At 35.4% G+C, this 72,089-nt stretch overlaps 4 protein-coding genes across 5 annotated transcripts in view; 3 read left to right on the top strand and 1 right to left on the bottom strand.

Annotated features, from left to right (window-relative positions):
- The window catches only part of LOC129256670 (vitamin K-dependent protein C-like), a 25,979-nt gene extending 3,694 nt beyond the window's left edge, over nt 1–22,285 (top strand). Inside the window, exons 3-7 of one of the 2 annotated variants that reach the window (XM_054894833.2) lie at nt 4,169–4,323; nt 5,925–6,072; nt 10,362–11,483; nt 19,041–19,193; nt 20,314–22,285. In XM_054894833.2, coding sequence (XP_054750808.2) covers nt 4,169–4,323; nt 5,925–6,072; nt 10,362–11,483; nt 19,041–19,193; nt 20,314–20,330 — 1,595 coding nt within the window. In that variant the 3' untranslated portion in view covers nt 20,331–22,285. The remainder of the gene's footprint in view (nt 1–4,168; nt 4,324–5,924; nt 6,073–10,361; nt 11,484–19,040; nt 19,194–20,313) is intronic. The other variant, XM_064097761.1, reaches the window with a different exon arrangement.
- A 12,382-nt stretch (nt 22,286–34,667) lies between these two features.
- On the top strand, nt 34,668–43,100 carry LOC129256672 (uncharacterized). The gene is made up of 5 exons (XM_054894834.2): nt 34,668–34,742; nt 36,989–37,142; nt 38,062–38,183; nt 38,729–38,819; nt 39,800–43,100. Exons 2-5 carry the CDS (start codon nt 37,034–37,036, stop codon nt 39,961–39,963), a joined length of 486 nt encoding a protein of 161 aa, XP_054750809.2. The 5' UTR covers nt 34,668–34,742; nt 36,989–37,033; the 3' UTR covers nt 39,964–43,100.
- Nucleotides 41,015–42,879, bottom strand: LOC129258030 (putative nuclease HARBI1). Its single transcript, XM_064096098.1, has 4 exons — nt 42,862–42,879; nt 42,489–42,755; nt 41,947–42,083; nt 41,015–41,339 (listed from the first exon to the last, which is right to left on the bottom strand). The coding sequence occupies exons 1-4, from the start codon at nt 42,877–42,879 to the stop codon at nt 41,066–41,068; spliced, it is 696 nt and encodes a 231-aa protein (XP_063952168.1). The 3' UTR covers nt 41,015–41,065.
- A 5,090-nt stretch (nt 43,101–48,190) lies between the features above and the next one.
- On the top strand, nt 48,191–67,840 carry LOC129258031 (adhesion G-protein coupled receptor G6-like). Its single transcript, XM_054896486.2, has 6 exons — nt 48,191–48,388; nt 50,378–50,482; nt 54,751–54,930; nt 63,017–63,195; nt 63,840–64,082; nt 65,892–67,840. Exons 2-6 carry the CDS (start codon nt 50,430–50,432, stop codon nt 66,116–66,118), a joined length of 882 nt encoding a protein of 293 aa, XP_054752461.2. The 5' UTR covers nt 48,191–48,388; nt 50,378–50,429; the 3' UTR covers nt 66,119–67,840.
- Nucleotides 67,841–72,089: the final 4,249 nt, after the last annotated feature.

Below are 72,089 nucleotides of genomic sequence, written 5' to 3'. Positions count from 1 at the left end.
CAACACTGGATATTCCACTGCATTGCTTTCCAGGAAGGTCCCCTAAACAACATATTAAAAGTCCCAAAAAATCTAAGCAGTGGAAATTTATGATATTTGCATATTATGCAAATTGGCCATAAAAAGTTAGAAAAATAGGGATAATAGTCCAAAGATTAGAAATTAAGAGTCCAAAACAATCTAATTTGAGCGAAAATTTATGATAAATAACTGTATTCAATGTTTCTAATCAAAAGTGCCAATGAATCTACCCCATTTGCATAATATGCAAACAAGCATCCTTGTATGGAAAAAATGTCAAGATATTGTGATTTTCTCACATTGACTGCTTGAAAACATTTAATTAATTTTGAAATTTACATGCTGCTATCACTAAGGACGTTGAACACATTTATATTCAGCTTACGGTAGTGTAATTTGCATATTATGCAAATAAGTATCTAGCATTTTATAAATATTCAAGAAAATACACTGGTAATACATCCCTCAAAAATTGCAAGTAGATTATATATTATAATTGGAACGTGGCAATGCCTAATTGGGAAGGTTTCCTAAACACAAAAGTCCTAAAATATACAACCATAGGACAATCACAAAATGTGCATTTTATACAAATTAGCCATAATAAGTTGCAAATAAGGAAAATAATCTGAATGTTGGAAATCCAGTGCAGAAAACAATATAAATTTAGCAGAAGCTAATGATAAGTTTTAGAAATTCATTTGTTTTTTTAATAAAAAAAATCGTAATTAAATCTACGTCATTTGCCTATATGAGCATCCTTATATGGGGTAAAAACCCAGAAAATTTGATTTTTCTCACACAAACAGTTATGAAAACATTTCAGTCTTGATCAATATGATGTGATCACTAAGAATGCCTAATACATTAATAATCAGCTTAATATTTGAAGTGTATTAAATATACATATTATGCAAATAACCTTCCGATATATTACAAATATTCAAGGAAACACATACGTGATACATTACTCTAAAATTCCATGTAGATTACGTGTAACCATGATGACCTCCCCTACACTTCTTGCTTGGTTGATATTGATTTTTTTATGAGCAGTTACCCCACTCATATTGTGAAATGATGAGTCGGTTCTACATGAATCCCACTGCTTGAATGCTTCATTATTTCAATCAAGCCTTGCTCTCTTCTTGACTTTGTAGAGTTTTTTTGCGTTTCTTGCTAGTATAGTCCATGCTATAGCAAGCTTCTGGATTGTCAAGTGATCAGCACAAGATGTCACACCCAGTGCAAATAACAGACCGTTAGCTTCGAACATTTGATTCTTGTAGATACCACTTGTCTTGGTGGTAAATATGAGTAGGCCTACTTGCTTGGATTACGAGATCTCTGGGCATGGTTAATGAGAGAACCAATGAGCATTTGCCCATACGAGCGACATGAAAGCCTTTCATAAAGTCATGATAAAGGCTTAAAGTCTATATAGACATCTTTATCAGATACAGGAAACGTTCTTGCTGAATCCAGTTGCTACTTCAGGATGAAGCATCCATTGTATGCTCTTTCCTCTTTGATAAATCTTTTAAGGATGGCAACCATCTCCAAATGTTGTAGCTATAGTTTCTAAGCAAATCATATGCAAAAAATATTATCAATTTCCTGATATTTCTGGTAAACAGAAATTCCTCAGTGACACAATGAACAAACAAGTAAACTTTAATAGATGGAGGACTAAGCCAGATTATTGCCATCTAACAAGAGTACGAAAAATAATGGAACACCCTTAACATCACCATCAAATACCATCCAACATTGATTAGACAGTGTGTATCCTTTCCAGGATTTATTTGCCACAATGGGTATACTGTGAGTGTATACAGAGGAATAAAACTTTCAGTAATTATGGTACGACTAAGGATGTTCTTCTGGAGGAATGCTGACTTTAATAGGGTCATGCAGATGTACTTTGAACAATCATACAACTCTCTGTACTGAAATCCGACAAGTCGAGCATATAAGATTGAATGCCAATTAAGAGGACTTTGACAAGAACCAAACCGTTACCCATGTCTTCTTCCGACACAAGTTGCCTCAATGAGACAATGGACATAAATTGTATCGGAAGGAGAAAAAAGGTTTTATAGGAAGGCTAGGAAGTTTTGGGCATGCTAGAGCTCCAAAAGCATCAGTAAGGTAAATCTCAGAATATTGCTAAAATACATTAAAGAGGACCATAAGATGGGTTTGTAGACAAGCCTATAATACATGTACACAATTTGTTGACCGGATTGGCAATGATCCAGGCTGTAACAATTAGCATGTTGGGAGCCCTTAATATCATGCGCTATGACTACATTGGAATAGCGGAAAGGGAAGATTTTTAGTCTTAGTATTCACCACTGATCATGATGATGATGACGCTGCTCTGCAAGTCCTGGAACCCTGTCCTGACCCAGACATGGCCAGATTACATATTTTTAGTCAAGCAGGTGTAACCAAACTACTGAAGAAATTGCTAAACAAAACAACCTGCATGAAGCTACAAGGCCAGATGGAATACACTTCTTAATGGGACTACTCATCAGATCTCACCTGCTATAAGTTTGCTTTTCTTGGCTTCCCTTCTTTATATGGTGAAATTTCAAGAAAGTCTATGTCGTTCCCATCCATATAAGAAAGGGTTTCAGCTCTAACAAACTACTCACTTATTTCAAATACTGTGCTTTGTTCTTGCCAATTCCATCATCTTATCAAACTAACAACATGGCTTTAGGACGCGAAGAACACAATTCCAGTATTTTCCCTTAAATACAAATTATATTAGGGTAAATATGCATGCTTAGTGATAGCAGCATATTGATTTGAATAACAGTCAATGTGAGAAAATCAAAATTTCTTGACATTTTCCATATATGGATACTCATTTGACAATATGCAAATGAGGCAGATTTGCTAGATTTTAAAAATAAAAACATTGTACTTATTTATTCATCATAAAACTTTGTTCAAATTACTTCCTTTTGACATTTAATTCACATTCTTTGGATTATTTTCCTTATTTTCTATTTTTAATGGCTAAATTGCATAATATGCAAATTAATTTTCAGGCATTGGGATGAATTATCATGCTTAGTGATAGTAGCATATGAATGTCAACATAAATGAAATGTTTTTAAGCAGTCTATATGAGAACAATAACAATATATTGACATTTTTTCCATATAAGGATGCTTATTTGCATAATATGCAAATGAGGTAGATTTGTTGGCGCTTCTGAATAAAAAACATTGAATACAGTTATTTATTATTAATTTTCGCTGAAATTAAATTGTTTTGGACACTTAAATTGTAAACTTTTGACTATTTTCCTTAGTTTTCTAACTTTTTATGGCTAATTTGCATAATATGCAAATTTCATAAATTTCCACTGCTTGGATTTTGTTGGGACTTTTAGTATGTCGTTTAGGGGACCTTCCTGGGAAGCATTGCAGTGAAATATCAAGTATTGCAATTAGTGGTGGGTTACCCCCCCCCCCCTCGTATTCTGGCTAGATTGATTGGACTATTCTGAATTCCTAAACATATTCCCACACCATTTGTATCTTAATTGTATCTTAATTGTATCTTATTTGAATAATTTGTTTTCGCTCATGTCAATATGTAATCATAATTATTATATGTTAAAAGTAACGAGTCTGCAGAATGTGATTGGGTGTGTGGGTTTGGGTGCTTCCGTGTGTTTGTGCGTTTCTGATGAATCTGATGACGGCACAGAGGGTTGGGATTTTTAAAGATTTATTTCTTGTATATTTTGCATATTATGTACTTTATAATTTGTATGTATTCTGATTAACACGGCCCGATTGCAAACCAGCTTTTTATCTTTGTTAATGTTTTTATCGTGGCTGAATTGGTTACCCTGTATAAAGATGTAAAAAAAATAATAATAAAAATAAAGTAGAAGGGACCGTTTTTTTAAATTGAATTATGAAAATGCTCTTAGATCTCATTTAAACTCTACACAAAGTGGGGGCAAAACTGTTTTGAAATACAAGAATGTATTAAATCATGCTTATTGGCCCTAGTATATATGTACTACATTACATTTTAGCCAAGGTAAATTAAAATTTGCTCTGAAGTATGACAAAGCTGTTCAAAATAATCAATTTGTTCGTTTATCTTCTACCAGCTTTCAACCCTCATCGTTACTTCAGCGTTTTCCCCATCGATGCGTATAAAAACATCAATGATGAGCACATATTTCACTGCTCTCCAAGAGAAAGTGCATCTAGTGTAGTGTGGGAGAAAGATGGTCAACCATTGCAACAAGGAAACTTTTATATCGTGAGTAAATATGGTAACGAACAGAAAAAAAAGAAATGGAAAGACTACACGAGCTACGTCATATGTATTTATGATAGATAGATGAAGTTTACAACAGTAGACACTACACCAAATTATCATAACTTAATAAAATTGTGGGTTACATTAATCACATCACTCGTCCAACAGTGCTGATTCAACTTTCACCAGAGACACCGATCCCAGTTTGGGGGGAGGGGTATACGATAGACCCCAAATGAAAATATCGGGGGGGGGGGGTCAGTGGGCAAACATTGTAACATGTAGCGCGGATGTTAAACGGTTGTTCATTGGAAACCTTGTGGATGAAAACGGATGGAAGTGGATGACAGCTCTGAATGGGTTACCATGGGTTTTGAATACTTTGTTTACGAGATCCATACGCTTACATCTTTTCTATTTCCGTACTACTAACGATGTATGGACGTTCCATGTACCATATCTTTCCTCCCTCTTTCCGTTGCTTTAGTGGATCTGAGTTGCGAGGATGCCCAGAGGATGCAGAGGGGATAAAGCGGACATGTAGCGGATGAAAACGGACATAGAACGTTTTGTTGTTCGTATATGTCGCGTATATACATCGTACACGGCGGAAATTTCAACCGTTGTGAAAGTCTTATGCAGCTCAAAACTTTTTGCGCGGTCGAAATCACAGTGGACGACGGATGCTCGAATGATAGAGCGTATGAAACACGTATGCAATGTGTACACAACGGATGCATTAGCAATGCATTTCTGCACGTTGGTTAGGGTACAATATTGTAAAAATGGGCTTCTTACATGTACGAGTTGATAAAAGACTAACAGGGGCCAAGGCGAGAGCATTTCACCACACTTTTTTTTTTTTTTTTTTTTTTGCAAATTGTAATTATTCTGTTGATTTTATGAATGTAGATAATAATGTCAGGGGCGGATCCAGCTTTTTATAAAGGGGGGGGTTGGGGTGGTATGCGAGGGAGCGTAGCGACCGAGTCCAAGCGAGCGGAGCGAGCGAGGGGGGAGGGTGTGGGAGGGGTGTCTCCCCCCTCCCACAGTAGGGAAATTTTTTGAAAATCTGTGTGTGAAAATTGCGTTTTTTTTTTTGTGGGGATTTTGGGGATGAGAATCGGCAACGCTGGCCTAGCTTGTCACTTCGGCGGTGGCCCGTGTCCTCAAAAAAGCTGATGGGGGGGGGGGGGGGCAAGGGACTCTGTGACATTTGTTCGCCCAACCCCCCCCCCCCCCCCTCCCCCAAAAAGAAATAATAATAATAATAAATGAAATAAATACATAGAAATATAATAAAATAAAATTACAAGTTAAAAAAAAAAGATAAGATTTAAAAAAATGGTCCCCGGATTTTTTTTTTTGGGGGGGGGTTGCAACCCCCCAACCCCCCCTCTAGATCCGCTTCTGAATGTAGAGCACTGTGGAAGACCAGTCATTTTAATGAATATTTTAATTGGACATATTGTGTAATTTGAAGTACTTGAACAGGTAACTTTGGATGAAGATTTGCAATGAATGAAAAAATAAATAAATAACATAAATAAATGATAAAGATATTAAATGACAGAAGTGGTATATTGTTTTGTATGTAACAGCAACAAGGGAACCTAAATTTGACGCATATAGATGAAGGAGATAGAGGGAAGTATACTTGCGTTGTTCGTGATGAGCATGGACGGACTCAGGGTCGCGTAGATGCCTGGCTTCATTTGAGTAATCCACCTGAGATTGACATTTCGCAAGGTAAGTCGATAATGATAAATTTCATCTTCTTGTGCTAATACAACTTTCACCAGTGGTGTACTGTGGGTCACGGCATGAGGGGGGGGGGGGGGGCACCGGCATTATTTCAGTCACCTAGTGCGCGCTCGATCGCCAGGTATACCGACCAATAATATATACATTTTAAGGACTGTGATATTAATGAGAGCGCCAAGTGCGAGCTGAAAAAAATTGATATTCAGACGTAAAAAGGGACATAAGCAAATGGTTCTAATCATGATATGCACTTGTCTTGCTAAACAAACATAGCGAACGCGAAGCGCGTGCTGGAATGTCGGGAATATTGACCCCAAAACGGACATTTTGAAATGACTATATTTTATGAATCCATTAAAGGTCAAGTCCACCTCAGAAAAATGTTGATTTGAATCAATAAAGAAAAATCAGACAAGCACAATGCTGAAAATTTCATCAAAATCGGATGTAAAATAAGAAAGTTATGACACTTCAGAGTTTCGCTTATTTTTAACAAAATAGTTATATGAACGAGCCAGTTACATCCAAATGAGAGAGTCGATGATGTTACTCACTCACTATTTCTTTTGTTTTTTATTGTTTGAATTATACAATATTTCAATTTTTACGAATTTGACGATTAGGACCTCCTTGCCTGAAGCACAAAATGTTAAAATAATGGGATTCCACGTGATGAGGGAGGAATGAAACTTCATTTCACATGACAATGACGAGAAAATAAAAATATTTCATATAATAAAATACAAAAGAAATAATGAGTGAGTGATGTCATCAGTTCCTCATTTGCATACCGACTGAGATGTGCATATAACTGTTTTGTGAAATGAAGCGAAACTTAAAAATGCCATAACTTTCTTATTTTACATCTGATTTTGATGAAATTTTCAGTGTTATGCTTGTTAAATTTTTATCTTTTTATTCAAATCAAGTTTTTGTTGGGGTGGACTTGTCCTTTAAAGACTACATATCTTACGAAAGTCATCTAATGCGAGTGTCAGGCGCGCTTGCTGATTTTGTTAGCGTTACATCTAAACACAATCATGGAGCACTTGTAGTCATTGTAATCATGATTAACATACGCATCCCACTTATCAGATATTACGAGTGCGAAGTGCGAGCTGAAAATTTAGGAAAATCAGACCTGAAGATGGGCATTTTAAGGCTTGTTTTATATGAATTCAAGAAAACCAGACGTATTTTACTAACCAAATGATGCGAGAGCAAAGCGCGAGCCGAAATTTGTGTATATATTGACCCCAAACAGGAATATTTTAAGGACAATTTTTTTAAAGAAATTCATTAAGAGTATTCATAGGCCTATTTCACCATATTCATCCACGGGTGGATCCAGCCTTCGCCAATAGGGGGGGGGGGGGGATTTTCAGCCACATTTTCGCCGATCGGCCGCTCGAAGTTGATTTTGATTGTTTCTTTGAAGGGGTAGTCCTAATATTAAAAATCACTCATAAGCTTTATTCTTATAAATCAACATGAATATCAATTATGATAATCTCATAGGCCGTATTTAGATAGTGCGAGTGCGAAGCGCGAGCAACTTTTTTCGTTTATGCATTTTTTTCCTAAATTTAAACATTCTGGGAAATTTTTGTGATCCTTAACAAAAATTTTTGATATACGTTTTCATCTGATCAAAAAGGGATCTGTTAACAGCTGCTTGCAATTAGCCATGGAGACGTTACATACTTCAACAACCAAATAATGATCGCTTGAAGTGTGAGCTGAAAATTGTGACATTTCTACCTGAAGAATGGAAATTCTTAGCATTTTTTGTAATCTTGAAAACACTTGATGCGAGCGCGAAGCCCGAGCGGATAAATTCGAGATTTACACCTAAAAATGGGACACTATATTCATGTTTTGTAAATCATGAAAATGATGAGTAATTGGAAATCTTCCTACAGTAATAGTACGAGCGAAAAGCGCGAGCAGAATTTTTTTTGTATTGTGATCTGAAATTGGATAATGATTTTTACCGTGTTTGCATGTGATGCAATAGCCGATCACATGTAAACACGGTAATAAATAGAGAACAAGCTGCGTATCTGAATAAACATGCGCGGGCGCGTTTCAGATTTCGACCTAGAATCTGGAAATTCTAAATGCATTTTTTTATCATGAAAATCAATAAAGCGAGTGCGAAGCGCGAGCTTAAAATATTTTTATTCCGATCTGAAAAGGGTCAATTTAAGGACGTTCCACAGTTAAAATGAAATCCATGTCATTTTCACCAAACTTTGCACATAGATACTTTAGAACCTGAATATTCGAAATATGCAAAAATTAACATAGGTCCATGTGCTTGATTTTTTGCTATGGAGCTTCAAAGTTCACCCGAATGAATGTTCTTACGGATTGCGCATTCAAAAGAATTTGGCATTTTTAGACCTCGCAAGATCACTACAATGAGTTTAAACCTCTATTACTCAGTCAAAATACATGAAAAAGTCATCAAATTTCGCAAGAGAGTTAATAAGTGTATCGTTAGAATGGAGAATCTATTTATAGTGTTATTTGTTTGCAATTTTAAGTCTAACAGCACTGTGAGTTCTTAAAAATGGCGTAAAACATAACAAAAACCCAATCTCAAAAAAGTGAAATTTCAATAACAAACTACAAAAGTACAATAAATGCTGCACTTTATTCAAAATCCATGTCATTTTCACCAAAATTTGCAAATTTGTAGAGGAAGGTATACCCAAGAGGTGCAAACATTAAAAAATAGGGCTTCATGTGCTTGTTTTCAAACTATCAGCATTTTCATTAGAGCAAATGTGCTTTTTAAAACACCAAAAATGCGCCAAATGCTTTGTATCTATGAGAAGAAAAAAATCAAAACCACTCTACCATTTATTTAAACTCGGGGTCATATTTGTGATTTTTGGCAGCACTGCAGAGTAAAGTATTTTAAAATTGTAGAGATGTTTTTTTTTTAATGGTCCATGGAATAATTAAAGTTTTTTAGCTTCATAAACTAACGCATCGGATCTGCAGTTAGAGTGCAGATGATGAGAAAATTCAGTTCATACCCACAGCTAATTAATCACCTGTTCATTCATTGTGACGTCAGCGCGCAGAGTGTAAAATATGCGCAGATCATAATGCACACAAACATAACTGTGGAACGTCCTTAAGCTCTGTATTTCAAGCACTTTACGAAAATTGTGAGGTGGATATGGATTACAGTTTAAAAAAAAAGAGCTGATATGTTTCATTATTATTACTTTGATTTTTTTATATACTGTCATGAAATAGGTATTTTAAGTAATTTGTTATAGCATTGGTATCGACATAATATTACCAATTAAAATGCGAGTGTGCAACGCTAGCTGATACGTTTTGACAATCTGACCTGAATAGGGATATTTGAGAACTTTATGGAATACAGGAAAATAGTAGGTACCTGCACAAATCAAATTTTGCTAGCGCGCAGCGGAGTAGAAAATATTATTATTCAGACCACAAAACATAAATATTTACAAAGCACTTTTTAAAAATCAATTTGTAAATCAAACAAAACCATGAAAGTTCGATTTCCGATCTGAAATATGTTTTATATATTGACTTTGAATTTAATATTTTCAGCTCCATTTTAAGCAAGATATGAAAATTTTATAAAGTGACATGAAAGATTCCTTATATTATTTTATTCACTCGTCTTCCTCTCTTATGTTTCTCCTTTTGTTGTCCTCTCTTTTTCCCTTTTTTCGTTCTTTCCCGTTTTCCTTTTTTTTTGCTCCGTCAATAGGGGCTGATAGAGCAATGTTCAATTTCATTATGTTCTGTTACAATAGCATGTTGTTGAAAATTTGAATTAGTTTTTCAATTGAGTTTAATCATTAAAAGGAGAAATAGCGATACAATTATGAATTTTGGCTATAACAATATATTTGCATTGAATTCGTACACAAATTGTCGGTTCTGAGCAACTGTGGTCTGAAAAGTTGTGCGATACTCAAAAGTTAAAAGTCAGCTAGCGACGTGGTAAAAAAAAATGCGCAGCGGATTTTTCGAGAAAAATGTCGAGCCCCCCCCCCCTCCCCATTCCGTCTTATCCGGGTTAAACCAATGAAACTAGTTGGTTCTGGGTTTGTCGTTGTCATGCTTATGAATATGATTACTTTCTTTAATAATGATACATGAAATTTGTATAGCGCATTTTCCATCTTGGGCATCTTGATTAGATGCTAAAGGCGCTTCAGGGCAGAACAACAAGAGCAAACGTTATTTACATGAATTTACTTACTTATTTTCAGTTTGTGGAAAGATTACCTTCTGGCAGGAAGCACAGACTACTCCGTCTCCACGAGTAAATGTTCGCACCGAACCAATGGACGAAACAGGCTTTGGTTGGAGCAGCGACGCTGTAATAATAAACCAAGCCCGTGTGGTAGGGGGGACAGAATCAAAGTATGGTTCGGCACCCTACATGGTACGGATCGAGAGATACACTTTTAATTATGGGTTGGAGCCAGAGTGGACTTCTATCTGTGGTGGTACTATCCTTGACCAGAGGTGGGTATTAACTGCCGCGCACTGCATGTTCGATAAGCATGGAAACAGAGTTCGGAAGGAAGACGTGAGGATAATTTTCGGTGACTATGACACAGTACTACCAGACAAGTTTCAAGAGACCCACTATCCAGCTGAAATTATTTGGCACGAGGATTATAACCACACGAAAAATGATGACAACCTGAGAAATCATGACAATGATATCGCTTTGATGCGTGTAGATCCACCACTATGGAGCTTCAATTCGTACATTCGCCCAATTTGCCTTGCACCTGGTGCTCTGGCCAATCGTCTCTTGGGCATGCTGGAAGAGTCTGTTAATGGACTCGGACGCGTTAACGGATGGGGTCAAATAGCGGAGAAGGCCAGTAGCAGTCGGTTTATGAAAGAGGTAGAATTACCATTTGTTGATCGGCAAGATTGTCGACGAAGTCTAGTCAAACAAGATGGATCAGAGGAAGGAATATTTACAAATAACATGTTTTGTGCGGGTTATCACTCAACTCTACGGGACTCCTGTCACGGCGACAGTGGAGGTCCATTTGCCTTTCGTCATGATGATGGTCGGTGGTATCAGTTAGGGATTGTAAGCTGGGGTATCGGATGTGCTAGAGAGGGAGAATACGGATTCTATACACAAATTTCGAGATATCTCCACTGGCTTCGTTCTAAAAATGTCACAGTTGCATATTCTAAAAACGTCGAGCAACGGTTCAACGAGAGTATTCGTGGAGCGGTAGAACTTGCCTTTACAGTGAAATCACCCAGCAACTTGAACGTAGAAGCAGGTACCGAAGTCAACCTGGAATGTACACCTAACAGAGAAGATGCATCACTTCAGTGGTTCGTTGGAAACTTTCCAGGTAACCATATAGTATTTCATATTATACAGAATGTATTCAGCGCCTCCATGCATGTGTTGCATTGTGTTGTTCAACGTTTCGATCTTATAAGGAGGTTCAGATTACGATAGTCAATGATTCAGTCAGAGCATGATGTGTAGTCAAACTTAGTATGGTATCCTGAATGGGCATAGCGACCTATTGCGTCTAGCATACAATCGTGCCACACCATGTACCTTCATAATCATATCTGTACGCACCGGCTTGCTAAGAACAGCTACCTGCCGGGGAAATACAAATGGCAGAGGTTAAAATGACAAGGGGGAAGCGCTGGTCTAGACCCGTTTGCATAAATATATCATATGCCTGCAATTTTACCTTTGTAATTGTTATCCCTGTCATATAAGCATTTGATATTTTTGCGTCTGCCAATTTCTCCTCTGCAATTCTTACTTCTTCCATTCTGCCTCAAGTCTAGGTGATTGGTGAAAAAATGTTATGAAAATGGTACAAGCATGAACATTGGCACAAAGGTATAGTAAGTTATTCTTAACATTTTAGCAGGAGGTGCCAACAAGTTACCAAATGTAGTAACGGTTTCTAGGTTACATATTTACCTTGGTAACTGAGCTTTATCGGGCTTGAGTAATATTTTTACGAGCGATATGTCACATAAATTTTAATATAAAGCATGTACCCTTGCATCACAACAGTTTTAAGCTATTTATTCAAAGCAACGGTTGCTATAGGTTCCATATCATTGCTATAGTAATACTTGTTGTATGTTAAAAACTCACCTTAACACCAATCTTTCTCCATTTGGAAACCATAATTATTATGGATTAACCTAAACATAATAGGTCAACCATTGATTTAGATTATTTGGTGACTTTAATAGCAAAAGGTTCTTTGTTAATTATTACAAGCAAGTTATTTTTATAGATACGCACTTATCATTAAATGATAATAGACCTCATGTTTACTTATCTATTATGAGTGATTGACGATGGAGGTAGAATTGATCGACATTTGAAATCATCGAGAATTAAAAAAGTCTAAAAACCGTTGACATTCTGGAAGTTGTGGCCATGTATTTTCCAAGAGGGGCCAGATGAATCTCCTTTAAGACCATGTGTTATACACACAAAGCCCTTGGAAAAAAACTCGACAAAATCAACCTTTATCAAGAGGTCACTCTTGTAGAAGAACGGATACAACCTTACCTTGCTTACAACCTAAATGTCTCTGATCTTGGAGAAATGAACAAATGACCGCTAAGAAGTGATTGGGTCAACTAAGCTTGAAATCATTTTAAACACCAAAAGTAGGGCTTGGATACTACTTTATCCCTTTCTAACAGCTCGTTCTCTTGAAAACTAATACACCCTGCCTTGGTTTACCTACTCCCTTACGTAGCCTGCAATGAAAATCATATTAGCTCTCCATGCCGTTCCCGCCGGCGCACGACCCAATGCCACGTGCAGGCGACTTGGAAGTTCCGTCTCCAGGTGTTTTGACTTGGATCAATCCTGCGCAGCTCCGGGATCGACCATGACGTGAAAGATTTGGACCATTCAGTTCCGTTACCAGGCGTGTTGGCCTGGATCTTGCAGCTATGTGATTGATCTATCATGAGTCGATCCTGCAGAAGTTGAATTGGACCTGTCCGTTCTGTTTCCAGGTGTTTTGACATGGATCGATCCTGAAACTCCAGGATTTATCATCACGTGAACGACCTCGCAAGAGTTGATTTGCACTGTCCGGTTCTGTTTATAGGCGTGTTTGTGTGGATCTTGCAGCTCCGAGATCTATCATGACTTGAAAAGTCTTCCAGAAGTTGATTTTGACCTGTCATTTCCGATTGCAGGTGTTTTTGGCTGGGATCCAGCAGCTTAAGATCAATCATGACTTGAAAGATCGTGCAGGACTGTGAGCAGCTGACTTTGTCACCTACGTATGTGAAGCACTGATATCAGGTTGGCTGTACGTGATACATATTCAGCCACAGAACAGTGTAAAATGCTTCTTCCTTCCATATGTCTCCAATACTTCTGTGCATGTCCAACTCAGTTGTTAATGCTTCTGCTGATGGCACCATCACCTTACATAATTTCCTTATGGGGAGAAATGCCTCTTACACTTTGAAGAAGATGATGCATGTAACTTTCTCGATGTATTCCTCTGTTGTCTCTAATATTTTTTGTCGAACATGAAAATGCTTCATCGTGGTTTTGCTTTCCCCTATTTATTTAGACAGTCTTAACCAAAATTTTGGACTAAATACATGTATATGCCCAACCTTGAGAAGGCATGTGCGACATGAAATGTTCGATTCATTTGCTAAAATTGTACCCAAAGTCCCAAGCTATTGGAAACTGTCCAGTTGTACATTACGTAAATAATTCATATTTCTTCATTATCTAGAAACTATTGCAAAATATCTGTAAATCATGTAAATGAGTCAACTTTCCATCATTATAATGAAATAAGAAAAATATACCTACAGAGGCAAATTCTTCTAAATCTTAGGTAAACTTGGGATTCGAATAATTTATTTTTAAAAAAGGTGCTTAAATATAATTGGCGAGAATGGTGAAAGAAGTCATCTCAAATAGGTTGGAAGCTATACCAACGCCTTTACATTGCTTAATATTTTCCAACCATACCTTTTGATGACCTGGTATATACATCATTTACTATATTGCAGTCTACCGCTTCATCCTCCTGATTTTTAGGATGCGGCGTTAGTGATGTGTCAATTACAGAGATACCCATTTATCTCAAAAGATTTTGTTATACAATCACCAAATGTACTGCTTCGTTACTTTAACGTTAATGACGCTTTCAAGATGTTATATTCAAGAATATTATATATAGTTGTTATGGAAAATGTGTTGCATATCAACTGGTTCTATATATGGAATGTTTCTTGACTGGGATTGTAAAAGGGACACTTAAAGGAGAATGAAACCCTTGAAACCAGCTGAATCCATATCAAAGAAAAAAATCAAAGAAACATATTGTTGAAAGTTTGAGGAAGATTCAATGAATAATAAGAAAGTTATGAGCATTTGAATATTGAGATCACTAGTGCCATGTAGATCCTCCCATCGGCAATGCGACCAAGATCTGTGATATCACACACGTACAACTCCCTCATTAATTTAGTACTTATTTCACGTATATTCTCACTTTTATAGAGTCTATCACAAGGTGAGGTGTTCTCTTTATGAGATGACAAGTTTCACAACATTATATCATTGATGAATCGTTTGTCATATGATTAGAATGAGCAAAAAGATATGTTTTGGGGTATATTTTCAGTGTCCAAATGGGAGGGTTGTACGTGTGTGACATCACAGATCTTGGTCGCATTGCCGATGGGAGGATCTCCATAGCAATAGTGATCTCGACATTCAAATGCTCATAACTCTTTTATTGCTAGTCCTATTTTACTCAAAGTTTTGTTGATCTTATTCTTTGATTTTTCAGCTTTCACAAAAGCTAACTTGCTCCAAGAGTTTCATTCTCCTTTAACATAAAAATATAGTTATTAAAATGTAGATAACAGCCTCAAAATGGTGGTGGCTAAGATAAATATGTTACCTAGCAACTGTTGCTATACGAGGAGAGATCAGGTTGGCACCCCCTGCTAAAATGTTCAGCACTATTTACTCTACCTGTCAGCCAAATGTCCTGCTTGTACCATAATCTAAAAATTATTGCTGTTTTTTGCACCGGTCATCTAGACTATACTCTTAAATTTTTACACCAAACCGTTTCTTATCGATTTTAAAGGGATACCCCCCCCCCCTCCATTTATCACGTTTATTTCTTTGTATTTCACTAGGTGAAATTACATCTATTCAAATGTTATTCTCAAAGCAAACCTATAAGGATATAATAAATCGACTTAAGATTTAGTGTGTAAGATAGCCATTGCTGCAACTTGTTTTGTTCCAAGGGCTACAGACAAACTTAAGAACATATATATTATTTGTACATAATGACATAATGCAAAGGAATCTGGGGACATGACATCATCAGCCCACCTATTGAATTGTTAATTACGGCGTCCATGGGAGGCGAAAGCGAACTGAATCACTTTGCTGCAATTCTCTCGTTCCCAATATAAGTGATACGGGGTGGGAACTCTAAGGTGACCATTACATCGGGGTTTCCCCATGACATATACAAATAGTGCACTAGGTTCTTGATGTGCTAAGGTGGGGACTATTCTATGTACATGGCCTCCTCCTATCCATGGGACATTTGTTGTCATCTTCTTTATAAATAACCTATAAAACAGTTAATCACCATGACCCCCATTCTAGGGCGATTCTAATATTTGAATAAGTAAATTGAAGTTAACACTGTTAAATTCCGTCTGACTCGACAGGACATGTTAATTTGCCTTCTTCGAAAATATTATCCATGTAGTTGCTGTAGTTAGAATGCGTTGTCCCGCTGCCAGCTACACCGGCTCGGAGCATCGAAAGTGTGCCGCTTTGCCCTGTTTTGGTCACTGTTGGTCCAGTGTTCTTATTATATTTCACCGAGGGCCGAAAACTTTTGTAAACGAAGAATCTTCAAGGGAGCAAAAAAAAAATACAGTTTTTATAAATAAAAATCTAATTCTATGACAGAATTTGACATGATATTCAGACACAATATATCTTCACCACTTTTTCCATTCATTTTCTGTATTTTTCTTGGTCGTCGGTGAAATTTGCGTGGGGTCGATAGCACACAAGGTTCATCCTCCCATCTATATGCTAGTGGTCAAGTTTATGCATGATCGGAATCTAAAATACAAACTTAGGCGATCACCTTTTCTCTGTTAGATGATTTCGACTGTTCTACCCCCTGATATACTTTGCGTGTGGGCAATCCAGTATCCGATGTCCGAGATAATACCACATTATTGAATTAGTCATTCCCATGAATAAAATGCTGCGATGGTATCATCATCATTATTATTGTTGTTGGTTATATTATTATAATCATCATCAGCATAGTGTCATGACTATAGTCTCGTTAAAAATATCAGCGTTAAGAAGTTGGATAAACTGTTGTTTAAAGCAGCGTGAACACTATTCACGATTTACCGGGGAAAAATAAAGCAATGTTTAAATGATGACGTGAAAATCCGTTGCAAGCTAATCTAAATTTATATTACAGGACGAGAACTTTCCTAAGAACGATTTAATACTACAGCATATTTACCAAATCAATTGCACGTATGCATGTGGTAACAGTAACAATATGAATGTGCATAGCGCCATGAGAAGAATCCAACGTTATTATTATTTATTATTCTCATCGTCTTCTGCATTTTCATGTCGTTATCCATACATTAAAAGCGTTGCTTTGGTGAAGAGCATAGGGAGTTTTCGTTTCCAATTAATGGTTTATTTTCATTTGGTCCAACCAATGCCAATTCGTCAAATTGCCAACTCCTCTGATATCATTTGGTCTACCATCAGTTCGTCCAATATCCATATAGTCTAACTGCCATTTAGTACACTCACCATTTTGTCTAATAACCAGTTGGTCCAATAGGCATTTAGTCCATTTACCAGTTGGTCTAATTCTACTAAGTGTTAATTGGGCAAAATTAATGGAAATTTAAACATATATTAGACCAACATGTTATGAGAAAAATGGTCATTGACGAGCTGGTGATTAGACGAAGTGATGATTGGACCAAATGGTTGGTGGGCGAAGTTTTGATGAACGGAATGGCAGTAGATATAATGAAGGTAGTTAGCTGCGGACGAATTGGCAATTTACCATAATAATTACGTTTGTAGCGCATGTTACACTTTGTTCAGGTTGGTTGTAAGCGTAGTCCAGCGGAACCTCAGCATGACCGTCATGTTGGGTATATATGCATTTTTTTTTTGCATAAAGTGGTAGTATATGATGTCTTCTTCAAGAATCCGAAGGGTGCCACCTGGGCACCTCTGAAAAAAAAAGACGTCATAAGCTACGCCCACTTGTTCACATTCCTCTCAATTGTGATTTTTTTTCTATTTTAAATAATGAACATAATTATCATGTTTGGTATCAAATTAAAGGTAATGGAGAATCAAATTCAAATATGTTAATTGCATAACATTTAGGCCATGGAGGGGTCATTTAAATAGGTCTTAATAGGTCAAATTGGGACACGAACAGGTAATGCAACACATAATGTGAAACCTCTCATGTTTTGAAAACAAACAGCGTATTATATGCATCTATTACTGAAATTTGTAGTTGTATTGAGTATGAATCTGACGGTTGCCACCTTGGAATTCTAAGGCAATTACTTTCATAGACATCATTAGCCACGCCCACTTTTTCACATTCCTCTTAATTGTGACTTTTTTTATGGAATAAACATATGTTTAGTATTAAATTAATAGTAATGGAAATTCTTATGTAAACAATAAGGATTACATTGCGTTCAAGACCCGTCTACGTCAGTTAAAGGTCATTAAGGTAATTAAAGGTCAAAATGGGTCACACATGTATAATGCAGAAGATCTCGTGTTTTAAATACAAACAAGTCAAGTATTATACTGTTATATGCACTTATGGAGTAAAAGTTGTAGACGAGAATGTGCATTTTTAGAATCTTATTGGTGCGCTACCTGGTCATCCATGTACATTTTTTCTTACTTTTTGAACACCATCTGGGCCCTTGCTTTTAACCCGGGGCTTTTAACAGGCAAAATTTAAACGGAACGTAGTTTATGGGATGAACATATTATGTTTGGTATCATATTGAAACTAATGAAATTTCCAATTCAAATATATTGATCATCAGACTACTGCATGAGCAGATCATTTAAAGGTAAGTAAAGGTGTTGAGATGTCAAATTTGGGCAGCAAAAGAAGTGAATGACAACATATAATCCAGAAGATGATGAATCTCTTGTTTTGAAAACATATATCAGTGGTTATCCCTGGAATTTGGCATCATGTAGGAAGATGATTCAGTGTACATACATGTAGGTGCGATGAATAGTTCAATGCACAAATTGGTTACTGAAGACTTTTAGGAGCAGTGAACGAGAACGACGTAGCAGTCGTCTGATCGTTTTAGAAATGTACGTCCACATAGTGGACTGGTAGGAGATGACGTCATTTTTTGGCCTGGGCGCTATCACTTTGGGTTATCGCGTCTAGTCGGGCAATCGCATAACCCGACGATTCGAGTAAAGACCCCCCCCTAAATTTCCGAAAGGTAAGGTTCAGTTTGCCCGAGCCTTTGTATATTAGGCTTATGATTTTTAACAAACATCTGTTAAAATTGACCCGAGGAATTATATATTTGACTAATAATTTTCACGTTGCGTCGGTCTACCGGAGCAGTCTCGCGATTGCCCAACCGAAAGCGATAACCTGATATTGTGATGACAGAAGCCTTGGTGTCAACCCGATAAGGGGGGGATGTTATATCCCCGATGGCGCGTGTGAGTGGTCACTGTGGAGGGGGGGGGGGTGGCCTGTTAATATCCCCCGCAATCATGGCAATACTGTATAATCTAGACATTATGTTGCTTCTTCTGTCATACATTATACATAAAGCGAATCAGCTAGCAGAAGGGGTGCGTATCCTGCCTTCTGGGCTGGTCTTTCACTTTGATGCCATCGAGGAGATCTATGCTGGAAATTACTCGTGTGTGGCTCAAGTCAACGATGATGATGGAGAGCAAATCATCCGTGCAGAATTCCAAATAGGTTAGTGTTTTATTGAAAGGGATAATTGACTTGACACGTTTAAAGACTTTGCAAGTGAGTTTCGTTATTTTATACGACTGTGCATGGCCGTCAAGTTTGTTTGTGAATTACCAGTACGTACAACAAATTTCATGCAGAAAATGACCAATTTCAAAAGTTTTATGAAGAAAAGTGTATTTCAAAAGGTAGTTTTCATTTTTATCCTGTTACAGAAAAGTTTGTGTTTGATTTATTGTGGGCGCGTGGTTGTAGTGGTTCTCCGAGACTTACAAAACCTTTGATACTGTAAATCATAATATACTTCTAAAGAAATTAGAAGCGATGCCGGGGTTTAGACTCTGCATGTGTGACAAGGTTTAGATCGTATTTATCTAATCGTCATCAAGTTGTTACCATGCACAGGATGCAGACGTTTTTTTCTGATTCACTGCTTATTAAATGCGAAGTTCCTCAAGGAAGCATTTTAGGCTCGATTTGTTATGTCTTACATCAATGATATGTGTAATTGTAATAAAGAATCAAATTTTATATGCTGATGATAGTGTTTTATTGTTAAAGTCATATCCCAAGATAATTGATAAAAAAACTTAGTGCAGATCTGGCAAATTGCATCGAATAGACGACTGACAACAAGCTTAGTCTACATGTTGGGAAAACGGAAAGCATTTTATTCTGTTTTAAAGGAAAGTTTAGATATACATACGATTTCAAGAATTCATATGATAATCAGGTAATTAACAGAAACAATTCCGTAAAATATTTGGGAATTGATTTAATAAGTGACCTGTCATAAAAGGGGTTGGTAGACTCAATCGCCAAAAAAGGCAAACACGAACTACTATCATGCTTGTTTGTTTTTTTACAGTGCGTCTTCCCCTTAAAATGTCCAATTCGTAATTTGAAAAAAAAATATTGTTTTTATACAAAGTGCAGGGTTGGCATAATTACCCAGTGTATATGAAAAAATAGTTTGTTGATATTCACACTTCTAACATGTCTAAAAGCAATAATGCAGATTTTGGTCATCAATCATTCTTGTTCATTCTGGACAAGCATTCGAAATATAATGATAATTTTCACTAATGAATCTTGGTGTATATATTTGTTTTGTTTATTTCAGATGTTACTGAAGGATGATCGTGATGACACAACATGCTTTACGTCGGTGTACTGGTCTGCGGAAGAAGATATTCGTCATAATTTTTTAATTATGAAAATCCATTATGTAGTCAATAAGCCTCTATCGTCATAAGCAACGATTATCTTATCTATTTTTGCAATAGCTAGACTTTTGCCTGAATTGAACATGTATAAAAAGTTCAAGTATCAGACTTTCTTTACGTAAAAAGGCGGCAAATATTATGAAATTACACACATATTGCGTGCCCAACTGTGAGTAAATATAATGCTCTTCATGACCACAATGCCATGGTACACCATGAAAATATACATCATTCACACGTTCGTTCTCTAATATTTAATAAAACAGTGTTTCGAATTTTGAAAGTGTTTTAGCGAATAATATTTCAAGTGAATTTCCTCCATTAGATATGTACATGAATTGTCCACAAAAATAAAATATGTATATTATAGTTCCTGTCAAATAAATGAAATTGATTAAAATAATGACTTGCATATCAAATAAAAGTATATTTTTTCGTTCAATAGCTATGATATGGATAATTATGTCACATGAATTTGCTAAAATGCAAATGTCCAAGAATGCATCAACATCATTCAGATTTATTGATGAAATAAAAGGTTATTGTCTTGTTCTGAATGGTTTGGTTGATGCTACATGAACAAGCTTGATTCCATAAAGAAACAACCAGAAATGTACGGAATGTGTACTCCTAAAACATTTTTCGTTGAATAATTTTGTGTTTCCTAAATTCTATTACATTATAGTTTTAGTTGTTCAGTAAAGAATTTCGGAATATCATAATAATATATCCTTGAAGAAGATCCTAAAAGAGACGATGGCTTGATTCCGAGTTGTGAAAGGCAGACATACACATTATTGTTCCCGCGTATATTTATCAAAAATGAGTTTATAATGGATAAAATAGACGATTTTTACAAAATTATTTATTTAATTAATCGGATTCCTTACATTTAAGGAGGGAATTGCTTTGTTTTAGCTTGTGTTTAAATAAGTCAATATGGAGGAGAGATTTGTGAGCGTATGTGGGGTGTGTCTGAAGGTGTGCTTTGGTGCGTGGATTGCTCATTGCAAGGAGATTTTATATTACATTTGTTTTAATACTTATATGATATAACTTCTATGTAGAAAACGATATGATACGAAAGTTTGTTCGACGGGAGGAACAGATTTGGCAGGCAAATTTGAGGTCATGTTTATAAATTATATACATGTATGAACCCTCTCCTCCTTGGCCGGGCTTCTATTCCTATCTTTTTAAAGTGATAAGCTTTATCAATGGGTTTAAATCAAATGGCCGAAACTGACTAAAACACAAACATGACAAATGTGTACAATTATAATTTCATCGTCACTTCTTTTGTCATCACTTTACAATTTTCTATTTATCACTTACAATTATGTTAACAATCTTCTCTGTATAAATCCTAATATCTACTTTACTTTGTCCTTCCTGTTCATTCAAGTAATTAAGTTTCAGAATGCCCGTGTTCAAGATGTATTGTTTTTGTTTTTGGTCTATATTTTACTGCTATCTTTGCGTATATTCTAATTATAATACATGTAATTCTAAAGCATTTCAGTATTTATAATCTGCTTGTTTGAAAACAATGCGTTAGTGGAATACAAAAGAGAATAAGTGACAACTACAATTAAAGACTGGCAGACGCATTCCATATTATAGCTACTGTCAAATTCTATGATAATTTAATTGCTTTGATGGTCTATGTTAAATTTTTTATTTGGATACCAAATTTATTTCTGTTCGGTTAAAAAAGAGAATGATGATAATGATAAAAACAGAATTCAAAACTCTCTGTCCCATCGGTGTACAGTGTAGCCGGTTTCATTATATCAACTTTGATTGTTAAATATGACAAATCAAAACTTTGTGCCTATAAACAATAAACAAATCTAAACAAAATGGTAATCATTGATGTGTATGTCCAAAATTTGAAAAATGAAAAATCATCTCTCACCACTAGCCTTGCTTTGATATATATATATATATATATATATATATATATGTTTTTTTAACGAAGCTCTGAACATGAATCTCCTTATTTTTTCCATAAACATAAGGTGATGAAGGTGTAGTCGGCATCATAATTATGAAAACTTAATAAACCCAAATGACTGGTTTACAGATGGGGAGGGACCTAAAACATTGGCGGATCCAGGGGGAGGCAGAGGGGCCCGCCCCCTCCCCTATTGGCAGAGCAAAAAAATGACAAAAAGGGAAATAAATAAGAAAAAAAGAAAAAGAAGGGGAAAGAAAAGAGGAAAAGAGACTAAGAGGAAAATAAGAAGAGGAAGACGAGTGGACTTGGAAAACAATTTTTAAAAATATTTCATGTCACTATATTTTGAAATTTTCGCTCTCGCATTGTCTGTTCGATGAGATACATATCCTGCTCAAAAGACTTATATGTAGCTTAAAATATCAAGTTTTGAAGTCAATATAAAAAACATTTTTGCACCTTGGACATCGAGCTTTTATTATTTTCTTTGATTTATCCATTGATTTTTTTTAAAGTGCTATGTAAAATGTATCGTTTAAGGTGTGAATATCAACATTTTGCAGCCTGCGCTGTGCGCTCGCATTGTTTAAGTTGGCAAGTAGGCTTATACCTATGTCTTTGTGTATTCCATGAGATTATTCCAAAATATTTCTTTTCAGGCGCTCGCATTATTGGTTTTCATGATATAAAAAATGAAATGTATTTAGATTCTGTCTAACTATAAAAACGCGCACACATGTTTATTGAAATACTCAGCTTGATCTTTATTCAAAATGTGCTAAAATTATCCAGTTTCAGATCAGAATATTAATTTTTTTCTGCTCGCGCTTTGCGCTCGCATTATTAATATAGGAAAAAACCAAATTATACCCATCTTTTTTCATGATTTACAAAACATGAATAGAGTGTGCAATTTTTAGGTTTAAATCTAATTTTTTCCTTTCCCGCTTCGCGCTCGTATCAATTGTTTGTTTATATACCTATACCGTTCATGATTACAAAAGTGCATAGAACGTCTTTTTTTTAGGTCGGAATTAAAAAAAAAAATTCAGCTCGCGCTTCGCCTTCGCGTTATGTATTCGTTGAAATATGAATCGTCTTAATGGCTAACTGCAAAATGTCCTTAACAGGCCCCTTTTTCGACAAGGCCTGGGGCCTGTTGCATAAAACCTTTTACCTGAGAAAACTCAGGTATTTTTTACCTGACTTTTTGCCCTGTGTTAAAGTCAATCAGACTAATCTTAGTTTTCAGTTTTTACCGGAGTTTTCTCAGGTAAAAAAATTTATGCAACAGGCTGCAAAACGCATTTTTTGAAATTTTTGCTTGCGCTTTGCGCTCGCAGTAATTATCTAGTACATACGCATCTTTTTCAGGTTAAAAAACATTGCTCAGAATGTTCAATTTTCAGGACAAAGTGACATGAAATTTATTTAGCTCGCATTTCGCGCTGACAATATTTAAATAGTGCTCATCAGATTATTACACATTTAAGTTGTTAATAAGAATGAAGCTAAACATTCACTAGCCAAAAAAATAAAAATAAAGAAAAAAGGGTTTCAACACGAAATGTTGGTCATTTTACATACATTTATCTAGTTTGACACACCTCCAGGGGTGCTGCCTATGGAGAATAATACATGCAGCACCCCTGGGAAATTCTTGGAGGTGTTTCAGCACCCCGCTTCAACGTCAATACTATCGACCCGGACTACCGATGAATAGCTGGAGGAAATTTCTCAACAACTACGGTATAAAACAACTTGTTTCTGTCCTCTTAGCTATTGAGAATGCACGGTATAAGTATTTAGAGACGTGAACCTGATCAAGAAATTCAAGTTTGACATCAACCCACCGGCCAGGTCATGATCCAACCAACCTCATGAGGAGAAAAGAAGTATCAATATAAGTATTTTTTTTTATAACCTAAATCAAATATGACTAATGGTACCAATATTGTAATATACAGTAGGACACTGTAAAAACAATGAAGTGCTAATTTAGCACTTACAGTGCTTGTATAGTGACTGCACTACGAGTGCTGATTTTCTAGTTTAAATTTGAACTAGAAAATCAGCACCCGTAGTGCAGTCACTATACAAGCACTGTAAGTGCTAAATTAGCACTTCATTTTTTACAGTGTATACACTTTACAGATTCCCGATTGGAATACTGATTAAAAACATATCGTAAACGAAATTTATTATTTAACATCCCATGTATGTGATAAATCCTGTATCTTGATATATAAAAATGGCCGCCAAAGGCCCTAGAAGTATTATGTACGATGTTAGAGAGGACAAAAGCAATCACAAGGTGAGAGCTAAAATGCATGTTTTTTGGGGTAAATTAGCGTAATACTGCCTTAAAATATACACAACAAAAAAAGTAAGTCCCCCCTAAATCAAATTGCTGTAACTTTTGAACGGAATTATTTTGAGATATGATATTCCGTAAGTGGTTTTTCCACTCATTGAGCAACTTCTGGGGAAAAAAAGATTGATCGGTTGAGTCATGCATGAGTAATTAAAGATTGAATTAAAAATGACCATTTTTGAAAGTCACAAGAGTCGTTTTTCAGATTGTGCAAATACAAAGTTGGGCAAATGTTGTCTTTAGGTGAATTTTATGGTGTTATGCTGTTTTACTATCCATCATTTAGCCACTCCACACACAATTTTGATATCATACGTTCATGGTTGAGTGAGCACAATGTATTGCAGGGGCCGCGGAAGCGGGGGGGGGGGGGAGGGCTGGGCGGGGAGCTTCAGTCCCCCCCCCCCACTTTTTTCCAAAAGCATGTACAAAAATGTAAAAATTACCATACGATTGTGATTTTTTGCATGGTCAGCATGTTGGAAAAATAATTTCGCGGGCCGGGGAAGGGTTTTCAAAGTGGGGGGGGGGGGCCCCCCACTTTGAAAACCCTTCCCCGGCCCGCGAAATTATTTTTCCAACATGTGAATATTCATGACTTGCGTCTTCGAATTGAGAGTACGCATGCGCGTGGACTTAGCCTCGACCAGTGCAGATCGTAAGCATTCACGTTGCTCAGAATGAATTAGCATCGTCAAATTACCGGTACCCTTACATAGTTACATATATAGGTCTTACATGCTTAGATCTATATATACAGTGCGTCCCACAAAAAACGAAACCGAAATTTATCGATGATTTATCATAACTTAATCGCAAATACAATAGACAAATGACCTACCATTTTAAAGCATTTTTAAAAAGTTCAATATCTGCTCTTTAATTTGATGCCTCAATTACAGAAAATGGTCAAGAAATAACAAAGTTCTGGTTATTTGAAATAAGGCTTGAATTTCAATAATATCATAAAATGAAGAGGTTTTACAGGATAGCGTTCAAACTCACTCGACACTCCGTTTTGTCGACGCTCAGCCATGCATTAAGTCTTTTGTTACCGTGCGATAGCTTCAGTGGGAAACCGGTGACAACACGTTTATTTAATGAAATTATGGAAATACAAGCATTGTTTCGAGGGATCGTAACTTTTTTACTACTTGACCATTTTCTGTGATTTAGGTATCAAAGAAAAGAGAAGATATTGAACTTTTTAGTCATGTGATTTTCTTTTTGAAATTCAGATACCCCCCGCCAAATGAGTTTTTGGCATCCTTTCTTCGAATTGTTTTTGTTCAATCATGCGTGAATGAGGAATAATCTAAGTAATACCAGATGAAAGAGGAGATTCTAAGCTTTACATTGGTAGGTCATTTGTCTATTTTATTTATGATTAAGTTATGATAAATCATCGCTAAATCTCGGTTTCGTTTTTTCTGGGACGCACTGTATATATATATATCCAATTCTTAAACATTTAATAAACTAGCTGCATTAACTTTACCTCAAATCTGGACCTGTCTAATGAATGCCTAGTACTAATCAGTGTTGTAGTGCCTTGATGCTCGGCCTTTGCCTTTAGGCGCCTAAATGCCTAGCTACTTTTTCAAAGACTTGGCCTTGAGAGGGCCTTGGCCTTGAGGATTTTGAGCCTTGAAATTTTAAGGCTTTTTCAAGGCATTTTGTATTTTGTACTTTCATTTGTTTTAAATAAGTAATTATAAATGTTTCAATTGTTTTTTTTTATATATATTTAATAACACTAATGGTCAATACTACCAATCACCAGTAACAGTAGCAGCAGCAGTAGTAAGTGTACTAGCAGTGTCATCAATTGTAATTGTCACCATTATCAAGAAATTCAAACAAAGAATACATCAGTTATGAAAAATAGCATTATGTATTGGTAATGTGTTGTAATCATATGATGATAATGACAGTAAATAATAATGGTCATGATCAAGATGACAAGAATAACTTTTACATCTGACTGCAATTTTGACAACAATTTTCATACTTTAAACATAGCTAACTCTAAAGAACGATAACAAGGTTGATTTCTATTCCATTAGGATTTTCCTTGTATTATTTTCTTTGGCCAACAAGAATGTTTTAAGTCTTAATGATATTCTGAAAAGATTTGGTAAACTTGAACACAGTCTCCAATTTTGTCATATCCAAATGGGTTATGTCAATGGCATGATGAGCCAGAAACTTTGAGGGGCCAAGCATGGCATATATAGAGCAAAATTTCTGTCCAAAAAAAGAAGAAAGCGATTGAAGCGAGCGAGTGAACAAAACATGTCCCCCTCTTTCTATAAGAAAAGCTAATTTTGCAATAGATTGTTTACAAAATAATATCACATTTACTCCATCTTTTCCTTTCCCTTTCCCCCTTGTCTAAGTTTATTATTGGTGGTGGGGCTTCTTCTTCTCTCTATCTCTCTTTTAAATTTTATATTTGTTTTGGGTCAGATTGACAAAACAAAGGGGAAAAATGTTTACTTCTTTTTAATCATATATCGTTCAACATTGAATCTCATTTCTCTACAGTTTCAAGGAAATAAACAACATATTTGTTTTTGTGTCAATATGGTTTCAAGAAATAATAAAAAAAAAATCAATAATTAATAATTATTAATATTATCAATAAGTATTAATAATTAATGATTAATTAACTGTTTAATAAAAGTGGTTGTTAGCAGAAAAAATATGAAAACTGACAAGAGTCCTTAAAATGACTCATTTTCAGTTTAAGCATTTGAAAATTTTAGCTTGCGCTTTGTGCTCTCTTGCCCCCTTCCCCCCCCCCAAAAAAAAAAAATCCCTGTAGGATTTTTTTTCCAAATGAAATATGCCCTTTTTAAAAAAGAAATACCTTCTTTAATAATAAAACATAATACATTTTAGGTTCGAAAATCACAGATTTTGAATCGTGCTTGAATCAATTATTGTTTAGTACAGTACTGCTAATGGTTACAAAAATGTATAGAATGTTGCTTTATGGTTGAAATATCACAAATATTTGGATCGCTTCCTGCACTCGCATCAATTATTGTACTCGTTCTCTTCCCGTTCACAAAAAAATGCTTAGAATGTCCAGTTTTCAGGTTGGAATATCACAAATTTTTGAGCTCGCGCTTTGCGCTCGTATTGTTTTTTATTGGTGAGTTATGTATCTTATTCAAAATGCAGTAATTAACTGCTTAATTAACTGCTTCCTTTACTGGTCAGTATATAAAAAGAATTAGCGAGCGCAAAGTTATTTTTTAGTTAGATACACATATTTTTCATGATTACAAAAACCAGCTCAGAATAAAATAATTTCCATGTCTTATTACACGACATGTCAAGAAGTTTGAGCTGGTGATTCGCGCTGGCAACATCGCGCAAGGAAATTTCAACAATGATTAGCCCCATAATTGACCATAAATCAAGTTTTACAACTTCAGAATTATTTTTTTTTCAAAACCGCTTGCTCGCTTTGCTTTCTCGCTGAGAAGTAAAACCTAAAGCAAAATATCTATCTTATAATTAAAAATCACTTTAGAAAGCCTTTGCTCAACTTAATTTCTATAAAACACACAATTACTTCACGCAGTTCATAATCTCATTTTGAAAATACATGTATCTGTTTGCACAAAAAAACTCATTTTGAAAAATGGGTGCCTTTTTACGTTGACCCCCTCCCCATAATAATTTTCTGCTGCCCCTGTCCCAGGGAGTGGAGACTGAAACATACGGTACGTTGAGAATGCCAGGATCAGATGACCGTGGTAATAATAATTATTGCAATGCAAATCGCCTATAGAAAAATTATGGATTATGTGTACACAGGTAACTATATCATTATTTTAATATGTCTCTATCATGAAATTATTTTTGTTTTAAATGTACAAAGGTTTTTTTTTTCTCGCTCAGTCCCCTCGCTCACATACATTTTACCATGTGTGATGTCTGCCGCCTAAGTATTGTTAATTTATTGTTCTGTATATCGTAAGTTTGAAATGCCTTGGCCTTGAGGTTTTCAGGCCTTGGCCTTGGGTTTCCATGCCTTGGCCTTGGCCTTTGGTATTGAAGCCTTGGCCTTGGGTATTAAAGCCTTGGCCTTGGCCTTGGAGGTTTGAGCCTTGACTACAACACTGAATAGCCGACTAATGCCATGGTTAACTTCGAACTGGTTGATTCCGAACTTCACGTTTAATTAGGTTTAGACAAATATTAGCTTATTTGCCATGGTTTTATATGTCTAGTCCGTATACAAAACCAGTCCTAGATCTAAAAAAAAATATCTTAGTTCTAGTCTAGTCTCTATATCTAGACTCCGATCTACGCTGTATCAGCATGGAACCACTATAATTTGACGATGCTAATTCATTCTGAGCAACGCGCATGCGTACTCTCAATCCGAAGACGCAAGTCATGAATATTCATATGTCGGTCCAGAACTCGGTGGGAAAAATAATTTCGCCCCCGGCCCCTCTATTGTGACGTATCATCATATAGGGGTTAATGGTAGTATCCTCTACAACTTGTTATATCATGTTAAAATTTGAACATGTTGGTGGCTCCCCCGATTATAGGCCCCTCCCCCATTTTAAATTCTGGACTCACCACTGAGATTTGTCCATAAATTAAACTGATCATGAGAAATTGTTAGGAAAATAATACATTTATGCAATATAAAGAGTATTCATTCCTAAGTTTTCGAATGTGCTCGCTCAACCATGAAAATGTTTAAAGTTCGGAAAGTGTGTGGTGATAGAAATGATGGATGATAAAAACAATAGCCATTAAAGTCTTATTTGAAACCGAATTTGCCCCCAATATTCACTTTATTACCCTTTAAAATGAGTCTGTGACATTGAAAATACCACTTTTCCCACTTTGATGCGTGCTCACTCATCCATAAATAAACAAATCGATTTCATTTTTGCACAGAATTCTGCCCATAGGTTGATAAACATTACTGCCAAATGACATTGCTAAAGACAGCCGTGAAAAAAAGTTCCACCATATTGAATAAGGGGTTACTTATTCTTAAACATGTGCACCCATTATGTACACAAGTCTATGAGAGACGAAGTCAAAATTTTAACAATTATGAAATGAGGGTTTGTTTCATGGACGGTTTTTGTTACTTCTGCCAACAGTTATTTCATGAAACTTCGTACATGGCTTCAGAGTAACACTATCCAAAAGGCGCGCACACCAAAATAACCATTCGATACGACACAGAGTGGGGCCAAGGCCTTGAACTTTCTTCTCATTTGCATAATTTTCGAATATTGTGTGCTCACTGATGCATTAGATATCGGGATTTTCATAAAAATCAAATCAAATGAAATATGCAAGGAGGCTTGTGACAGATATCCATAGTGACAAATTGCATTTTTTCCAATAACGTAAAAAAGAGCTTATGGCATTCCACATGTTCATTCAAGCGTGGATATTTAATTAAACGCCTTTTAATCATTGAAGCATGTTAATTGGTCATGAACATAACGAAAAAGTTGAGAAAAGATAATTTTCAGTTCCCAAAATGAACCAATACTTGCCTATGATATTTGAAAATCGTATTTTTTGTTTTCAATAAATGTTCATTGAACCGTGAAACGATGAATATTGTTGAAGAAACTCTTCCAAAAATAACTGTCATCATATTCTATCATTTTTATTGATATAAATGTGTAAAAAAATCCAATAATTGCAAATTTGGACTTTTGTTTATTCAACCGTGAAATTTAGCCAAAAAAGGTGTATCGTCTTTTAGAGAGTACCTTTTACAAGCCTTCTGACAATTTTTTATGATGAGAATGTGGAATTAGTTCCAATAAAATGGAATCAAAGTCATGATATTTGGCTTGTGACTTTTGAAGACATTGTTGCCTTCTGACGGTGCTCACTGAAGCATGAAGTAAAATATGTCCATAACGTTTACTCAGAGGGTAGCTTATAAAATTACCTAAACGCTCATGTAAAAATATATTAAAAACTCGCATTGGTTCGGAAATTATTGATGTTTGTTTAAGGGGGGACTTACTTTTTTTGTTGTGTATATATTATTCGGGTACCATGTTTGTGTTAAATATTGCATTTTTACTCTCAAAATGGCCACCGAACACAGTCATAAACTGTATTGTGTACAATCAATCTGGGAAACCAATTTTCACAGGATTCAGCACCATAAAATGCATATAATTGTGATCGTAGAGTAAAATATTGTCTGAAAACACAATTTCTAACAAGACATTATTTATTCTGCCAGGTAGGTGATAAATGATGTATTTTGAAAGTCAAAATGGTCGCTACAGACCCTAACGGTAGGTCTACTATGTGCTATGTAAATGGGAACATATAATTTTAACAGAATTCGGCTTTGCTTGACTAAATGATGTTGCATGTGTGAGTGAAGTATTGTCTGAAAATATGATTTCTAACGAAATAGATAATTTCTTATGTTATTTAGGTGACAAACGCTGTATTTTAACATTCAAAATGGCTTCCAATGTACTTTTTTTTGTGGAAATTATCTTTCCCCATTCAAATTTTACATTTTACGACAGGGGACTATGGCGGCCATTTTCAATTTAAAAAATGCTGCATTCATCACCTTTATGACACAAGCTATGATATCTTTCATTAGAAACCATTGGGTTTAGAAAATAATTTACACTTACATCAAAATTAAGCAATTTTTATGGTTAAATTTTTAATAATAATATAATATAAGGTATTTATATTGCGCACATATCCACATTGTTAGGTGCTCAAGGCGCTCCTATATTACCCGGCTAAGCTAGGCGTTCATAGCGCACACAGCTTTTTAAAGAATTATTTCTTACCGGTACCCATTTACCTCACCTGGGTTGAGTGCAGCACAATGTGGATCAGTTTCTTGCTGAAGGAAATACGCCATGGCTGGGATTCGAACCCACGACCCTCTGTTTCAAAGTCCGAAGACTAATCCACTGGGCCACAACGCTCCACACTAATGTATCACCTTCTCGACCAATATGTCATGTCTTTAGTTAGAAATCATGTTCAAGACAATATTGTACTTATACACAACATAGTTACGTGCGTTTTTGGTTCTCATTCTGGTGAAAATTAGTTTCCCATACACATGTTACATAATTTAGTTAGGTCTTGTAGCAGCCTCTTTGAAAGTCAAAATACAGTATTTATCAACTACATGGGAGAGGAAATGCCATATTTCATAAGAATTACATTTTCAGACAATATTTTTCTCATACAACGTACAACAGAATTATATGGATTTCATAGTCAGGCAAATCCTAATTCTTATTTGTGCCCATTTACATTGTAGGTAATACTGTAAGGGCCCATAGGGGCCACTTTGAATTTCACAATACAGCATTTATCTCATGCATGACAAAGGAAAGAAAATGTTTCGCTAGAAAACATGTTCACTCGTATATTATAATTACATTCATTTTATTATTATTCTTGTGAAAATTAGTTTCTTCGTTCCCTTTGTTCATAATACAGATATGGCCTATGACAGCCATTTTGAATGTAAAAATACAGCATAAATACCGAAATGGCAAGGATATTGGTATGTCTCGTTAGAAAGCATGTTGTCAGACATTGTTATACCAATATTTCGCAATTATTGGCATTTTGTAGTCAAGCTATTTGTCCCCTTTATAATACACTGTAAAAAATGAAGTGCTAATTTAGCATTTACAGTGCTAGTATAGTGACTGCACTACACGTGCTGACTTTCTAGTTCAAATTTGCACTAGAAAATCAGCACAGCACTCGTAGTGCAGTCACTATACAAGCACTGTAAGTGCTAAATTAGCGCTTCGTTTTTTTTACAGTGTATATTGTACACAGTATAAGGGGTCTATGGCAGCCATTTTTAATATTATAATACAGCATTTATCACATTAGGTAGTATAAAATGACATAGTTGTGTTAATAATCATCTTTTTCAGACAGTAGTCCACTCGTAGGTCACAATCTGCTCTGGTTTTAAAATTATTTTCCCCCATTCATATTCTACATACTACAGTATACAGTGGCTTATGGAGGCCATTTCGAATATCAATAAAATAAATATTTTTTTCAAATATCGTTTTTACAAGGATAATTTCACTTCTGCACAACAACTACAAGCATTGTATAATGAATGTGGGGGCAATTTTATGATCTTCATGGATAAATTTGCATATTTTGGCGGCCATATTGGATTTTGCCAATTTGCGGAAAATGTTCAAGGTTACAAGAGTGGCATCATCCAGGTTCGGAATCAGCACCCTCGACTTGACAAGATACCATAAAAAAAAAATTATATATCTAAAAAAAAAAAAAAACAAGGTTCGACCCCTTCTCTATGGAGCCTATCCTGGACTAACATGTTACCCAGAAAAATAACTGACAAGCAAAACCAAGGATCTTCAAGAAAAAAAAAAGTCTTCACTTGTGTATTAACGACATAACCTAATTAAAAATATGTCCTGAGACTCAAAACGATGGAGGGGGGGGGGGGGTGGCAAGACAAAAACGGTCTTCTCTTGTGTATTAACGACATGTCCTAATTAAAAATATGTCCTGAGACTCAAAACGATGGAGGGGGGGGGGGTGGAAAGAAAAAAGGGTCTTCACTTGTGTATTAACGACATACCCCCATTTAAAATGTCCTGAGACTCAAAACGAAGGGGGGGGGGGCGGCGCATGGACCAGATGTGCCCCTCCCCCGGATGCGAAATTGTTTTTCCCCACCGCAGTTCCGGAAGCCAGTATGAATATTCATGACTTGCGTCTTCGGAATAAGATTACGCATGCGCGTGGACTTGATCTTTAAATTGTCAGTGGTCGTTAGCGTTCACATTGCCTTGAATGAATCAGCACCCTAAAATTACCGGTACCCTTACATTTAATTGTTAAATAGGCCTTATAGGCTTCGATATATATCTAGATCTAATTCTTTAACACTAATCAAACTGTCATTAATGGCAAGACAAAATGCTAGGCTAGGGCTAGCCTAGGCCAGTTCTAGATCTACAATAAATTTATCTTAGATCTAGTCTAGTCTCAAGATCTTGATAGACCCTGATCCACGCTGTATCAGCATGGAACGTATTCCAACGTCAGGGACAAAGTAAGGTCAGTGAGCAGAACATGCATGGAACATGCTCTGCATACTACTGCAATCGCAGAGTAAACTCTCGATCTTGATCCCCGTCTTGACCAACAAAATATAATAGATCGATCTGCATGTGCTTGACCAATTATTAAGTTTTTCATTTCCCGTGCTCGAAATCGGCAATTGTGCTACTAGTTCTATATACGGACTAGACCTATTAAACCAAGGTGACAAAGCTCATTGGAGTAACGTAAGTAAACGCAAAGTTCGGAATAACCAATTTTAGTTAACCATGACATTAGTCAGCCGCGCCGCAGGTATTGGTCCAGATTTGAGATAAAGTTAATGCGCTAGCCTAGGCTAGCCATAGCCTAGCCATGGCATGTTTGGGAAAGAGAAGTCCGGGGCCTATTTCATAAAGAGTTGCTATCATAGCAAGTTGCTATCATAGCAACTTTGGTAGAATAGCAACTTTTACTTGCTATGCTAGCAACTTGCTATGATAGCAACTTTGCATTTCATAAAAGCACATTCGCTGGAAAGTCAGCTTGACTTTCCAGCGAATTATTTGACTTTCCAGCGAATTATTTGAATAGTCATGTACGAGGCTGATTAGGGGGAAATCCCCTTCCTCTCCACTTTTTTTACAACGTGACCCGAATCGGCGGCAGTGTCCGCCTCCGATCGATCCGGATTGAATCAGCCGATCAGCTGAGCGAGCGCGACACACATGGCGCGCAGAGGAATACCCAACAAATTTTGTTTACAAACAAACGTGACGTCAGCTAGTTAGATCCCACGGTAACAACACCACTAACGTTAGACTCAATTCGATGATTCAACTTTAAGATCGCTCGCGAAGCCGAAGGAGAATTCCAGCAAAGTAAGACATAATCGTTAATAATTAATTTGTTCGAATTAATTCACGTGGTTCATTGAAATGGTGGTTTGAAATGCCTTTTGTTACCATATTTACTCGTAAAGGAAAATACTTGAATTCTGCGTAGCTAGCCATAGACAGTAGCTTCTTCGTTGAGCGTTCCTTCGCATGCACTGTACGGCGATACCGCACCGGTGTAGTACCCCGGAGTTGCGGCTCTGGCCGATGCGCCGCGCCGGTGGCCGATGCTCCGGTGAAGCAGCCGTGTCCTTGCGGTTACGGTTAATTACCTGCTCACTTAGCGGAGATCTTAATAATTTTTATACAATGTTAGATAAGTGCCATATTATTCATTTCATTATATAGGCCTACTAGTACTAGACCTAATTATATTAAGTTAGCTAATCCTTGTTTGTGCCTGTGCTGTGGCAAGTTGAAGTTGAAAACCGGATTTCACCATTATCATATTCATTAACAATGTTATGATTTTTTTTTCTTTCCATCATTTTATCAAACAATTCAAATTTCAATTCAAGTCAGAAGTTTAGGAAGAAAGCACTGGCGGATCCGGGGGGGGGGGGGGGCACAGCCGGCCTGTGCCCCTGTCCCCGGAGAAGTAAAATAAAAAAAATTGAACGTGAAGTTTTTTTTGTTTTTTTTTTGCTTGCTTATTTTTTCGAGGGCGAAATATCCTTAATTTTTTGTTAAAACCTAGACAGCTGGCAAGCCATCAGTTTTGAGGATTTTTTTAAACATTTTTTTATTTTTATTTTTTATTTCTCCATTGACAATGGAGAAATTAAAAAAATGTTAAAAATGTTAAAAACTCCTGAGTACTGGTACATGGATGTACGTGGAGCCAACGGAGCTGAGTTCAGCGGAACAACCAATATAATAGAGGCTGAAGCTTTCGATCTAGTTAAAACCTAGACAGCTGGCAGCCATATGTTTCGAGGAGTTTTTTACCATTTAAAGCCACATATTTATTTTTGGTGCCCGCTAAAGAGAAGAGACAAAATTTGTGACAATTTTTGTGACAAAAGTTATGACATCCACCAGAATACCAATTTTGTCTCCGAGATAAGATAAAATATGGAGAAAAGACAATGTTCAGAATACCGCCCCTGGATTCAGAAACTGCAGCCACCAAAAAAGTTACCAGAAAATTTTAAAATTCTCAAAATTCTCAAATTGCTCGTACTACTGAACGTTTGTGAAATTAAAAACTAGGATAACAGACTCCAGCGAACACATACCCTTTTTCTCAATTGCCTGCATACTTCATTTACTTAGTTTTGTGGTCTCAGTGAACAATCAGAACCCTGTGCATGTAGGCCTCTTGTACTGTATACTTTGAAATCAGAAAGGAATATTTAACATAGTCCTATGTTATAATCTCTGTTCATAATTTTTTTTGGTAATATCTTAGTAATACATGCATTCATATTTCGTTCTTCAAGAAATTGCCTTTGTATATTATATCACAGTTGGTTTTGTTGGAGAATATCACTTTAATTGGGAAAAAGTTAAATTTAAAGAGAAATTGACACTTCTTTCAGATGAATCAAGAAAACAGGCAGGGCAACCTGTCTGAAGAGCAGGTCCATCACATGGCAGAGTTTGTTAGGGCGCATCGAGAGCCATTATTTGGAAAGGCAGGGGAGTGCCCATGTGAGGGTATGTTTAATTTCGCCTACATTTTTTTTTCAAGGCCCTGAGAATAAACTTTAAAAAATGACAAGCCAACAAGAACAGAAATGGTTACTGCTCCCAAATCTCCCTCATTTAGGAACATGGACATACGGGTAATCAAGTATTACTGAACATCCTGCCTGAGTTTCAGGTCACATGACCAAGGTCAAAGGTCATTAAGGGTCTATGAACTTAGACCATGTTGGGGGAATCAATATCAAAATCTTAATCAAGGTTTTTCTTTTGAAATGTCATCATAACTTTGAAAGTTTATGGACCTAGTTCATGAAACTTAGACATAAGGACAGTAGTGTATTACTTAAGATCCTGCTTGAGTTTCAGGTCACATGACCAAGATCAAAGGTCACTTTATAGGGTCAACGAACTTTGGCCATGTGGGTATTTGTGGAATTGTCATCATAACTTTGAAATTTTATAGATCTAGTTCATGAAACTTGGACATAATAGGAACCATAATAAAGGATTTATTTACGATTATATTACATGTTGGTTTTGGTGATCGGTTTCATGTTTTCTCGTGTATTATTATGTATTAGGTCCAGCAGAGGAAGGAGCGGACCTGGAACCAGCTTCTCCAGGAGATGGAGGCCCAGGGCCTCCCGAAAGGGAGGTCCTGGAAGGATCTGAGGACCAGCTGGAATAGCTGGTCCAGCAAAGCTAAAAAGTATAGGTTGCAAAGGATGGCAACAGGTATTACAACATATTTTGGCTTCTTTTGTTCAATGTCAAGTTCATCCTAACAATATCAAAATTGTAACCACTGAAAAATTACGATAAATTCATGCTAATTGGATGAAAATTTGTTTACCTTTATTTGTTTGTAAATTTGGACGTAGAAGACATACAACTTAAATAAATGATATCACATGCTCATTTTAATTTTATTTATATTATGGTTTATCGTGGAATCATCATGGTGTAGCGATTCTGACTCTCGCCTTGCGATCAGAGGGTCGTGTGTTCCCACCACGGCCTAGCGTCCCTTGGCAAAGCGTTAATCCACACTTTGCCACTTTCCACCCAGGTTTTAAATGGGTACCCGTTAAGATGCAAAATCCTATGTAGTATGCCTAGCAATTTAGTCTTGGAACTCTTGTTGGAATGCTCCCCAGGGAGTGGAGAAAGTGCATACATTGTGTGCAGGCACGTCAGGATCCGATGACCGGGGTAATAATAATTGCAATGTAAAGCGCTTAGAAACAAAGTATAATAAGCGCTATATAAATGTAACTACTATTGTTATGTTAAATTCTTTTCGGATAAAACAAACAATAAATCTGGAAACATACTGCACTGAGAGAATAATTCATTTGGTTCTAGGGATTAATACTATAAATATAAGAAATAGTGAGTGAATTATATCGTTGGTTCTCCCACCCGCACATTGCTTATGTTGTGCATGCTTTGATGAATAAAGCAATTCTTTAAAATGTAATATGCGATCCATGTTAATTATAAATGTTGTTCATGTTTTCATTAATAAGTCATTGCTCTCGGAACAAAAATTATAATATGCACTTAACCATAAACAAGAAAACCCAGAGGAAAAGAAATAGAGGTTTTATTGGAATCAATAATTCAAACTTTTTTTTTTAAATTTTTTTTTCAGGAGGTGGACCAGTGAAATATAACAAGAAGTATGAAGAAGTACTGGCGGCACTGGCGCCACAGGCCCTTGATGGTTTTTGTGGGCTGGAGGGAGAGACCTCCGTGGAGGCTGACTTGCCATTGGTAATTTTTTATGTTCATAATTTATTATGATAATGATAATGTTAGATTTATTAAGCGCATAGTATTTAATACTTAATTATGCACTTGATCTAAATAAGAATATAGCATATATATATAATATTAAAAAGGCAGGTTTTTAAAGTGCTCTTGAACTGAGAAAGGAAAGATTAAATGCTTATTTATGTTATATGTTACGATAGTAATTATAATAATAAGATGAGGTAATAAGTAAGGATTTTGATATTTCTATGGAAGAAACATTTTGGATATGGTTTGAATTGGGAGATTTTTCCAGAGGGCACAAGCAATTACAGCAAACATGTGATCACTATATTGGGTCTTCATGCAAAGGAGGTAAAATGTAGGTTGATTTAGAGGAAAATGATGAATGAAGGGATCTAGTAGATGGAAGAGGAATGAAGAGAGATCTATTCTGGGACATACTTGAGGTGGTATATTCTCTGGGAGATATTTGGTATGCTATATTCTCTGTAAGTTATTACTGAACTTTTATTCATGTATTATATCTCATTTTTCAATTACAGACTGAAAGTCAGAATGACGCTGCAGCAGCACTCCTTATGAATATGATGGAGGAGGAGGAGGAAATCGTTCAAGGGGAAGAAATACCACAAGGTAAGAAAGAGATCTGTCTGGTGTGGTCCTGATGAATCAATTAACAAAAGGAAATCTATAGAATTAACTTTTAAAATTTCAATTATTTGCCAGTGGTAAAAGAAATAATAGTTGACTCAACATGTTGCATGTTACATAGGTGCGCCTTGAGCACCTATAACATGGTGGATATGTGCGCAATATAAATACCCTATATTATTATCATTATTATTATGGTTGATAGATTTTCTCTCTTATTTTTATTCTAACCTCATCTGTATCTCTTGGTCTTTGAAATTTAAAGATGGGCTCATGCCTCTGAGCATTTACCACTTTCCACCATCAAGTTAACTTATATTCATTTATGATCATTTAGTACTTTTAAAGATTCATCATTTCTAACTTTTTCTTATTTTTTGTTATAAAAAGTACATAACAAATGGGAAGACAGAATATTGTGTTTGATAGTCTTTACACAAATTTATTCATTTTGAAATGAAAAAAATAAATGAAAATCACTTTAGATTTCAATCATTCATACATGCATTCGTTATTCCAATACATTCATTCCATCATTCATCCCATCATTCCCAGATTCATTCACTCCTTCTAACATTCATTCATTCATTCATTATTCATTCATTCATTCATTCATTCATTTACAATACAAAACGTTTTCTATACAATTTAAAATTTTATCCCTTATAGTGCCCAGCTATTTCCTCTGAACATCCTCCATGAAAGGGGGGGGGGGGGGGTGAGCTTTTAGAACTTGACTGGGATTACCCGATTGCACTGACAATTTGTAAATGGTAGGACGTGAGGTAGTCTGCAAAATGTTCATGATGAAATATTCTTTATTATATTTCTCTTATTTTATATGAAAATTTATATTTGATCCCACTTTTCCATGAAATTTAACTGTCATGAATCTTCACCAATTTCATATGCTTCATTGATTCTTAATCATTATTCATTTTGTTATCAATTTTGAAATACAGGAGCCACAGGAGGAGAGCAGCCAGCAGAAACATTCCCCCGAACTTCTCACCAGGCATCTCTTATATCTTTCCACGAAAGGTTTTTAGAGAAGGAGGACCAAAAGGTGGAGGCCTTGCAGGGGATCCTCATGGTCTTGAAGGAGATTAGGGATAAGCTACATTAAATGGTCAAATTAATTTTGTTTATGGTAATGATGATGTAAAGAGATTACAAAACACAGATGATCTAGCTGACCTTTATATTGACACACTATATATTGTTACCATGGTTTTATAGTTATAGAATTATAATTCAGACCTCTTTATACATGTATTTTAATGAATATTCTTTTCTTTACCAAGGGAATACCATTGTGTATCAAATGTGGCAAATATTTTTCGATGTAAAAAGAAAGATTCCAACATATGTGAATATCCTTCAAACACTTCAAGACCAGTAAAGGCATAAGTAATGATATATAAATAAAAAAAAAAACATTTGAGGCCCTTAAAGCTGTCTTAATACCCGATTTGATAGTTTGTATCTTTTTTGTATAACAGCATACAACCCTTGGACATACTATCCAATTTGAAATGACACGAGGTTGATAGTTTGTTTCTTTTTTGTATAACAGCATACAACCCTTGGACATACATAAAATTGTCCAATTTGAAAAGACACTAGGTTGATAGTTTGTTTCTTTTTGTAAAATAACATTCAACCATTGGATATACTGTCCAATTTGAAAAGACACTAGGTTGATAGTTTGTATCTTTTTTGTATAACAGCATACAACCCTTGGACATACTATCCAATTTGAAATGACACGAGGTTGATAGTTTGTTTCTTTTTTGTATAACAGCATACAACCCTTGGACATACATAAAATTGTCTAATTTTAAAAGACACTAGGTTGATAGTTTGTTTCTTTTTGTAAAATAACATTCAACCATTGGATATACTGTCCAATTTGAAAAGACACTAGGTTGATAGTTTGTATCTTTTTTGTATAACAGCATACAACCCTTGGACATACTATCCAATTTGAAAAGACTCTAGGTTGATAGTTTGTTTCTTTTTTGTAAAATAACATTCAACCATTGGATATACTGTCCAATTTGAAAAGACACTAGGTTGATAGTTTGTTTCTTTTTGTATAACAGCATACAACCCTTGGACATACATAAAATTGTCCAATTTGAAAAGACACTAGATTGATAGTTTGTAATAATTGATATCAGAATGTTCATAATTTTAACAGCAACTACACCAAAAACAATATTATACTATGAAAAGTGATTTTCAATGATAACATTCCGTGCTTCTACACCATTGGGGGCGTGATCTACTTGCTCAACTATGTCATCATTTGCTTCCACGTCGAAGAGAACTTCAGGCTGCCGAAGTTGTTTGCTGATATTATGCAGCACAGCACAGGCCAAGATGAAGTTGGAGGCTCTGTCAGGCCGCATTTGGAGTCCTTGTCCAATTAAGCACCTAAATTTGTTCTTTAATTGCCCATTAACTTGCTCAATGAGCGCTCTTGTGCGGCAGTGAGATCTGTAAAATTCATGAAGATTAAGAAATTAAAATTTTGCGCAGCAGATAAATCGCGAAAATTGTCAGAGTGGGGCATTATGCCCCCCCCCCCGGGAGAACTACATGTAGGGTCAAACATGAAAGAAAAAATATGTAAAATAAAATGTTGAGAAATGATATCTTTATAAGAAATGCAAAAACATTGAAATATACATAAATATATATATGATGGTTATTAGATAAAAAAAATGTTAGGACCACTTGTTTTCTTCTTTTCATGGTGTGGACAGTGGACACATTTCTAATTGTACAATGCATAGAATGTTGTTATTGAATATTGCTTTTCACACTGTTGGAAAAAGTAACTCCCTACCTGTTTCATATCAAGTGTCTCATTCTTATGATAGATTTTATGGTATTTGTGAATGTCCACTAACAAAAAAGAAAAGGATTGATATTTGAAGTGTTTTTCAGTGGTCGTCTTTATCTAGATGTAAAGTACATTGTTGATGATATACATGTAACACTGATTTGTTTTTCACAGTGTATAAGTCATCAGCCAACCAGCTCAAGGGGGATGAAGATAGAATGTGTGTTCCAAACTTTAAGAAATATGAATACTACTTACTGGTTGTACGCTCTCTGTGCTTGATTTTGGGGGTTCAAGATAGGAGTCATAAGCCAAGGGTGCAGGGCATAGCCTGAATCTCCAAGGAGAATGCCATGCAAACGTCCATTGGCATAGTTCTGTCCAACTACACTGTTCTGTAAAAATTAAACCACAATAATTGATTTCATGTGTGTCAAGGGGTGCTGCAAATAGTAAAACAAATGAATAAACACAAAGGTATCGATGCTAAAAAAGTAATGATGACTTAACTTTCAACAACTCAAAAAGTTAAGTTCATGAAGAAATTGGGAGATATACGTGCAATTCATTTACTAACTTGCCATTCTACTTTTTCTTTTTTGTAAAGTAAAATTGTAATTTGAATTTCATCAAAATCCTAAAAATAGAAGTTTGGCAGTTTTTTTGCTCCATTATCTGTCAACAAGTTAAACGTCAAATTCTAGCTCCATGCAATCAGAATGGTATATATTGATACAAAATATTAAATATTTGACGAATTAACTATGCAAAAGCAAATAAAATAATATGTTGTATATTACCTGGAGAATTCTGGAGTCATGCGTACTCCCGGGCCATCTAGCTACCACGTTGATTATTCGGAAATCTGCATCGCAGATAAGCTGGACGTTTATTGAGTACCGCCCTTTCCTGTTGGTGTACAGGTACTCATCCTGTCCCAATGGTGCTCCATGTAGATAGATGTGAGTTCCGTCAATCGCACCAATCACCTTTGGAAACTGTGCAATGTGGTAGAACTTATTATGTTGTTCCCTTATTTTGTGCGGTGTTGTGGGGAATGTGATGAACTGCAGTAAGAAATGATAATTTAGAGATGATGACAATATTATAAGTGCCACTGTAGTCAATAATTGCGGAACATTCTTCTCGAAATATCTTGAAAATTACACTTACTGGTATTTTATTTGCCATGTTAGAAAATGCAACATTCCATCATACTCTAAAAATCATTTTGTTATGAATATTTTTGACCAATTCTTTGTATATTTGGTATCAACGTGTAATCAAATGCTTAATATATCTAATGCAAAGTTATTACTTATTGATAAATTAATATAAGTATTACTACATGTGATGTAAATATTGTAAAGTGTATAAAATTGTATTTAAATAAATTAAATTATTGACCTATGAAATATTTTAAATATGCATATTTTTATGTACTTTAAATTCCATTGTCTATTGCAGACTGATGATAGCTGATGGTTAAAAGAAAATCTTTGAGTTCTTTCAATATATAATAGGGAAGAATTTGGAAATATGAGTAAGCCGGGTTTCGTAAGATTCTTTTTTTATATTTTTCAAATAGAATTTAGAATAAAGTAGGGGATCTTTTTCTGAAACTGATTTAAAATAAGTTCAACAAAATGAGAAATAAATGCAAGAATCTTACAGAAATGACATCACTCCTCTAAGCCTTTGAAAACATTGATTAAAAATAGTTTGTGTGTTAGTTTCTATCATCGGATCCCACAGTGAAAGTGTTTGGGGATGTGAAAAAGATGGGTATAAGACCGGCAATGGCAATGTTTTCATTTAAATTAGAATAAAGAAATTAATATAGCACATGGAGATCAATATTAATCATGTTATTAAATATACAAGCTATATATTTACATATTAAACTTAGAACTTGTTAGCAATGAAATAATGCATATTATTCATGAATATTTATATTTGGACAGATGCCAGAATGGGATATTTATTTCTGGGGTATTTGTTTGGTCATTCAAGAGAAAATGATCGAAATATCAGCCAAAGATTTAGCATGATATATAACAAAGGTATAATTGTGGCCTTCATATTCCAAGTATTCATTTAAAGGTCAAGTCCACCTGAGGAAAATGTTGATTTGAATGAATAGAGAAAAATCAGACAAGCATAATGCTGAAAATTTCATCAAAATCGGATGTAAAATAAGAAAGTTATGACATTTCAAAGTTTTGCTTATTTTTAACAAAATAGTTATATGAACGAGCCAGTTACATCCAGATGAGAGAGTCGATGATGTCACTCACTCACTATTTCTTTTGTTTTTTATTGTTTGAATTATACAATATTTCAATTTTTACGAATTTGATGATTAGGACCTCCTTGCCTGAAGAACAAAATGTTAAAATAATGGAATTGCACGTGTTCAGGGAGGAATAAAACTTCATTTCACATGGCAATAAGGGAAAATCAAAATATTTCATATTTCATATAATAAAATACAAAAGAAATAGTGAGTGAGTGACGTCATCGACTCTCTCATCTGGATGTAACTGGCTCGTTCATATAACTATTTTGTAAAAAATAAGCGTAACTTTAAAATGTCATAACTTTCTTATTTTACATCCGATTTTGATGAAATTTTCAGTGTAATGCTTGTTGATTTTTTCTCTTTTTATTCAAATCAATTTTTTGTTGGGGTGGACTTGTCCTTTAAATAATGGATTTTTCCTCCCGACAAAGAAACGTTAGGAATATATATTGAGTATTTGTAATGCATTTGCCTATTGACAGTGAGTATTTATTCAACATATGATAATTTGACAGCAGAATCATGAGCATAATCGACTCTAAATAGCAGCAATAAAAATAATATAAATAAATAAATAAAAAAAAATAAATGAATGAATTAATAAATAAATAAATAAATAATAAATAAATGAATAAATGAAATAAAAATAAAATAAATAAGAATAATGATTATTTAATTTTTTTTAATCATTTCACCGTGAGTAAATGCACAAATCTGGCAATTAAACTGTAAGAAATGCTGAAGATCGAGTACAACACTTATTTTACGCTCCTTTAAAAAAAAGTTAGTAAAGGCTCCTTATATTTCTCCCCCATTACCAGCTTGTTCCAAATTGATAGGAATTTAGTAATATACCTTATTTGGCATCATTCATTTGTAAAATATATCAGGCCAATGGCGGATCCAGGGGCACATTCAGTCCCCCCCCCCCTTTATTTTCAAGTATCAAAATTTATTGATTAAAATCCACGTATATTGGATCATACTCAAATACTGCAGAAAAAAGTGTACTCTTTAACTTGATACGAAAAACAGAAAGAAAAGTAAGAAAGGTATTATACCCATGATGTGTCATTTACAGACTCGTAACGGCCGGCCCGATCCCGAAAGGAAACAAGAAAAAGGTGAGGGGAAGAATTGGAAAATAGACCTATAATAAAAATTTTCGCTCTCGCTTCGCGCTCGCATTGCCCGTGTAATGAATCAAGAGGATTAAATGACTCTTAATATATCCAGTTCTGAAATAAAATTCGCACACAATATTTTAGCTCGCACATCAAGCTTCAATTATTTTGTTCGATTTACACAAATTGTTATATCAAAATTTTCAGCTCGCGCTGCGCGATCGCATTGTTTGATTTGTGAGATACCTATCCTCTTTGGAAATTCTTTCCAAAATTTGTCAAAATGCTCCTTTATCATGTCAGTATATCAAAAAATTAACCTCGTGCATCGCGCTCGCATTTAACTGTTAGGGACAACAGCTTGTTCTTTATTCAAATTAAAACGCGCTTAGACTGTCCAGTTTTCAGGTCGGAATATCAAAAATTTTGAGCTCGCGCTTCGCACTCTCATTATTTAATTGGTGATACTTGTATCCTCTTCATTAATCACTAAAACAGTCCTAATTGAGTCCCTTTTCACGTAACTCTAATAAAATTTCGACTCGCACTTTAATTGCGCTCGCATTTTTTAGTTGGATACTTATCTTTGTTCATGATTATAAAAAATGCTCAGAATCTTCAGTCCTATATAAGGCCATAAAATATCAAAGAATTCTAGCTCGCGCTTCGTGCTCGCAATATATATCAAGACCACATGATATACCTTATCTTGTTTATAACAATAAAAACTAACATACTTAAAACTTCAGCCTTTTGTTAGGACTACCCCCTGAAAAACCAACAACAAAAAATCAGATTATAGCGGCCAATCGAGAAAAATGTTGATGAAAATATTTGTCGGCCCCCCTAATGGCGAAAGCTGGATCCGCCCCTGAAATTTATCAAACATTGCACTTATCCACTTAAGAGCCATGATTATAATATAAATTCGCCACCCCCTCCTTTGAAAGTCACAGCATATTTTCATGGGATATGCTGCCCTTCCTACATGAGTGAGAACTTTTTTTCCCAAAATTTTGCGTGGAGGAAATGACCTTCAATTTTGGGGTGATAATCTTATTCATTATTTTTTTTTCTTGTTCTGCTTGTCATATTTTCTTCGGGGAAAATCCCCCCCCCCCTGGAAAATTATGCATGCATGCAACCCCGGCATGCAACCCACCCCTGTATCAGGCAATTGACTTTTCCTACCGACAAAACATAACAAATATTGTCATTCGTTTTGTATCTATACCATACCATCGGGGGCTTGATATGCCTCACCCCCAAAATCACGGCTTCGCATTACAAAAAAAAAGACTCCTTCATTTATCAGGTTGTTGATCGTACACAAGCAAGTCACAAGCGCCATCTCATTTCGCTAGTGGGCCAGCCGCCGGTAGAGTTAACGTTTAGACTAGAGAGTAAGTTAGAGTTCAGCTAGACTAAGCCAAGTTCTTTACCAAAAAGTTGTAAGTAAATCTACTTAAGGCTTTTGGATGCAGCTTTTTCAATATTGTTCTGATTATTTATGTGACTTACAAGGATTGGCGAGGCTTGGTGGCCCCTGGAACAACATTGAAAAGGAATTGCAGAATTTGCCCCAGGATGGCTACAGCATTTGTTACGTGTGGGACTAGGGTTAGGAACAAGTTACAGCGATCGAGCTCAACCGTCAACGAGTGAATTTATGCCTATGGCCGCCTATAAACTCGTCGACATTTAAGTTAACTGTAAATACGGTACATTTGTCATGACTTTTTTTTTTATTGAATGATTTGATATGGGTAGGTTCAAGGCTCGACTTTGAAAAGGCCTAGATTCTAGAATAGATCAAGCCGTCATTACCGGCGTAAAAACAGACTAGATTATCCCAGGCCAGGGAGTTCCGCACTGTGCCACTGCTTCGCGGGCCGGATCTCCCTGGGTAAAATGGGTCTTCATATACACCCAAGGCCCAGGATATCGTATAGCTGGAAATGTGAATTGTCAGAGTGATTTATTTTTATTTTTATTGAATTTTGGATTTTCAAAAACCTTTACCATTAATAATAATACCAAATGAGTCAGTTGCTGTGAATCTAGCCAGAAGCACTCATCCTACGAACGAGGTAATAATGTAAGCAGAAGCAGAGTTTAAACTTGGTTAAAACCATCCCAAGCCCTGAAGCCAGCCCCACTTAATCAAATGTATGCAGATTTTAGTCTGAGATTATGAGAGGAGTTGAGTCATTTTAAAATGCAAACCGAAGCCTAACATTAACTAAGTAATTAATTACCTCATTTTTCCGATTGGAGAGTGCACAGCTGACAGCTCTTACTATCCTGCAAGCCGTTGATATGCTTACACCATGGTGCACAGCACTATTGTCAAGGACTGAGCCAGTAGCATAAAACCTCAGTGCAATGAATACTTGTAAGGTTGGTGGAATAGCGTGATTCCTATTTGTCGGATGAGCTAGTTCTTCTCGCAGAAAATCTATTAAAAAAATAATTCCTTGTCGGTTGAAACGATATTTCTTGAGCATATCAGTGTCGTCGTATATCTCCAAAGGCTGAGTGCGATCCCTAAAAATTCTGTCTCTCCTCAGAGCTCTTTGTGCGTGCAACAGCACAACGTACGCCATTCTGAACAATGAACTTGACGTTGAAAAACCCTTACAATGTCAACTTGACGCTCCCCCATGACCAGCGTCAAATATTTAACCCTATTTGACGCTCCAGTAACCATGCTTGACGCTCCAGTAAAGAGTTGACGCTCCTACTGGAGCGTCAACTCTTTATGAAATGCGCTGCAGCGTCAAATATTAAATTTGACGCTGCAAGTGAAGATTTGACGCTGTTTTGGGACTTGACGCTGACGCTGTACCTTTATGAAATAGGCCCCTGGTGTTATTTTATAATGTAGGCCTATAATAGAACATTCAACAGTTTTATTTGTTATGATTTGAAACAATATTCCTCGTATCAAATAAAAAGTATGAGGGCTACAATGATCCTCCTAGATAATAAAAACACCTGAAGTCATGAACGGAAACTTCCTCATATGTAAAGAGTTAACCACATCCTACCACGATTGTGCACTACGGGGATAACCAACGCAGTTCGATCTGGGTGTATGTCAAGAGACCGCGAATTTGTTAGTCAATAAAATAATCTCTGGACACAGAAGTAGGCCTTCAGTTCTCGCTGAAACGGATTATTATCTCGTGGATTGTTGCTTTTGAATATTTGTCATCATTTTTATGGCATTATTTGTATAAGTTTCTTCCAACTTAGCAGCGATATAACTAAGGTAAGATTCATCATTTTACTCTTGCAAATAATAATTGGATGTAAATTGGTTGAATCCCCCTGATCGTATACGAACTCACTAACCATCACACACATCGTGGGACTGTGCATATAAACATAATAATTAGTGGTGGATCAATTAAATGGAAATGAACTACAGTGGCGTAATAAGTCTAAGATTTGAGGGAGCTATAGTTACGGCCTATCCAGCGAAATTGACATTTTCTTTTTAAAATTATGTGGTAGATTTCGACATAATATTCAGAAAATGATATCATATTTCACCCTTCTTTCTTTCCTTTTCTCTTTGTCTTTTTTTTGTTTTTGTTTTGTTTGGCGCGGGGGGGGGGGGGGGTAAATGCGCGGTGATTTTTATTAGTTTATATATATGATTTGTTTTGTATTTGTTTATAATGTTAATGATGAAAATGAAAATAAACTTCAACTTAAACTTGGCAAGATTTTGGCCCGGAAAAGAAGGGACGGCGGGCCATATGACCCTTTTTGCATAGATGCTATAGAAATTCGGGGGCGGGGGTGCACCCGTCCGTGACGGTTAATTGCCAATCCGTCAACTACCAACTCGTCCACTCACTACATGGTCTACCTTCATTTAGTCTAATGCCATTCCGTCCATCATCATTTCGTCTAACAACCGTTTGGTCCAATTTTCACTTCGCCTAATCACCAACTCTTCTATGACCATTTCGTATCATAGTCAGTTGGTCTATATCCATGTTGTTTTCATTCATTTCGCCCAACTAACACTCGGTCTAATTAGATCAAATGATATATGGACTAAAATGGCTGTTGGTTCAACTGGTTATTGGACGAAATGGCAGTTAGGCCATGTGGATAGTGGTTGAACTGATGGTAGATCAAATGATAGTAGACGAGTTGATACTGGACGAATTGGCATTAGACCAATCGAAAATAAACCCATTGATCTCTATACATTATTCATTCCCAAATCGTCGTATACATTTGATTGAAGGGTGCCCTCGGAATGTAATATATTGCCCGAAAGAGACCTGGCATATGAAGAAAATAGAAATCATCATCAGATACTATGCAGTTTAAATTTGGGTGTATGTTGATACATTGTAAAGCAAGGATAATGCTATTTGACTTTGTACATTTTGATACAACCCATTTACTACGCGAATTTTATACTGAAACGAGTTTCCTTATTAAAGTCAGAGGGGTGTTATCTAACGCATCTCTCTGTTCAAATTATGTTTACAACCGCATAGTTAAAGTCAACTTCCCTGAACTAGAGCGATGTTAGAACTACATTGTGACCTTTGAATTGATTTAAGGAAATGCACTGTGAGGATTGACGTCATTTTCATGATTGTGCTGAATTATTCGCAAGATTGAATGTCACAATCAACGTACCTATACTTCTGTGTGATGAAATTCAGATTGATAAAGACAGTGGCGGCCTTGGGGGCGCTTGCCCCCCCCCCCCCGAAAAAAAATACGACCAAGAAAAAAGAGAAAAGGAAAGAAGGATGTAATACCATATTATTTTCCGAATATCATGTAAAAATTGATTTTAAAATTTTAACAATTTTAAAATGTCGAAATTTGTGCTATCTCGCTTCGCTCGCTCGAATTTTTTTTTCGTTATTTAAATCTTGCCTGATTCGTCCTTTATGCCCCCCTCTAAATTTTTGACTCATTACGCCTATGTGTGGTGATAATTAACGTTAAGTGTTTTGTCACGGACACATTTTGGTTTTACTCATCTACCGTGTCTGTCGAAGTGAAATAGTTGTTGCCCTTGAGAAATGTATTGGATTAACGTTTGGGCGATTATCAAAAAAATCTATCACCAGGTTGGGGTTTATGATATAACTCCCAATCATTTACTTGTCATAATATGAACATTATCAAACCAGTTAAAATTAGTGTATCCAATACCATTACTGAAGAAACAAAACTTTTACAACTCCTAACTACTATTTCATTCTCTCCTTTATTCTAGTGCGATCATCGGTGTGTATTCATATGAGACTCTGGACTGATAAGGTCCAAATATGGTGTCACAGACGCTGCTAATTGCCAGTGTAACGTGCTTTTGCATCATATTGTAAGTTTGTCTTTTTAAGTCTTTAATTTTAATGATCTATGCGAAAATAAATCAGGATTCATTGAAGTTCTGCTATTTGTATTTCAGGACAGGCCACCTCCCGCCAATTTGTTCTTCTCTGCGTTCTAAATGCTTCATAAAACTACATACATGTATACATATACACTTTCTGTCATTTCTACCAGTCCCATTAACCTTCACCACTATAATATCCGGTTCCTAAATTCACACTAAACTTTATGAATGATATTATTGATTAGAATTAATATTCTATCCGTTCATTATTCTATCAAGTTGGTCTATTGTTATTGAAAATCAAAATTATCACCCTCTGTGCGTTTTATATTTTTTATCGTAAATTCGATGGCAATTCATCCTTCGGGCTGCAAATTGAATAACATTTATTTTGAATCTTCTAATTTCTAAAAAGGCAGAAAAAACTAAGGAAGGAACTAAAGAAGGAAACTAAGGGCATATATAGCTAGACATGAAGTAAGGAATAACAACTTTGGAAGGTCACCAAATCGCAAGTTTATTATGGAGTAAATGTGTAGTAGTTGAGACAATTTTGTGTAGTTACATATAAAAATAAAGTTTTTTTTTTATCTGATCCAAAAATGCATTAAACGTTGGATGACAAAGCTTGATCAATCGTCTTTTTTATAGCTTTCTTCCGATACAGCTTCCTGTACAAAAAGGCCTTTCTTATTTGATATAGAAAATACTTCCATCTCATTTATATATGGTCTTTATTTTCTAGTAGTTGGCATAGGAAAATGAATTGTGGTTAAAGTCTGTTACCCGATGTCATACTATTTTACACTCATTAAAATCTACTCAGAATTTTTTCGTCGAAATTGATTAAAGGGATGGTCCTATAGCTGAAAATATCTATATCTAAATATATAGAGTAAAATTCACAAAGCAAAATGCTGAGAATTTCATCAAAATCCGATAATAAATAACGAAGATATTGAATTTTAAAGTTTATCAATATTTTGTGAAAACAATTATACGCACATCGTCATTAATATTCATTACGTGGGCTGATAATGTCACATCCCCACTCTCTTTTTTCTTAAATTAGTACCAAATCATGAATGTTTCATTTTTCATACATGTGAAAATGACGTGTCTCCATTTTGATGAAATAAGTTGCGGCACTAAATAACTAATGCACTTAATCAGTTGTCAATTCAATTGTTTTAATTCTTGGTAGAACAAAAGAACAAGTGGGGATATGACATCATCAGCCCACCTAATGAATATTTATAAAGACATGCCTAGAACTGTTTCACCGGAATAATGCAAGTATTTAAACTTTAATAACCTTGTTAGTTGTTATTTGATTTTGACCAATTTGTCAGCATTTTGCTCTGTGAATGTTACTCAATTTATTTAGATAAATATTTCCAGCCTGGACCATCCCTTTAAGGATATGAAGAGTTACAAAAATTGCATGTTTATTTTGGATGAGTGAATCCCCTATTTTTGTGAATTAACATCCTCTGCACCCATGTGTGTGTGTGTGTGTGAGGGTGTGTGTGTGTGTGTGTAAGTGTTGTTTTTATGCTCTTCGGTCATAAATTTAAAAAAATACCCCCCCCCCCCAGTCATTTCAGGTTTCGAAACATCCAGTTAATTCGTACGCTTCTTAAATGTCCTGCCAGATATTCTATTTTTACCATTTTCCCTTCAGTTGATCAACAGTATTTCAGTTCGCTCAGCTTGCCTGTTCCGTATGCAATGTTTGAATAGTATACTCTCATACTGAACCAAGTGGGACATGGCCATTATCCTGCTTAATGGCAGTGATTTCATCTAGCCCGGAAATTAACGAGAGAACAGTAGGAAGTCTATATTCCTGCTTTCGACTAAATCTGCCAAAGAGAGTGTTCTACCTAACTGATTATACTCATGTGAATGTACAAACGGTTTTGAATATTTATTGAAGATATACGACGTAGAAACCTAGCTCTGATATAAAGATGTAGACTTGGGGAGCATATTATCACCGTTTGCTTACAATTCCCCTTGATGATAATTTGCTTGAAAGCAGTGTTAGTTTGGTAACCCTCGGAAAAAATAATGTTATAATAATGATAATAATAGATAATCATCATCATCATAATAATGATAACAATAACGCAGTTCTTGTGTAGCGCACATCACATTATGTCACAACGTCACTACGCGATTCAAAAGGACTTGGATATTTTGACAACTCCTTTCATGAAACGCTTCCTGCATACCCTCTATAACAGATACAACCCTAACGGATTTAAATTTAAATCAGTGACACAGTGATATTTTTTATTATTTGAAAGGCTCCTCTAGGCACATGGAAGAATTACAATCAACTAACCGAAAACTTGACTTAAAGTACAAGTCAACCCCAACAAAAAGTGGATTTGAGTAAAAAGATAAAAGTCCAACAAGCACAACACTGAAAATTTAATCAAAATCGGATGTAAAATATAGAATGACATTTTATGTTATGACATTTTAAAGTTTTGCTTAATTTCACAAAATGTTTATATTCACATCCTGGTCGTTATACAAATGAGAGAATTGATGACATCACTGACTCACTATTTCTTTTGTATTTCATTATATGAAATATGAAATATTCTAATTTTCTCCTCATTGTTCTGTAAGACAAAGTTTTATTTCGCCCGGAACATGTGGAATTACCATTGTTTAACATTTTATGTTTCAGTCAAGTCGGTCTTTATTGTCAAATCTGTAAAAATTTTAATATTGTATCATTCAAACAATAAAAAACAAAAGAAATAGTGAGTGAGGGACATCATCGATTCTCTTGTTTGCATGTGACTAAATTGTGCATATAACTATTTTGTGAAAAATAAGCGAAACTTTAAAATGTCATAACCAACTTATTTTAGATCCGATTTCGATGAAATTTTCAGCATTATGCTTGTCTGATTTTTCTCTATTGATTCAAATCAATATTTTTCTGAGGTGGACTTGACCTTTAACAAAAATATGGTCTAGATAAACATACAAAGTTTACAAGAAAATGAAAGGTAAAAATAATAAACTCTTACACAAACAGTAAAGGTAGAATCGATGAAAATAAAATATATGGACGTATAACATGGCAGTTTTAACTATAGCCCTATACACAAATTTACAAAAGACCAATTCATGAACGTGTCATGCATAAAAAAAAAATTACTCGAACTTCGACGTGATGACTGTACAACATTTTGAAATATTCTTTGGGCTTGATAGATTTAACATTTAAAACTGATTAAACTTAATGACATTAGGCCTACGAATTCCGAGCATACTTCTAACGCTCCTCAAGAAAAATGATATACCCAATCATGATGAAATTTATCACCCTGAACTTAAAGGTTACACAATGAAAACTATATCGAGACGTCGATCAGATGAATGACTCCATTTAGCGACTGCATGGCATATTATGATAACCAAATCAAAATAACTCCCTACCTCCATGACCTCCAATTTTATTTTATTTTTTCTAAAATACTTCTTGTTTAAACACAAATGATTTATGCCAGTTTTGATAATCTACATCACGTACTCTATACGGTTCGCGGATAACCTAATTCAGATTTAATAGATAGCCTTCCTCCCACAGGTTTGACATTACACAATTTTCTAAGATATATCTAAATTTGAATATCCATCTGGAATGAAAATTGAAATTTTAATACGACCTGTAGAAGGTGTAAGTAAATTCTAGCTTTGAATATATAACTATCGGGCATAACTCAAAGGTTTCGTCCCAGGTGAAGTTTCTCACCATCCCAATTGAGAATTCTAGTGACTGATTTCCTTCTCCAACTAACTGCCTCTTCGTTTTTATACACCTCCCCCTGCCCCCCCTCTCTCTGTCTGCCTATCACTCTTTTCATTTCTCTTTCTCTTGTGCATTTCCTTTTACTTGTCATCATTAATCTCCTCTATCCAGTTTCCCTTCCCCTTTTTTTCTCTCCATTTCTCTCGTGAGATTTTGGTAGTCTGAAATCAAGTGTTCATATACTTATTTGTTTTCTATGCCAAACTAATATTGATCCCTGCTTCAATAAAAACAAAGACCTATCTAGATAGTGCGTTTAGGGGTGATTTCTTTAAATTTATTAGTAAAGATTGAATATTAATTTTTCTATCTCTGTATGACATGGCACAAGGTCTTGTAATAACAATGCATTATAACATAATAATAATTGTGCCACCTATTACCTATATTTTCTTGAAACTTTTGATCTTAAAAGGCAAACGACAGAGGCTCAAATCAACACTATCTTGGCAGGATCAGGAACAATCAAGTCTCCAAATTTTCCACATTGGTACCCTAACGAGCAACGGATAGAATGGCAGATACAGAGTCCCCCAAACACGCACATCCGGATACGTTTCCTTCTTTTCATATTAGAGGAAAGTGAAAATTGTGTGTAAGTGATTTAATGACATGATAATTGCACTATTTGAATAGGGGATGGCGGGAGGGAGGGGTGGTACATAGTACAGCTATACAGTGTGTGTAAAAAAAACGGGACAGGTTTGAAAAGTCTATAAAATTTTTGTTTCAAATTATGATGTCTATGTTTTGGTGTTAATAGGTGCTCTGAAGTCTTATCTTTCAAAAAGTTTGTTTTGTTCATGCATGAGCGAACACGGAATGTTTTTGTCTGGGGTTAAAAAGGAGGCTTACGCCCAAATGGCATAAAATGATAAATATGATGATCGGACTTCTTGCTAATCAGCAGACTTCCTCTTAACCTTTTCATTATCTTTGCCATAATTTCCAAATTATGCGGTCAAAATTCATTTTAAAATCTATTTATTTGCTTGAATTGTTCTGTTGTTTCTTTTTAATATGTTCTCTTTTAGCTTTGAATATTCCTTCTTCAAGCAAAGACAATTTTTTTTTCAACCGAAGTATGGGAGAGCATGTATTCTTTTTCAAATCCTTTAATTGTGTGATACAAAGGTTATGGTGACTTTTGAACAGTGCCATACAGATGGGCGGGGGCTCGCGGATGCCCCCCCCCAATAAAAAAAAAATCATGACCAAGAAAAAAGTGGAAAGGAAATAAAAGGAAAGATATAAAGTTAAATATTTTATGAATATTATGTCATAATCTATCACAAATTTGATATTGTAATAAAAAAGTGGGAATATTTGCGTGCTCGCTTCGCTCCATCACAACTTTTCAATACATTTTACCTGATCTGTCATGTCTAGCTCCTTCAAATTTGACTCGATACACCTTTGCTATTGAAAGACATGAATCCCTTCCTGTTTGTCCTGCTAAGCATATAATTAAACTTGGTCAAGGAATCGATAACCCCTTAAAAATTGATTCATGTCTTTTAAAGGTACCATAACATAATTTGTTTCACATAATAAAAGGATTTGAATAATTACAAGTTTTCCCAATTAATAATGCAAATCTTCTTGCTTGGGTTGACAAAAAGTCCTCTTTTCTTACTTATGAAGGAAAATTCAAAGGTAAAAGAAGTTTAAAATAAAAACAAAATAATTTAAGTCATTTGTAAACAAAATCTGACAGCATAATTCGTAAATTATGACACAGATAATGAAAAGGTTAAGAGGAACTCAGCTGATTAGCAAGAAGTATGATCATCATATTAATCATATTCTGCCATTCTGGCGCAAGCCTCTTTTTGAACCCCTGACAAAAACGTCCCGTGTTCGCTCAAGCATGAACAAAATTTATTTTTTTAAATTGCATTTCAAAGATAAGATTCCAAGCCATCTATTAACATCAAAATATAGATATCATGATTTGAAACATTTTTTATAGACTTTTCGAAACTGTCCCGTTTTTTTTATACGCACTGTATATAGCGGCAACCAACAAGATGAGAATTCCAAGAATTGGACAAGTTTGAAATACTTTTGAGGTATTTCCAGTTGAAGAAATTAGCGGTGTTTTCATTTCTTTTTATCATTCGTTTGATTGTTCGTAATAAGGAGCTAGAAGTATTACATATTAGCATGTCATGCATTTCCTTCTTTACAATCCTCAACAAGTGATTTCCGAATCGAACAAAGTGTCTCAATGAGCAATAGCTACAAAGTAGGTTGATATCGATTTTCTGATTTAAAATTAAACAATAAACACATACATGAAGATAAAATTTGTTGCATACCCTCATTTATACATTCTTCCATGAAATCCAGATTAAAAGGTTGGAAACGAAAAGTATTTATGTTTTTCTTGAAATGGACGGACATTATTAGTTGGTATGTGGAAAGAGTAATTCAATTATATTAAATAACAATACCAAATAAGGGTTGCATAAAATAGTCCACAAATCTCCTTCACAAGTCATGCAAATGACTCTTCCATTCGTTCGAATCCTGTGGAACAAAGTTATACAAAGGTTGAGTGAACTATCAAATAATATGTTAAAGTTTGATCGAAAATTGTGTTCATACTGAGGAAGATCACGTGAAATCTGTGCTTTGAATACAATCCTTTCAATCTTTCGCATTCACAATCCTTTCAATCCCTTCAATCTTTCGCATTCACATCTACAAGATCTTGCGAAAAGTGAAGTAGCGAGAGATTTCGATCTTGAAAGGTATATTTTGTAAAAAAAAAAAAAAAAAAAAAAAAAAAAATACGATGAAGCTAGTAAGGAATGGGGGGGGGGGGGGGGGTGTAATTTATAATTTTATGAATTTGGCCTCACTAGTAGCTTCTAAAGGTTTTCCGTGGTGAATAAATAATGAATGTAGAGGTTTCACGTACAGCAAGTATTCTTTTATTTATTATTTATTTATTAGGTGGTCTGTCTATGACAGATCACCTCTTAATTTCGTCAGAATTTTCTTTCTTTCTTTCTTTATTTATTTATTTTTCGCACCTATGTTTGTCGCCAAGTTTTCTCCGAATCGGCACGATCAATTTTGCTGAATTTTTTGTCATGTATAGAGTCCATCATAGAGACGGCATACGTAGCTTTACAAGGTTACCTGGTCATGATGACGTCATCTACACGCCATTTTGTAAAATTCTTAATTTGATCATATCTACATAACGGATAATTGATAGTCAATCATATTCACATCAAATAAACTTTAGGTCAAATGTCGTCTGTCAATGTCATCAAAGGTCATGTAAAGGTCATGAGGCGCGCGTCAAAGCTAAAAAAATTCTCCAAATGGCCTATAATTTTTTTTGGGTACGTTTTAGGTCATTTTAAGCATTTCAAGATTTTGCGCGCGCACACGTATGCGCGCACGTTTCCGTGCGTAACGGCGTTACGCAGCATATATTTGCTGTTTTTTCTATGCGTATCTATTATTGATATAATTCTGATCAAATTGATACCTCGATCAGCTCTCTACGATCACTAGTGAGGGAATGAGCACCCATTAAAGTTTGCAGCACGCGTGCGCGCGAGCTCTTTTCATAGGCTCTATATGGGCAAAAACATGCCGATTAAAAATTCACTGTAGCTCTTCAGAACGAACGGGGACCCCCAATTTTTTTTTCATATTTCGATAAAATATGAATCATACATATGATTTCATGTCGCATTTGACCCTAACGTATATTATGACGTCATCAAAATGGCGTCGGAAGTCAAAATATCCATTTTGCGTGTTATGACGTCATTATAATTATGCAAATTTGGCTCTCACTCCGTGAATATTGATCAAATTTCGCCCAATTTTCGATATGTTGTAGCTTAAGTCTTACTCTTTCTGAATTATGCCTTTTTTTTTCTTTTTAAAAAATGGATCAACCTCAAAAATTGCAAAAAATAATGGCATGTCATTTTTACTCATTTTGCGTGTAATCTCTATGGGACATGACTTTTTCTCAAAACTAGATTCTACATTCCTTTATTTCGTGAGTCATATCTCCATTTTTTCTGGTCAGTTATCCCTGAGCTTTTAATATATTGTAGCTGAGATTCTAAGCTTTCGGAAATGTTCCTTTACTTTTCGATCAGATGCCGGGATCATGCCCGTATTTCACTTGCAAAATTGGATTTGAGATTCTCGTATTTTCCTTACGTGTAAAGTCTATGGGAAATATTCTAGCTCAATCGGTTAGGCGGCAGACTTGCATCTCATTCAATCATGCGGGCAGGGGTTCGAGTCCGCGGGTGAACATGATTTTTTTATTTTTATTTTTATTTTTTTTACTTACGCACGATCAATTATAAGAATTCTAATTAATAATAGTTAAAATATTGCAAAATAAAACAGATTATAATTACTGTTTTGATATCTAATCATATCCGATGCATATGTTAGAATCTATCTATCTATATCTGTCTGTCTATCTATCTACCTACATGACATATCGATCTATCTCTCTGTCTAATATATATCTATCTGTTTGAATATGTCTCTCTCTCTCTCACACTCTATCTATCTATCCATATGTCTGTCTGTCTATATTGTAGACCTACAGTATATCTATCTGTTTATCTATCGATCTCTCTCTCTCTCTCTCTGTCTAATATATATATCTATCTGTTTAAATATGTCTATCTATCTATCTATCCATATATCTATCTATATGTATGTCTGTCTGGCTATCTATCTATCTATCTATCTATCTATCTATCTATCTACATACATGATATATTTATCTAAATATCTATCTTTCTTTCTATCTCTCTATCTGTATGACTGTCTCTCTTCTATCTATCTATTTTCTATCTAGCTATGTTCTATCTATCTATCGTAGATCTATCTGTTTGAATTTGTCTATCTTTTTATATCAATCTATTTGTCTGTCTCTCGCTCTTTCTTTCTCTCTCTATCTATCTATATATCTGTCTGTCTATCTATCTGTCTATCTATATATATCTATCTATCTATCTATCTATATATCTATCTATCTATCTACCTACATGATATAGTTATCTAACTATCTATCTTTCTTTCTATCTCTCTATCTGTATGTCTGTCTCTCTATCTATCTATTTTCTATCTAGCTATGTTCTATCTATATATCGTATATCTATCTGTTTGAATTTGTCTGTCTATCGATCTATTTATCTTTCACTTTAATAGATATTTATGTGTTTCAATTATCATGTATGTTTATCTATCTTTTTTATGTGTATCTGTTTAAATATGTATGTCTATCTGTCTATTTATCTTTCAATCTTATATCTACTCATTTGTTAAATTTATTTATTTATTTATTTTGTTTTATTTATTTTATACTGCAGGGTAGGCCTGTTCAGTTCTTAAAACTGCTTTACAAAGGCGCCCTGCAGTTTAAAATACATGTCAAGATAACTATGAACAACAACAACAACAACAAACAACATCAAAAATACAAAATACAAAATATCTAACATCAGAAACAATTAACACCAAAATATAGAGTGGGAAGTGACAATTTAAACATACATAGGGTGATTCAATACGTGTCGTACGGGACATTTAGAGAACATTTGACAGTTTTTTGACAAGAAAAACAAAAAAAATATTCCAGTAACTAAAGGTGATCATCAAGTACTACCAGAGTGTTAGAAAAACCAAGACTTATTATGACTTGAATTCACACCCTGTATAATACAGATTTAAAATAGTAATGTGTCGTACGGACGCAGAAAAAGTGGCTTTTTTAGAAACCTCAAGTTTGTACTCTAATGTCTGTGAGTTGGACAGATAATTTTCATAGAAACTGAACTCAAATTGATATCCAATTACCCAAGAACAAACACATTTATGAAAGAAAGCAAAATAAACCTTCATGAATAAATAAAGCAAATTTCAATTTTCGAGAACATTGTGGCGTACGGGACACTCAAAATGTGTCGTACGGGACATCTCTAAATTGAAGCCAAATTTTCTTACTTTATGTCTCTTTGACTACTTCAATCACATTATTTGGCTGATGATAATGATAATCCTATCAAACTAAAGGCATTCATTATGTTAGAAACCGCTATTGGCTGAATATTTCTGTCAATTATCATAAACAAAATAATGTATCGTACGGGACACTTGTGTGTCGTACAGGACACTTCTGTGTCGTACGGGACACTTGTGTGTCGTACGGGACACTTGTGTGTTGTACAGGCACTTGTGTGTTGTACTCGGCAGCCTGAATAAAACAATGAACTTTTTATCAATCAGAAGGGGAGCATCGCCCCTAAATTCTTCATTTTTAATGAAAAGTTTTTTAATAAGTAGTAATTCAGGACAATATAATTAAGTAACCTCAATGTATACAATCGGGAGCAATATGTTATCGGTTTTTTTTTTCATGATGGGAAATGTACAAGGGTTCACAGCATTTTTACGAGCTGGAAAACTTTAGGTTTTGTGTGAAGTTGTATTCAGTGAATGATTTCCAATACACTAACAATGAATGAATGAAACTGTTTGTGTAAATTATGGGGCTAAAATGTTATAATTTTTCATATGAAATGTATATATACATGACAACTGTCACTTGTAATTCCACAAAATATTTTTTTTCTAAAGAAATGCGGTTCTACCTTTTCAAACCTTTCTGCATTTCATGAAACCATATGGTTTGTCTTATTTTCCAGATTTTATTACAACTTGAAAAAAGTAAGGAGTTTCAATACTGTATATAAAAAAGTAAGTGATTATCAAGGGAATTCCAAATAGATGATTGACATGTATTTTTTTTTTTTACATCTTATAATAATTCCACGTTAGCATGCAAGAGGAAGTTATCTTCCAGGCTAGGGTGAATCAATAAAGGTTTTCTTTCCATGCTCAATTACAAAGAAATTAACCTGCTCTGACCAGTGAAAATCACCAGTTTAGCTGGAGGGATTCAAAAAAACAATACGCCTACATGAAATCAATTAAAATGGTTAGAATCACCCATTTCATGTTCTATGGAGATTTTAAAAGTACTTTTTCAGTTCACTCTATGTCAAATCAATTACTTGAATCACAATAGGTCTACTATTTATAGTTTCTGAATCCAAATCCTGTAATTAAGTGCATTATATATTGTGTGTCGTACGGGACATGTCCCGTACGACACAGTGTGTGTCGTACGGGACAACTATAAATAGGAAAATTATTGAAAAATGAAGGGCAGTAATTAGATCCTTATGGGATAAATCGATCACCCATGGGTCAAAGATAGAGAAACTGATTTTGTGAAATTGCATCATCAAAAATAAAATAGTGGGAAAAACTTTTGCACTTTCATGTGTCGTACGGGACATTGCCAAAAATTGGTTCGGAAAAATCAGGGCTGCCCCTATTATGGATCATGAAAATGTTGTAGATATTATTTGGAACATTCAATGATACATTATTCCATTGACCTGCAATATTTTCAATCTTCTCGTGCTTTGCCAATAATTGTTTCAGGCAGTGTTTGTACTTGACTATTTAATCAGCAAAATTATTGAAAATTGAAAATTCCATTGTTCCCCCCTAAAAAAATTTATCTGACTCCACTTTTGGTTAAAATTTATTATTTTCATAAAATTTAGGTATCATAGTAAAATATTACACTACTTGTGACTTATTGAAAGCATGTTGAAATTTATGATATTTTTTAAGTTCTAGTGTGGAATCGCCCCATAGCATTGTAAATCAATGGAATATCATTTCGCTCTTTATCGATTCGTATGAATTGATAAAGATAAATAATTATGTATGTTTATCAACTAGTATTTGTCTGTCTACGACAGACCACCTTATTCGTCCGCATGACGAATTAAAATCTATTTTTTTTTTTTTTTTTTTTTTTTTTTTTTTTTGGGGGGGGAGGGGTGGGGTGGAGGCATATTATGACGTCTTCAGGACAATTAACAAAAAAATTAAAAGTAGGTTCTATACCCTCTGTCAGGATGCACGGTATGTGCGGTGCCTTGCAGGGAACATGTCTTTGGTTGAGAACGTGACAGAGTTGTGGATGTTAGTGCTACTACAGTGAAAACGGTAATTTCCGCCAATTATACCCTTCTAGCTAAAAAAAAAATGACAAGAATGGCAAAAGCCGCCAATTGTGATTTAATCGAGCTCACGAGTGAAAACTCCACACAATAGTGTTATCCAATGTGAGGGGGGGGGGGCTAGTCTCTTTGTCTTGAACGGTAAGCTCGTGAAGGAGATAAGCCGGACTTTTCGTATATACTACGGAAACACTCTACAACCTTTGAAATGCGAGTCAAATCAAAATGAAGAACTTAGAGAAGCCATTGTCGGATGTTGGTGGACTGGGATAAATAACATCGGAATCTCATATTTGCAATTTTTCTTCCAGCGGAAATATTTGGATGATCTGCTGTGCCAGTGCATCAATTTTTTTTTCAAAGGAATAGATGCGTTGTAGAGAGTGTCTCCGTAGTAAGTGCGAAAACTATCTAGTCTTCTGAAGACAACAAGAACACACCTGTCTAAACGTCGGGTTTGGGTGGTCCTTTTCAGGACCAACACAGTCATGTCCACAAAAGAATACATGGTGTACCGTGGTCCATGTTTTTTTTTTTTTTTTTATGAAATAAAATGTTGCTTACCTTTCTTCCTCCTAGTTCAGACGCCTTGTCAGTTTACGACGGCTTTGGGATCAATCATTCACCGTTCTTATTGGGCCGTTTCTGTGGAAGTGAAGTTCCACCGATGCTGGAGTCCAGCTCCTCATTCATAACGGTCCAATTTGTATCCGATTTACATGAACAAAATGAAGGATTCGTTTTTGCATACGAGGTCGGTAGGTATATTTTAATGAGTATTTTTTGACAAGCTTTCATGAACAATAATAGTGAAATGTGTCACCAGTCTAATAATATTTAGAGAGTGTTGAGAATAGATGATGGGGGACAAATCCAGGAGTAAGAAGGTTACGATGATTTCACTAAATTGATATTATTGGTTTCTATGGGAGGAAACATCTGGCGATTCCGAAATCTTATACATCATTCCAATAGGATTTGTATAGCGCAGGTGTCCACCTTGCTAGGTGCTCAAGGCGCTCCTATTTTACACCGGCTATATAAGCTAGTCTACCGATCCTGGTGCGCACAGTTTTTTTTTTGCCTTATTTCCTGCCGGTACCCTTTTACCCCACCTGGGTCGAGTGCAGCACAGCTTGGATAAAGTTCTTGCTGAAGGAAAACACGCCGTGGCTAGGATTCGAACTTACGACCCTCTGTTTGAAAGGCGAGAGTCAGGAACCACTAGACCACGACGCACTCGATCACGTCAAATGAATGTTCAGAAATGGATGAGGAAAATTTTGCGAAGGAAAAGAGGACGAAGAAGAATGATGAAGATACTTTTTTAAAGATAAAAAAAAAAAAAAAAAGAATTTAGGTTTTAAATGTTCATTTGCATTTTTATATATTTGGCGTACAGTTGATGACATACTCGGATCACGGATAGTATGGGCCGAAGTACATCCGGAAACTGAGATGGCGCGGTTATCTAGTTTAACTGCTGATCCGCTTAATATGCTAACACCCAATGGCCATATCCGATCCTTTATTACTACTGAGGTCCATTATCAGTTACCTCGTGGATCATGGGGTTCTGTAGGCATCAACTATGGAAAACAACAAATAATCTGGAGCGATAAAGGGATGAAAATGATAATGTCTGGTGAGTAAAACCGCTTGCTCTAGGTTATCATATCTTTATTTTCAATTCGACTTCGTTTCAATAATGATCATTTGTTAATTATATATTAAATATTAAAGGAAATGTTAATTTTTTTTCGCATCTGTTCATAAAATTATAACAATCAACAAAAGTCAACTGATTTAATATTTCTTTGTTTCCTTTAGATCATTTATATCAACTCCTAAATGTCAACTTTCATATTCATTCGAGCACAGCCTGCACCTTATTCAATCTCCCCTGAACGTTGTCACTAAACATACATTTTTATTTTCCTAATTTGGTTATTGTTTTTTTAATCAACATTTTCAATTATTATTACGATTGTGATATAATTGTAATCATTATTTTGGTCTCCTTTATCCTTTTCATTATCAACTTGGTCAGTGGCGTACCGTGGGTCACGGCATTAGGGGGCACCAGCAAAAATTTCGAGTCACTTAGGGAGCGCGCAAAGCGCGCTCAGTTGTCAGGTATACTGAACTAATAGAGATATTTTAAGGACATGCAGTGCCATTAAATTGATATGTATCTCACTGATTAAATAATGCGAGCTCGAAGCGCGAGCTGAAAATTTTTGATATTCAGAGCTAAAAAGGGACATTAAAGGCAAATTTGTTGTAATCATGAAACGTAACTCTCTCGCTAAACAAACAATGCGAGCGCGAAGCGCGAGCTCAAATTTTTGTATATATTGACCCTGAACAGGGAAAGTTTAAGGACTATTTTTTAGAATCCATTAAGAGTATAAATATCTCACCATAGTCATCTAATGCTAGTGCCATTCTTTGCTGATTTTGTTAGAATTACATCTAAACACAGTCATGAAGCACTTTTTGAAGTCATTGCAATCATGATTATCATACGCTTCTCACTAATCAAATACTGTGAGCGCGAAGCGTGAGCTGAAAATTTAGGAAATTGAGACCTGAAGAGGGGCATTCTAAGGCTTGTTTGTAGGAATTCACTAAGACCCTACGTATTTCATTAACCAAATGATGCGAGCGCGAAGCGCGAGCTGAAATTTTTTTTAATTCAGATTAGAAAAATTGACATTTTAAGGACTGATTTTAGGAGTTCATGAAGAGCAGAAATCTCACCAATCCACTAATGCAAACGTTAGCACGGACAGGAAATGTTTTATATTAAGACCTTAAAATAGGGCAATCACTTTAAGTAGTCATGAAAAAGAAGAATATGTCACTACATAAAACAATAATAACTCGAATTTCGAGGAAATATATTTGTTGTATATTGATTTGAAAACGGGAGGTTTTAGTACAACAGGATTATATATCTCGTTAAACAGTCTATGCGAGCACCAGGAACAATGAAGACACAATGAAGCAAATAATGTTTCATAAAGTTATGAAAAAATGTTTCTTATGTAATATAACATAATATAATATAACATTATAAAGAACAATAATTTCCTCTTTCCCCACTACGTTTCTTTTCCCTTTTCCCTCTTTTTCTCCTTTTCCCCGGTTTTTTTTTTTTTTGCCAGCCGATGGGGGGGGGGGGGGGCACGTGTCCCCCCCCCCCGTAGTTACGCCACTGAACTTGGTCATTAATATTTGTGTCATCATTATTATATATCATTATCACTAATGTTTAAATTTTAGCATTATTTTGTCATAAAATTATCATTTTCATTGTTAATATTATTATTATTATCATTTTTGTTATTATTGTTAAGTTTATCATTATCATTATTATTATTTTCATTATCATCATCATTAGAGTATTGATTAGTTCTATCATTCTTTCTTGCTTTTTGTATTTTTAAAGGTACAATTGGAGAAAATGGTCGAGCTGGTTCGTTTTTTCATGGCACCTCAGATTCTGTTAGTGGCATCGCCGTTGATTGGTTGACGGGTAATGTGTATTGGGTTGACGGTGTGTATGACTGGATTCTATTACACAATTCAAATGGATCTCGGTACGATATCATAATTGATGACGGACTCGATCAACCCGGTGGAATAGCGATTCATCCAATCAGAAGGTATTCTTAATTGTATGCAGATTGTATGATGGATTGCAAAGAAATACATTACACAAGACTCAACTAATGGCAATAAACACTACCATTATTATTTAGTATTATTATTTGTTTTGGCGTCACCTGTGCATTGGAGGCGAAAAGCGAACTGAATCACTATGACCCGCAGGTCTCTCCTCCCGATGTAACTGATTGGGGGGGGGGGGGGGGTGCAGGTGGACCACTACCATGACTACACCTGGGTTTCCCCCTACTCTTATACGAATAGTGCAGTGGGTTCTTAACGTGAAAAGGTGGTGACTCTCCTTTACACGGGGTCTCCATTTAACGTCCTATCCAAGGGACGGAAAGTTTTCCATTGTAACATAGCCTGCATCTTGTACTTCCTAATTCCGATAATCATAAAAAATAAAACGAACGCCACGACAGCAAAATGCTTAGTAAAATTTCCAAAGGCCATTGTGCAATGGTTATCATAAACATTCAATTTTTTTTTCTCATCTATTTCTCTTCGTTTTCTACAATCATGGCTTTAGGGACTGCTCCGATTCTTAGTCATAATCATTTGAAGCAAAATATTCTCTTCAGAATCACTTGTTGTGCATGAAATTATCCATGATATTCTAAGTCTTCTCCTTACTACGCTTTCTTGATTTGTTTTCAGTAATTCTTCCTGGAAACATTACCTTAGAAGTTCAAAGTCCATCCTTTAATCATCTAACATACATTTATCTTGTTATAGCATATGAAGAATAGTTTGATAATTTATGGCAATTTAATGTTTAGCATTCGCCATGGCGTCATGTTGTATGCCGCCCACTTGCGGCCTAGGTTTTACAGTTTGCTGTAGAAGTTAATCGGGGTATTCGCCCCTTCCGGATCCTGCGCCTGGCAGATACTGTTCTAGGCACAAAATCCGCCGGCGGATCGTGTTCTACTCCGGCGGATTCAGTACCAAGAAAAGCCACTCTCTTCGGAAGATATCGTTCTTGCGCTATCGCGATATCCTTCATTCACATACGTCACGTGGTACGAGAAAACTAGTCAAAAAGCGATAGATTTCATCAATTAAAGCTTGCAGAAAAAGATATTTATGATATCTCTATGTGATAGAAGTGAAGAAATAAAATGCGTAATCTGAAATTGGAAAATAACCCATTTTCTTGTTACAACTCTACGGGAATTACACCACTTCTAACACTACATGACGTCACGGTCTCGGTGCGAGGCCGGTGAAAGCATTTACAATTAAGAAAGTATATTTTCGAAACCTGATAATTTGAGTTATTCTTAAGCAAAAATATTCAGCTGTAAGCGATGACTGCATAAAACTTGCATTCCTGCTTTTAGTTTAAATTAATTGCTTTCGATTTGACTGATTTGTCAACTTTTGGGGTCTGCATGGTCTGGGTCTTTAAATAGTCCACATTTAGTCTTCATTCAACTTTCAATGTCTACTGCACTACTAGTATACAAAGAATTTACCCCATGATATGATAACGCTTGTAGTCTAATAACATGCATTTGCTAATTTATTTTATACCTATTAATTTATTGCAGTATAAAAAGTCCTTCTTATCACAATTTTTGGGATAAATTGGGCACAATATGCATCAATTATGATCAATACAGAGAATTAAATAAAGACAAACAATGGCAGTTTCGATAATTAAAATCAGTATTTGTATAAATTTGTATAAATAATGATCACTGCAAATTAAATTCTTGAATTACGAAATTCCAATGTATTACTATTATTTCCTCCACATTTTCTCGTATATTTTTTTCTATTTTTCTCTCCCTCCCCTTCCTCTTTCTATTTCTCCTTTTTGGTGCTATATTACCCACGCGTATACGCCCCAGATATATTCATAATGTGCAAGAACGATATAGGAAACTGGAAAAGAGGCAAAAGGGGCGAAATGAGCAGGGACAGAAAGAAAGGCAAAAAAAATAAAGAGATGAAAACCAGGAGGGGGTAAAGTAAAAGAAACAAAAGATATAAAGGAGAAATTATATTTCACTAAAGATCCCATATTGATCTTAAAATTAGATGACTGAGAGGTAAATTAGAGAGCACCAAACCGTACGTGGCGTATCTAACTTTTGTCAGGGTGATCTTCCGGTCCCCTTCAATCATCATCATCATCATCATATCACCGTCACCCTCACCTTTATCATCTTCATCTTCATACTTAAAATATTGCATGAATTGATGTTTCGTATTTAAAAATATATATGCCCATTCTGCTTTATAAATGCATAAATTAATTTAATTAGTTTTAGTTTGGGATTGTCATTTTTCTTCAAGCAATCTGCGTATGATGACAATCCTTCTCCTGCAAATTGTGAATATCATATAATAATTTGGTAGTTAATCATTTTTGTCTGGAATAATTTTTTTGTACACTTTATTTATGATTCATGCAAAAAATGCTAACATAATATTATGTTTATTATGTTATGGAAAATGTATTATACGAATGTTCCATGGATGCAGAAAAAAACAATAAATCAAATCAAATCAAATCAAATAAATTAATTCAGATTCCTTAACATTGAAAAAAAAAAGAATAAAAAAAAAAATTAAAAAAATACATGAAAATTTAAAAATAGGCCTTCAATAAACTTCATTAGAAATTAATCATGTTCTGACATTCCCTTTTTATGTTTGTTAGAAATAAAAAAATTATGTTTTCACCAAAAATTAGCATTCTACAAGCAATAATATGAGTTAACAGCAAAACAATATTTTCATACACTTATTTGAATCATTTATTTGAAATATGAAAATTTTAACTTATTGAAATTTTTCTAAAAATTTGTAGTTTCAAAAACCTATAGGCCTATATGGGGGTGCAAATTTTCGCCAAACAGTCTGGCAAACTGACACTAAACATGGTGTGAAAAAGCACAGTTAAAGAGATCGATGCATACTGCGGACTGAAAATAGTATAAAATTCACAAAACAAAATGATGAAAATTTTATCAAAATCTTATAATAATAAATAGCATAGTTTTGCGTATGTGTCAGCTAGGTCTACGTAATACATATCGAGACATTATTTCTCCTATTAATCCTCACCCCCATCGAGCCCTTTGTCAAAAACTGTATGGATCCGCCCCTGAATAAAAATTCACTAAAGGCGGACAAAAATCCCCCCCCCCCTCCCCCATGCATTGCGATCGACATTGCCGAGCCGCGCATGCGCGCGCTGCCGAGGTTGTCTGTCCAAATCAATATTACACGTATAATCAATAGAACCAAATCCGCCGAGGAACCAAATCTGCAAACATCAAGCCGCGTCAAACCAGGCGGATATGGTTCCGATTAAAAACGATATCGGCCATTTAGAACGATATCTGCCGGCGGATACGGTATCCGCCGGTGGAACCAAATCCGCCGCTACACCTGCAGCTTGCGTTGCGTGAGGATGTTGAATAAATGCTTAAACATTACTCCATTGTGACTGGTTGTCCATCTTTTAGTAGTCTCTTAATAATGGCGTGGTGGCAGCTGCGGAATTTCGTACTCACCATTGATTTATTTTGCGATGGGCTTTATGCGTTTTCTTGCAGCCAGTCGGTCGACAAAGCCGTTGTCGTGATAGGTGGCTAACGTTTGCTCGCACTGCTGTAGTCCCATTTATAGCCCATTTCGATGGCTTTTCCCTGTCCCTTTCCGAAGCGGAGGTCACAACCCCGTCTCCAGCAGGCCCAAGATAAAGGGCGTTTTAATCAACAGTTACATTTTGATCATTCTTATATTGATGTTACTTATTGTAATCAAGAGACAGAGTCAATTCAAATCAATGGAAATGAGAGAAATGAATATGTGACTGAAAGTGATTTGAGTGTCAGTCTTGATGATGAGGATTTGTATTATGATTTTGATGATAGTAGTTTAATGGGGGCTCCATACCAACCTCATCCCCAGAAGGTAAGGGTCATGCATGCTACCATATCTAACCGTGTCAGTTCAAGTAGACCAAAAGCTTGCAGCCCTGATAAATTTGATGTAGAGTTTGACTCAATTCAAATCAATGGAAATGAGATGAATGGATATGTGACCGAGAGTGAGTCAAATATCGGTGGTAATGATGATGATTTGTATGATGATTTTGGTGACAATCTAATCGGGGATCCATACCAATCTAATCACCAGACAATAAGGGCTATGCACGCTACCATAACTAGTGTTAGTTCACATGGATCTTTTACTTCTAGTAGTGCAGCAAGTACTTTGGGCTCTAGTAAACCTGACTATGAATGTGATGATAGAATTAGCCATATGTGTTGCCCCTAATGCCTTTCAGCTAGTCGTTCTGATTTCCAATAGCGATTGTCCGTTTCTGCCGGAGCATGAACAAAGAGTGATTGCATGTGCTCGCCGGGCAATGTCGAAACGCTACTGTTCAGACCAATCACGTAGCTCTAGTACTTATCATGATAGTCTTGATCATGATCTCATGTATTCTGAGTTTGACTCTGATAGTGACTTATCGGATGATGACATTATTGAAGATTGTTACGATCTTGGTAGTCCTTTAGGTTCAAGTGTAAACTTGACTGCTAGGGTTTCTTTGGAACCCCTGCCTGGTACTTTTGGTTGCTTCGAGGACCTACATGAGTTAAGCAGGTCACCACAGATTCAAGGATAAGATTTCTGCAGTGATGCGAGTGGCTCATCAGAGTCAGATGATGTCCACAACAGGGTTCGCGATCTTCCGCCACAGTCTCCAGTGGCCAGAGTCTCCGAGTTACCTAGTAAGGCTACGTCTCCACATGTTGATGTTTTTCATGGCTCAAAGTGTGTCCGAATATACCTTGTTAGTGGTTCTTCAATGAATCTAATCACTTGTCAGAAAGCTTGGAGGTGTTATAGACACATCTTGTTCTGTTACACAAAATCCGTCCTTTCCTGGTAACATTGTTGGGACCACATCACCAGGGACCTGGGAACGATTTTTTCAGTGGGGGTGCTGAAATCTCTCCTCAAAGGTTAGGGGGGGGGGGGCAGACACAATTGAGTTTTCCATAATTACACACACACATATATATATATATAATTATACATATATATGACAGTCACTTCTTAGCTTTCTTCTTATAAAAGAAGATAAATATATAATTAGATAATTTGAGCGCGAAGCGCAAGCTGTTTTTTGTGGAAATTTCATGTATTTTGTCCTGAAAATTGAACATTTTGAGCAATGTTTGTGGTCCAAGATGCGTGTATGTAACAAATAATAATTGTGAGCGCGATCAGCGCGAGCAGATATTTTTTATATACGCTCTGGCCTGATCGAAAAGGACGTGTTATAAGGACTGTTTTGCAGTTACCCATGAAGACGATACATATTATCAACAATCAAATAATGCGAGCGCGAAGCGTGAGCTTAAAATTTGACATTCCGACCTAAATACTGGACATTCTAAGCACGTTTTGTAAATATGAACAAGTATAAGTATGAACTATACAATTGATGCGAGCGCGAAGCGCGAACGGAAATAAAAATGAGATTTCAAACCTAAAAACGAGACATCTAATGCACTTTTCTTATCATGAACAGGATAGGTATATAACTATACAATTGATGCGAGCGCAAAGCGCGAGCGGAAACAAAATTGAGATTTCAGACCTGAAAACGGGACATTCTATTCATGTTTTGTAAATCAAGAAAATGATGGGTAATTGGATATATTCTTGAATTAATAATGTGAGCGCGAAGCGCGAGCAGAAAATTTTTGATATTCTGATCTGAAACTCCACACTGAATGTAAAATGGTTTGAACAGATAAAGAAAACTCAGACGAACATAAGAATAAAGATTTGATCAAAATCAGACAAGGAATATCACAGTTATTGCATTTTAAAGATTCCAGTGAAACAGTTTTAGGCATGTCTTCATTAATATTCAATGAGCAAACTGGTGATGTCATATCCCCACTTGTTCTTTTGTATTTTATTATATAAAATTAGG

This window comes from Lytechinus pictus, chromosome 3 (genome assembly GCF_037042905.1).
Source record: "Lytechinus pictus isolate F3 Inbred chromosome 3, Lp3.0, whole genome shotgun sequence".
Classification (NCBI taxonomy): Eukaryota; Metazoa; Echinodermata; class Echinoidea; order Temnopleuroida; family Toxopneustidae; genus Lytechinus; species Lytechinus pictus.
The sequence above is the reverse complement of the archived record's forward strand: the minus strand, read 5'-3'. Positions and strand labels throughout refer to the sequence as shown.

Coding starts and splice junctions, on each gene's coding strand:
- LOC129258030 (XM_064096098.1), bottom strand. Junction 42,084..42,488: donor ATGACTCCAGAATTCTCCAG/GTAATATACAAC, acceptor TAATTTTTACAG/AACAGTGTAGTTGGACAGAA. Junction 41,340..41,946: donor GCACAGAGAGCGTACAACCA/GTAAGTAGTATT, acceptor TGAATTTTACAG/ATCTCACTGCCGCACAAGAG.
- LOC129258031 (XM_054896486.2), top strand. CDS start 50,430: ATGGTGTCACAGACGCTGCTAATTGCCAGTGTAACGTGCTTTTGCATC. Junction 50,483..54,750: donor ACGTGCTTTTGCATCATATT/GTAAGTTTGTCT, acceptor TGATCTTAAAAG/GCAAACGACAGAGGCTCAAA. Junction 54,931..63,016: donor GAGGAAAGTGAAAATTGTGT/GTAAGTGATTTA, acceptor TCTTCCTCCTAG/TTCAGACGCCTTGTCAGTTT.
- LOC129256672 (XM_054894834.2), top strand. CDS start 37,034: ATGGAGGCCCAGGGCCTCCCGAAAGGGAGGTCCTGGAAGGATCTGAGG. Junction 38,184..38,728: donor TGGAGGCTGACTTGCCATTG/GTAATTTTTTAT, acceptor TTTCAATTACAG/ACTGAAAGTCAGAATGACGC. Junction 38,820..39,799: donor AGGGGAAGAAATACCACAAG/GTAAGAAAGAGA, acceptor TTTGAAATACAG/GAGCCACAGGAGGAGAGCAG.